The following is a 67,902-nucleotide window of genomic DNA, read 5'->3' as shown; positions in this document are numbered from 1 at the left end:
TGACTGACTGACTGACTGACTGACTGACTGACTGACTGACTGACTGACTGACTGACTGACTGACTGAAGCCCCTCAGCGGCCGCCACTTCCGGTAGGGAGGGCGCGAGGCCTCCTCGGCGGGCGGGGCCGGCGGGGTGTGACGCAACTTCCGGTGGGCGTCCCCCTTCCCTCTGACCCCGCCCTCCGCCCCTTGTGCACGTGGCGCCTGGGGGCCCGGTGACGTCACATCCGGGGCGGTGGCGGGTCCCCGAGGGCCGGGCAGGGTCTGTTCTCCTCTCCTCTCTTCTCCTCAGCGGACGCCATGCCGCCCCTCCGGGTCCGGGTCCGGGCCGTCCCGCCACACCCCGGGTAGGGCCCCCTCGCCGCCGGGGGCGGACGGACGGACGGACGGACGGACGGGGCGTGGGCGGCGAGGAAGGAAAGGAACGCGTTGCCCGGGGGGGGGGGGGGGTGTCGATCAGGTAGCAGTATATACTGAGCGCCCATACGGGGTGCCGGGCTGCGGACTGAGCGTCCACACGGCGTGCCGGGCGCTGGGTTGAGCGCCCATGGTGTGCAGGGCGCTGGACTGACCGCCTACGGTGTGCTGAGCGCTCGATTGACCGCCCACGGTGTGCAGGGCGGCGGACTGAGCGCCCACGGCGTGCTGGGCGCCTCCCCCATCGCTTAGAACAGTGCTTGGTCCATAGTAAGCGCTTAAATGCCATTATTACTATTGTTATTATTACTGTGCGCCCACACGGGATGCTGGGCGGCGGACTGAGCGCCCACGGTGTGCAGGGCGCTGGACTGAGCTGCCAGGGCGTGCAGGGCGCTGGACTGAGCTCCCAGGGCGTGCAGGGCGCTGTGCTGAGCGCCCACGGCTTGCCGGGCGGCGGGAAGAGCCCCGAAAAGGGCAGGCGCGCCCCGGAGCGGGGCTGGGAGGTGGACTCCCCCGGGCCCGGCTCCAGCCGCCCCCCTGCCCGGGCGGGGCTGTCCACAGTCCAGCGGCCTTTGGCTGCAACGCCTTGCCCTGCCCGAATTGGGGAGGGGGTGGTGGGCAGGTCGGGCCCCCCCGGGGGGTCCCCCCGGGGGCCGCCCCCGCCCCTTTTGCTTCCCTTTCCAGGGATCTCTGGGGTCGCCGGAGCTTTCCTGTTGGTGTCCATTTCCCTCGGAGGAGAGTGCTCGACCTGTGGCTAATGATAATAGTAATGATGGTATTTAAGTGCTTACTATCTGCTGAGCACTGTTATAAGCCCTGGGGGAGATTGCCCCACGTGGGGCTCACATCTCTTAATCCCCGTTTTACAGATGAGGTCACTGAGGCCCAGAGAAGTGACGTGTCCAAGATCCCTCAGCAGACAAGTGGCGGAGCAGGGATTAGAACCCACGACCTCTGACTCCCCAGCACGGACTCTTTCCACTAAGCCACGCTGCTTCAGGCTGGGGCCCTGGGGCAGAGGCAGGGGTGTGGATGGTCCCTGCTGGTTCACTGGGGGAGAGTCAGGGAGGCAGAAGATAATAATAAGGGTATTTGCTCATTCAATAGTATTTATTGAGCGTTTACTCTGTGCAGAGCACTGTACTAAGCGCTTGGAATGTACAGTTCGTGAACAGACAGAGGCAATCCCTGCCCAATGACGTGCTCACAGTCTAAACGCTTACCATGTGCCAGGCACTGTACTAAGTGCTGGGATGGTTACAAGCAAATCGGGTTGGAGTCGGGACTGTGGGATGGTCCTTGCTGGGCCACTGGGGAAGAGACGGAGATGGAGAGGGGAGAGTCAGGAGGGTGGGATGGTCCATGCTGGGTCACTGGGGAAGAGTCACATGGAGCGGGAAGAGTCTGAGGTGTTGAAGGGTAATCACTTCAATTCAGTCTTATTTATTGAGAACTTACTGCGTGCAGAGCACTGTACTAGGCATTTAGGAGAGTACAATACAAAAATTGACACGTTCCCTGCCCACAATGACCTTACAGTCTAGAGGGTGAGAGAAATTAATATAAATAAAACACAGCTATGGACATATTCAATAGTATTTGTTGAGCGCTTACTAGGTGCAGAGCACTGTACTAAGCGCTTGGAATGAACAGGTCGGCAACAGATGGAGACAGTCCCTGACCTCTGACGGGCTTACAGTCTAATCGGGGGAGACAGGCAGACAAGAACAATGGCAATAAATAGAGTCAAGGGGAAGAACATCTTGTAAAAACAATGGCAACTAAATAGAATAGAGGCGATGTACATTTCATTAACAAAATAAATAGGGTAATGGAAATATATACAGTTGAGCAGACGAGTACAGTGCTGAGGGGAGGGGAAGGGAGACGGGGAGGAGCAGAGGGAAATGGGGGGAAAAGAGGGTTTAGCTGCGGAGAGGTGAAGGGGGGGGTGGTAGAGGGAGAAGGGGAGCTCAGTCTGGGAAGGCCTCTTGGAGGAGATGAGTTTAAAGTAGGGTTTCGAAGAGGGGAAGAGAATCAGTTTGTCGGAGGTGAGGAGGGAGGCCGTTCCGGGACCGCGGGAGGACGTGGCCCGGGGGTCGACGGCGGGATAGGCGAGACCGAGGGGCGGTGAGGAGGTGGGTGGCGGAGGAGCGGAGCGTCCGGGGTGGGCGGTAGAAAGAGAGAAGGGAGGAGAGGTAGGGAGGGGCAAGGTGACGGAGAGCCTCGAAGCCTAGAGTGAGGAGTTTTTGTTTGGAGCCGAGGTCGATAGGCAACCACTGGAGGTGTTTAAGAAGGGGAGTGACACGCCCAGATCGTGTCTGCAGGAAGATGAGCCAGGCAGCGGAGTGAAGAATAGACTGGAGCAGGGCGACTGGGGGGCTGGGAGCGGGGGATGAATGAAGGGAGCAAGTCAGGGCAACTCAGAAGGGAAGAGGAAAGGAGATCTTAGTCAGGAGAAGATGTGCCTTCAATAAGACTTCGAAGGGGGAGAGAGTAATTGTCTGTCGGATTCAAGGAGGGAGGGCATTCCAGGCCACAGGTGGGCAAGAGATTGGCGGTGAGATAGGCGAGATCGAGTACAGCATTAGAGGAGGGAAGTGTGCAGGCTGGGATGTAGTAGGAGGGTGGCAAGGTGAGGTAAGAAGGAGCAAGGACTGCTTTAAAGCCAATGGTGAGGAATTTTTCTTTGATATATAGGTGGATGGGAGTTTCTCGAGGAGTGGGGAAACCCGGCCTGAACGTTTTTGGTCTGCGCCGGTTCCCTGCGGGAGAGCCTGAGGTGTTGGTTGTCTGTGGGGGGCCACGGGGGGAGAGTCGGGTGTGGGGTGGTCTGTGTTTGGTTACTAGGGAGAGTCAGGGATGGCGAGGGGAGAATCCAGAGTGTCAAATGGTCCATGTTGGGCTACTGGAGGAGAGTCAGGGCTGTGGATTGTGGTGTGAGAAGCACTGTGGCCCAGTGGAAAGAGCCCAGGCTTGGGAGTCAGAGGTCATAGGTTCTAATCCCGCTCCGCCACTTGTCAGCTGTGTGACTTTGGGCAAGTCACTTTAACTTCTCTGGGCCTCAGTTATCTGTAAAATGGGGATTAATACTGTGAGCTCCTCGAGGGACAACCTGATTACCTTGTATCTCCTCCCCCCCACCCCCCGGGCTTAGAACAGTGCTTGGCACATAGTAAGTGCTTAACAAATGCCATCATTATTATTATTATTATTATCTGTATTGGGTTGCTGGAGGAGAGTCAGGATTGTGGGCTGGTTCATCCCTCAGCATGAGGGTGGGTGTCCGGTAGGACCAGTACATGATTCCTCCCTGCACAAAAGGTAGTAAAACAGATCTTTTGATTACGTGTGGTGAAAGATGAGGGCCTAGGAGAGTGGAGCAACAGAGTGGACACCCCAGTAATGTTCTCAGATAAATCGACTGATAATCTCCAGCCAGCAGCAAACCCCCCAGGGTCATCTGGGGACCGCCCAGAAAGATGGAAGAGTGGGGGCCGAGGCCCCTCCCATCACGCCTTAGTTGATCTTGTAAATTGCTGCCCCCACACCTACCCTTGCGCCCCTGAGAGTGGGTGGGCTCTGCACCCAGCCCCGGTCTCTGCTGCCACCCTGGCAGCCCCTGGACCAGGGGAGGCAAGGCGTGGACTGAGAAGCAGCATGACTCAGTGGATAGAGCCTGGACTTGGGAATCAGGTCATGGGTTCTAATCCCAGCTCCGCCACTTGTCTGCTATGTGGCCATGGGCAAGTGTCTCCACCTCTCTGTGTGTCGGTTACCTCATCTGCAAAATGGGGATTAAGACTGTGAACCCCACCTTGGACAGGGACCATGTCCAACACAATTTGCTTGTATCCACCCCAGCGCTTAGTACAGTGCCTGGCATATACTAAGCGCTTAACAAACACCCTAATTATTATACTATTATTATTATTTGTGTCCTGGGATGCGTCTGCTTCTCTGGGAAACAGCCAAAGTGAGCGAGCTGCTGCCGTGGCGTCCTGCCCCCAGGCTCGCCGGGTTGGGGGTCGGGGATCGAGGAATGGCGGGGGGACAACAGCGGGGGAGGTGGCTGCCGGTCTTCCGGGACTGCGGCGCCCCCCCACCTGGCCAGAGAACGCCCACCGTGAACAGTCCCATCCCGCAGGTCCATCGTAGCTGGCCGGAGCTGACTGTGGCCGCGGCTGCCCCCGGGGCTGCCAGGATGTGGATGGCGGTGGTGCTCGTCTCCTTCGTGGCCTCGCCGCTGTCGGGAAGCCCGGCGCCCCCTGGAGCCATGAGCGGGGGGCCCCTGCTGGCCTGGATGCCCAGCGGGGGCGAGCGGCCCTGCCAACGAGCGTGTCGGGGCCGAGGCAGGGGTCCAGCCCAGACAGGTGAGCCCACTTCGAGGCACAGGGAGCCGGAGTCACTGGGGTGGTGGTGGCCGAGGGTGCGGGGTCTGGGTTAGCCGGGGACCACCGGGGCGCCGGTGGGGGTGGGTGATCCAGCGGAGGAGGGTGAGCTGGGGTCACCGGGGCACCCGTGAAGGGGGTCTGGCTGAAGGGTGTGAGCCGGGGTCATCAGGGCCCAGTGGAGAGGGATGGCTGGGATGGGGAGGGGGCGGCAGAGTGGCGGGCGGGCATCAGGATCGCCAGGGAGGGAGAGGTCAGCCCCCCCGACTCCTGCTGTTTCCCTGCCTGGACCACGCTGGGCCTTCTCATGTTTAATCATATTTATTGAGTGCTTACTGTGTACAGAGCACTATATTAATCGCTTGGGAAAGTACAATACAGCAATAAGCAGCGACATTCCCTGCCCACAATGAGCTCACAGTCTAGAGGTGGGGAGACAGACGTCAATACAAATAAAATGACAGCTATGTACATAGTGCTTTGGGGCTGGGAAGGGGGAAGAGCAAAGGGAGCAAGGCAGGGTGACGCAGAAAGGAGTGGGAGATGAGGAAAAGAGGGCCTTTCCTGGACCCTCTCCCGTTAGGATCCCAGGTGACTGGGGAAGGGAGTCCCTGATGATTAGGGAGGAGTCCTGAATAAAGGAGAGGGGATCCCTGGGCTTTTGGGAGGTCCCAAGCGATCGGGATGGGGTTCTGGGTGATGGTGCAGGGCAAGGAGCCCGGGCCTGACCACCCTCGATGTGCCAGACTGTCAAGCCCTGGTGGATTTTTGCATCTGCAGGGGAGCGCCTGTGTAGCTGGTCCCCGGGGAGCCCGGGACGCTGTACCCTGCTGCCGTGCCCGCAAGGGGCCAGATGTCGGACGGCCGGGACCCCGCCCGGCCCCGCCCTGCCGCAGCCGGGTAAGGATACTCACCGCCAGGAACCATGTCCCCAAACTCCCTGAGCCCTCGGCTGGAAGCGTGCTTGCTGTTCCCGACCGCAGTGTGTGCCCAATGCGTATCCGTCGTGTGCCCGATGAGTGCCCATAGCAGACCCAGCCCAGGCCCAGCAGTCCTGAACTCTACTCTCCAGGGTCCCGGGATGTGTCCAGCCTGGAGCAGTGGCCACCAGAAGCCACCCGTGTGCATGTGCGTGTGTGTCCTGGCAGGGTGGTCCTTCCCAGATCGCTCCCGTGTCCTTTATGCCCCTCCTCTGCAGCTTATGACTTGCCTAGCCCAGGTGGCTGAGAGGCGGAATGAGGTCGGGCCACCCTTGCACTCCTGCACCCCTGCCCATTAATGTGGAACCCAGACCAGGCCCCGGCCCAGTCAGGGCCCCCCCACCCCCCAAGGAGCTGGTCTCTCCCGCTGCCCGGAGCCTCCTCTCTGGGCCGGCCTTGGACTGGTCATCCAGTACAGTCCACGGCCCCCAGTGGGTGCTCAGTAGAGCCTGGGATTGTGGTAGTGGGGGGCAGAGGGAAGCTGAGCCTGGGGCAATCACCATCTAGCAGGCTGGAGGGTTGTACCCAGTGCAAGTTTGCCAAGTTCCTTCTTTGCCCCCATTTTCCCCCCGACACACACACACACCCCACCCCCAGCCCTCTTTCTTGCCCTCTCTCTTCTGTCTCATCCCAGCTCACCCCATCTCCCTGCATGACCCTGACCGTGGGGCCTCGGGGATTACTGAGCTGGATGCCAGGGCTGGACAGGGCCTCAGCCTCTGGGAAAGTCGAACCCTCCAGATGCAGCCGGCCTTAGGCCATGGGGGGATGGGTGGGAGGGATAGGTGGGGAGGGGAGGAGCAGCCCCTCCTAACTGCACCTTTCCCTGCAGCGCCCGAGTTCCGGGGAAGGAATGGCAGCGTGCTGCCCCCTTCTGTGGCCCGCAGCCGACGGGAGTCACAGACGGGGACACCGGGGCCCGGCCTGCAGCTGCCCACTAAGACTCCCAGTGCCATGAGTCCCTCCGCCGAACTCTCCCTAGGACTGGGGCAGGGGGCCGCCTCTCCCATTTCCTCACCCACAGTTGGGACCTCTGCCCAGCCCTCCCCCGGGACCTCTTTCTCGGCCCGGCCTCCTTCCCAGCCCCAACCCAGTGACAAGGTCTTCCTGGCGACCAATGGCACAGCATCCACCAGCATGGCACCAAACAGCACAGAACCCACCAGCACGGTGCCCAGCACAGCACCCAGCCACACAGTACCAAACAGTTCGACATCCAGCCCATTGTCACCAGACATCACGGCGTCCGATGGCACGACATCCAATCCCATGCCACCCAATAGCACTGCATCCAGTGGCACGACGTCCAGCCCCGTGGCACCAAACAGCACGGTGCTTGCCGGCGTGACGTCTAGCCACTTGGCATCGAATAGCCCGGCATCCAGTCCCTTAGCACCATACAGCACGGCACCCACTGGTACGACATCCTCTGCCAGCGTGACGTCCTCCGCCGGCCAGGCACCGAGCGGCCCGGCTTCCGGCAGCCCACCTGCTGCCCCCTGGCTTGGGACCACTGGCCCCGGGCCCTCCCCGGGGGCCCCCGTTGAGGCACGCGGCTCCTCTAGTCCGAGGGCTTCTGCCACTCCGGCCCAGGTGACCCCAGCGTTGACTCTGACCTCTCTTTCCTGGCTCCTGTCCCCCGGGCCCAGGACCCCCGCACTGGCCTCCCCCTCCGCGAGCTCAGCGCCCGGCCCGGGGACAGCCCCAGAAGCCTCCCCCGTCTCCACGGGGTCCCCGACCCGTGGCCCCCCACTCTCAGACGGCCCCTTCTTGGATGCCCTGGGGCCCCCCCGGCAGGAAGCAGTGGACAAGAGTCTGCTGGTGGGGGTGCTACTGCTGGGGCTGGTCTTCCTGCTGGCCGCCCTGATCCTGCTGGCCGTGCAGGCCTACGAGAGCTACGAGCGCAAGGACTACACGCAGGTGGACTACCTGATAAACGGCATGTACGCCGACTCTGAGCTGTGACCCGCGGGTCGCCGAGGCCTCGCCTCATCTGCAGTCCCTCCACGGAGCGCACCCCCGACCACCCCGGGCCGGGCGGGGGTTGCTTTCAGCTAGTCCCGGTGGGGACAGTTTCCTCTTGGTCGGCGTTTGCCTGCCTGACGCGGTCCGGCCCCGCAGCGGCTCCCGCCACTGCAGAGGCCAACGGCTCAGAGTCCAAGCCTGCCCCCTCCTCCCTGGTCGACTTGGAGCTCTGGGGAGAAGGGGGACTGTCCACCCTACCCACTCCCCTGCTGCCTCCACCCGCCTGGTTGGTGTGGTCAATTTTGAATAAGCACCAGGGTCTAGACACCTGCTGTGTGAGCCCACCTGCCCAGCCCTCTCAGTCCAGACCTGTGGGGTGCCCCGTGCTCGCCGGGATCCATCCAGTGATTCAGCCCCGACCTGGATCGGCCAAAGGCCGGGAATCCCTGCTACCCCCAGGGTGGTGGCAGTACCCGAATTTCGGGCAAAGTCCAGGGCCAATCCCAGGCGGGATGGTGGGTGTTCCCACTGGCTGTTGGCACACCTGGGTGCCTCCTTTCCCCGCCCTCCCCCACCCCGGGCTCAGTATGGCACCAGGAGGACGCCAGGCCGCAGGGCTGGCCGCGCCTGCCTTTCTGCCTTGGTGAGACCCACGTTCCTGCTGGCACCAAAGCTGAGATGTAGGGCCTGGGGCCCTGGCCATTCACAGGTCATGGCATTCTGGGTTGGGGAGGTGCAGGAGGAGGAGATGGTATGATGGACAGTTGTGGCATGGGGATGAGGGGTGGAGGGCTAGGGGAAGGCGAAGCCTTGCCTGCTGGCCTGGGTGCTGAGCTGGCTCTTCCCCTGCTGGGTCCCAGGGTAATAAAGTCTGAACCCAGTTGGCACGTTGTGCTCCCTCCCAACTTGCTGGGGATTCAAGGGTCCCCCAGTTGTGGCTTCTGGAATGGCCTTGGGGGCTGCCTGTGTCCCCCCCCCCCCACCATCCTCTTACCTGCAGCATCGAGGCCCCCGGACCCCATGGGCCAGGTGACAAGACGTCTCCGGGTGGCTTCGAGCCTGGGCTGCCATCTGGCCGGTGCTGCCATTCTGAGGGAGCAGAGGGAGCGGGACCGCCTGGACATCATCAGGTCCTGGGCCGGGTCCAGGACCGGGTCACGCCTGACCGGATCACACGGGGTCAGCTCCACTGCCCTTTCTCTTTCTGATGGTGACTAGGCCCGGCCCCGGGCAGACAGCAAAGTAAACTTTTTATGATATTTGTCAAGCGCTTACTATGTGCTAGGCACCACACTAAGCACTGGGGTCGGTACCAAATAATCAGGTTGGACATAGTCCATCCATGTCCCACTTGGGGCTCACGGTCTCAATCCCCATTCTACAGATGAGATAACTGAGGCACAGAGAAGTGAAGTGAGTTGTCCAAGGACACACACAAGAAAAGTAGTGGAGCCGGGATTAGAACCAAGTCCTTCCACTAGGCCATGCTGCTTCTTGTGAGTTCTTTGAGAGCAGGGATCGCATCTAGACTGTAAACTCGTTGGCAGAGAACGGGTCTGTTTATTGTTACATTGTACTCTCCCTAGAGCTTAGTACAGTGCTCTGCACACAGTAAGTGCTCAATAAATACATTTGAAAGAAATGAGTGAATCTACTCTATTGTATATCCCTCCTCAACACACAGTGCTCGGAAAAAAATAACCCTTGATTGATCGATTTGCCTCAGGGCACTGGGGGCTGCTGCGTTTTAAAGGTAGCTGCTGGGAGGCAGCTCTCAAAGAAGGAAGTAGGGCTCTCTTGGGGGCCAGGGAATTCTGGTCTGGAGCCTCCAGCCCCAGAACAGCTGGTCAGTCTGGGTCAGTCTGGGCGACTTTGGGGGTTGTAGTATATAGTACTTATTGGCGCTGTACCAAACCCTGGGGAAAAAGAAGACAGAAGATGAGAGTTTGGGCAGGTCCCTGGTCCTCCGAAGGGCAAACAACAGGAAAGGTGAAGTAATATAAGTTCATCTCCTCCCCTCTGGGGAGATCCATGCAGGCCACGCCAGGGAGAGCCTGGCCCCGGGACCATCCAGTCCACCACGCTCCAGGGAGACTCCGGTCCAGGTCGACCCAGTCCACCCGCTCCAGGGAGATGCCAGTCTGGGTCGATCCAGTCCACCCGCTCCAGGGAGATGCCAGTCTGGGTAGATCCAGTCCACCCGCTCCAGGGAGACTTTGATCTTGGACGATCCGGTTCACCCGCTCCAGGGACACTCCGGTCCAGGACGATCCGGTCGATCTGATCCAGAGACTGGTCCCGGATACCTGTGTTAGAGATCTCCTATAGGTGGGCACGTTTTGATGAGCAAAGCAACACTCCTCAATCCTGGTTGGGCACTCTTTCCCAGAGTGCCGGACTGAGCGCCTACAATTCTGTGTTCTTGGAAACATTCATTCATTCAGTCTTATTTCTTGAGCCCTTACTGTGTGCAGAGCACTGTACTAAGCACTTGGAAAGTACAATTCGGCAACAGAGACAATCCCTACCTGACAATGGGCTCACAGTCTAGAAAAAAGATGGTATTTGTTAAGTGCTTAACTATGTGCCAAGCACTGGTCTAAACTCTGGGGTAGACACAAGGTGATCAGGTTGTCCCACGTGGAGCTCACAGTCTTAGTCCCCATTTTACAGATGAGGGAACTGAGGCACAGAGAGGTGAAGTGAGTTGCCCAAAGTCACACAGCTGACAAGGGGCAGAGTGGGGATTCAAACCCACACCCTCTGACTCCCAAGCCCGTGCTCTTTCCACTAAGCCAAGCTTGCTTCAGAAGGTAGGCATCAGCATCCTCGCTCGCCTCCCTGCCTCCAGACTGTCCCTTCTCCAGTCCTTAAATCGCTCTTTTGCCCAGACTGTTTATCTAAATCATTTCATACCTGGCTCCCTCCTCCTCAGAAACCTCCAGTGAATGACCATTCCTCTCCACAGCCATCAGAGGCTTCAGCGTGTTGGCTTTTAAGACCCTTAAATCAGCTCTCACCCTTGTAGCAGCGTGGCACAGTGGAAAGAGCATGGATTTGGGAGTCAGAGGTTATAGGTTTGAATCCTGGCTCTGCCACTTGTCAGCTGTGTGACTGGGCAAGTCACAACTTCTCTGTGCCTCAGTTACCTCATCTGGAAAGTGGGGATTAAGACTGTGAACCTCATGTGGGACAACCTGACTACCCTGTATCTACCCCAGCACTTAGAACAGTGCTCTGCACATAGTAAGCGCTTAAATACCAACATTATCATTATTACTCAAACCTCCGCCTCTCCCCCTACAACCCAGCCTTCACACTTCAGTCAATGATCGCCTCGCTCCTCTGACACCAATTTACTCACTTGCAGCCCCTTCCTCACATCCTCCTTCCTGCTGGGACTCCCTCCCGCTTCACACTTGACAGACCACCACCTTCCCCTCCTTTGAAACCCTGCAAGGGTCACGCCTCCAGGAAGCCTTCCTCAACTCACCTCTCCTCTTCCGACAACGAGCAGCTGATGGGAGCCGGAGGTAAAGAATCAATCGATCGCATTTATTGTGCACTTACTGTGTGCAGAGCACTGTACTAAGCGCCTGGGGGAGTAAAATATATGTAAGGATGTGGAGAATCAATAAGAGAACACAGTGCATTTGCACATTCAGTTGTATTTATTGAGCGCTTACTGTGTGCAGAGCACTGAACTAAGCATTTGGGGGAGTACAATATAACAATTAACAGAGATTCCCTGCCCACAGCGGGCTTACACTCTAGAGGGGGAGACAGACATTAATATAAATCAATTATATTTATAGAAGCAGTGTGGCTTAGTGGATAGAGCCCAGGTCTGGGAGTCAGAAGGTCATGGGTTCTAATCCCGGGTCTGCCACTTTTCAGCTGTGTGACTTCGGGCAAGTCACTTCTGTGTGCCTGAGTTACCTCATCTATAAAATGGGGATTGTGACTGTGAGCCCCACATGGGACTCCGATTACATTGTATCTACCCCAGCCCCTAGAACAGTGCTCAGCATATACTAAGTACTTAAAAAATGCCATAATTATTATTATTATTGACAAGTACCATAATTGTGGGAGCAGCTGGCTTAGTGGAAAGAGCACAGGCTTGGGGGTCACAGGTCGTGGGTTCTTATCCCAGCTCCGCCATTTATCAACTGTGTGACTTTGGTCAAGTCACTTAACTTCTCTGTGCCTCAGTTACCTCATCTGTAAAATGGGGATTAAGACTGTGAGCCCCATGTGGGACAACTTGATTACCTTCTATCTACCCTAGCGTTTAGAACAGTGGCTTCCTCCCCTCTGCCTTCAAACATGCCCACGTCTCCCCCATCCTAAAAAACCCACTCTTGACCCCACTGTTCCTCCTTCCTCCTACCTTTCCTTTCCAAACTCCTAGAGCCAGTCATCTACACTCGCTGCCTCCAATTCCTCAATTCCAACTCTCTCCTGGACCCCCTCCAATCTGGCTTTCGTCCCCTCCACTCCACCGAAACTGCCCTCTCAAAGGTCACCCATGACCTCCTTCTTGCCAAATCCAATGGCTCCTACTCTATCCTAATCCTCCTCGATCTCTCAGCTGCCTTGGACACTGTTGACCATCCCTTTCACCCCAACACCTTATCCGACCTTGGCTTCACGGACTCCGTCCTCTCCTGGTTCTCCTCATCTCTCTGGCCTTTCATTCATTCTAGAGAAGCAGCGTAGCTCACTGGAAAGAGCTGGGGCTTTGGAGTCAGAGGTCATGGGTTCGAACCCTGGCTCTGCCACTTGTCAGCTGTGTGACTTTGGGCAAGTTACTTAATAATGTTGGTTTTTGTTAAGCGCTTACTATGTGCCGAGCACTGTTCTAAGCGCTGGGGTAGACACAGGGGAATCAGGTTGTCCCACGTGGGGCTCACAGTCTTAATCCCCATTTTACAGATGAGGGAACTGAGGCACCAAGAAGTTAAGTGACTTGCCCAAAGTCACACAGCTGACAAGTGGCCGAGCCGGGATTCGAACTTAACTTCTCGGTGCCTCAGTTCCCTCATCTGTAAAATGGGGATTAAGACTGTGAGCCCCACGTGGGACAACCTGATTCCCCTGTGTCTACCCCAGCGCTTAGAACAGTGCTCGGCACATAGTAAGCGCTTAACAAATACCAACATTATTATTATTATTATTCTCAGTCTTCTTCGTGGGCTCCTCCTCCCCCTCCCATCCCCTAACTGTAGGGGTTCCTCAAGGGTCAGTTCATGGCCCTCTTCTGTTCTCCATCTCTACTCGCTCCCTTGGTGAACTCATTCGCTCCCACAGCTTCAACTATCATCTCTACGCAGGTGACAATCCAAATCTACATCTCCTCCCTTGTTCTCTCTCCCGCCCTCCAGGCTCGTATCTCCTCCTGCCTTCAGGACATCTCCACCTGGATTTCCTTCCGCCACCTCAAACTCACCATGTCCAAGACTGAGCTCCTTATCTTCCCTCCCAAACCCTGTCCTCTCCCTGACTTTCCCGTCACTGTGGACGGCACGACCATCCTTCCCGTCTCACGAGCCTGCAATCTTGGTGTCCTCCTTGACTGCGCTCTCTCCGTCCGTCACCAAAACCTGCCAGTCTCCCCTCCACAACATCGCCAAGATCCGCCCTTACCTCTCCATCCAAACCGCTACCTTGTTGGTACAATCTCGCATCATAGCCCGACTGGATGACTGCATCAGCCTCCTTTCTGATCTCCCATCCTCCTGTCTCTCCCCGTTTCAGTCTATACTTCACTCTGCTGCCCAGATCATCTTTCTACAGAAACACTCTGGGAATGTTACTCCCCTCCTCAAAAATCTCCAGTGGTGGCCTATCCACCTTCACATGAAGCAAAACTCTTCACTCTTGGCTTCCAAACTGTCCATCCCCTGGCCCCCTCCTGCCTCACCTCCCTTCTCTCCTTCTCCAGCTCAGCCCGCACACTCCATTCCTCTGCCTCCTCTAACCTCTTCACCGTCCCCCGTTCACAGCCTGTCCTGCCGTCGACCCGGCCCACGTCCTACTGCTGTCCTGGAATGCCCTCCCTCCTCAAATCCACCAAACAATCACATTTCCCCCTTCAAAGCCCTGCTGAAAGCTCACCTTCTCCAGGAGGCCTTCCCAGACTGAGCCCCCCTTTTCCTCAGCTCATCCCCTCCCCATTGCCCCGACTCCCTCCCTCTGCTCTACCCCCTTTCCCGCCCCACAGCCCTTGTGTATATTTGTACATATTTATCATTCTATTCATTTTACTAATTTTGTATATATAAACTATTTCTCTATTTTGATAGTATCGATGCCTGTCTGCTTATTTTGTTTTGCTGTCTCCCGCCTTCTAGACTTGAGCCCGTTGTTGGGTAGGGATTGCCTCTATCTGTTGCCCAATTTCACTTTCCAAGCACTTAGTACAGTACTCTGCACACAGTAAGCGCTCAATAAATACAATTGAATTAATGAATGAATATAGTAATTATGGTACTTGTTAAGTGCTAACTGTGTGTCAAGAACTGTTCTAAGCACTGGGGTAGATACAAGGTGGATCAGGTTGGATACAGTCCAATACCTGTGCTCCCCCTCCCTACCCGTGCTCACCTGCATGTACAGGGCCCATCCTTCCATGCACACAGAAGCTCACCAGCATATACAATTCCTATGTTCTTGTGTATCTGCCCAATTGTACTTTCCAAGGGCTTAGTACAGTGCTCTGCGTACAGTAAGCGCTCGATAAATACGAGTGAATGAGTGAAGAGTGCTTGGCACCTAGAGTAAGCAGCGTGCCTCAGTGGAAAGAGCACAAGCTTGGGAGTCAGAGGTCATGGGTTCTAATCCCCGCTCCGCCACTTGTGAGCTACGTGACTTTGGGCAAGTTACTTCACTTCTCTGAGCCTCAGGGACCTCATCTGTAAAATGGGGATGAAGACTGTGAGCCCCATGGGGGGACAACTTGATCACCTTGTATCCCCCCGGTGCTTGGAACACTGTTATGCACATAGTAAGCGTTTACCAAATGCCATCATTAGGAGTCAGAGGTCATGGCTTAGGAGTCAGAAGTGATGGGTTCTAATCCTGGCTCCACCACCTGTCAGCTGTGTGACTTTGGGCACCTTGCTTAGCTTCTCAGTGCCTCAGTGACCTCATCTGTAAAATGGGGATGAAGACTGAGAGCCTCATGTGGGACAACCTGATGATCCCGTATCTCCCCCAGTGCTTAGAAAAGTGCTCTGCACATAGTAAGCGCTTAACAAATACCAACATTATTATTATTACCTCAGTTTAGAACAGTGCTCAGCACATAGTAAGTGTTTAACAAATACCAACATTATTATTATTCTTATCATTAGTAAGCACTTAAATTCCAACATTATTATTATTATCATCATTAGTAAGCGCTTCACAAATGCCATCACCATCTTCGGTAAGTAGATAAATCAATTTATACGCACATATTCATTCATTCAATAGTATTTATTGAGCGCTAGGTGCAGAGCACTGTACTAAGCACTTGGAATGGACAAATCGGTAACAGATAGAGACAGTCCCTGCCCTTTGACGGGCTTACAGTCTAATCGGGGGAGACGGACAGACAAGAACAATGGCAATAAATAGAATCAAGGGGATGAACATCTCAATAACAAAATAAATAGGGTAATGAAGATATATACAGTCGAGGGGACGAGTATAGTGCTGAGGGGATGGGATGGGAGAGGGGGAGGAGCAGAGGGAAAGGGGGGAGAAGAGGGTTTAGCTGCGGAGAGGTGAAGGGGGAGGGTAGAGGGAGCAGAGGGAGAAGGGGAGCTCAGTCTGGGAAGGCCTCTTGGAGGAGGTGAGCTTTAAGTAGGGTTTTGAAGAGGTGAAGAGAATGAGTTTGGCGGAGGTGAGGAGGGAGGGCGTTCCAGGACCTGCGGGAGGACGTGGGCCAGGGGTCGACGGTGGGATAGGCAAGAACGGGGGACGGTGAGGAGGTGGGCGGCAGAGGAGAGGAGCGTGCGGGGTGGGCAGTGGAAAGAGAGAAGGGAGGAGAGGTTTATCCCAGCTCTGCCACTTGTCAGCTGTGTGACTGTGGGCAAGTCACTTAACTTCTCTGTGCCTCAGTTCCCTCATCTGCAAAATGGGGATGAAGACTGTGAGCCTCACGTGGGACAACCTGATTCCCCTGGGTCTTCCCCAGCGCTTAGGACAGTGCTCTGCACATAGTGAGCGCTTAACAAATACCAACATTATTATTAGGAGGGGGCAAGGTGATGGGGAGCCTCGAAGCCTAGAGTGAGAAGTTTTTGGAGGGAGACGTAGGGAGAGAGACAGAGAGATACACAAGTTAGGTCTGTGGAAGCCAAGTGGGTGGGTCCATTTTCCCATCCCTTTCCCCGACGATTCTGCGGCCCCCGTCGGGGCCGGGTCACCGGGCCGGGTCTCGAACCCGCGACCCCCCGGGGGTCACGTGAGGCAGCCAACCCCTCCCCCGCCCCCCGCCCGGCCTCGCCGCCTCGCCACCGTCACGTGCCCGGGCTGGCGGCTCCCGCTCCCTCCCCATTGGCCGGGCCGGGTTTATTTTTAAAACGCCGTGTCCCCCGCCATTGGCGGAGAGGGCCGCCCGTCAGGGAGAGGCCCCCGCTGTTGCTAAGGTGGAAGGGGAAGCCGGCCAAGCGGCCGCCCGCCTCCGATTCGTCCCGTTCCGGGGCCCCCTCCCCTCCCGGGCGGGCGGCCGGCGGCGGGTGAGCGACGGGCGGCCGAGCCAATGGAAACAGAGAGGCGAGCGCGCCCCTCCAATAGGCGCGCGAGGGCGGAAGGTCCCCGCCAATGAGGGCGCGACGGGGGCGGAAGCGGCCTCCCGATTGGAGGCCGGGCGGCCGGGGGAGGGAGGGGAAACTTAGGCCGACTTGCCGCGGCCGCCATCTTGGGCGCTAGCTGAGGGGGTCGGGCGGCGCGTTTCCCGCCTCGGCGCGACCTGCGGCGGCGGCTGGCGGACTCCAGCAGGTATCTAGCTCCCCCCCCGCCCCGGACCCCGGGACCCCGACGGACCGACCGACCGACCGACCGACGGGCGGGGGGCGTCCACCTTCCAGCCCTGCCCCGGCCCGCTCCGCTCCCCTCCCCCCGCCTGTGCCGGCCCTCCCCTCCCTCCCCCCCGCCCCTCCCGGGATTTACTAGCCAAAGCGTCCCGCCCGCCCGGCTTTGGGCAGGTCCACTCTCCCCCCCATCCCCTCCCCCGCCATTGGCCGGCGGTGACCCCGGGGCCTTCGGGACCCTTCACCCCCGTCTCTACTCTCCACAACTTCTACTTCTCCTCCTACCCTTTAGTTCCCCCAGTTCTCCCCCCTGGCCCAGCCCCCCCCAGTTAGCTCCCCTAGTCTCCCCTTGACCCTGCCCCCAGTTTTCCCACTGACCCTGCCTCTAGCCCCCCCAGCTAGCCCCCCCCAGTCTCCCCAGTTAGCTCCCCTAGTCTCCCCTTGACCCTGCCCCCAGTTCTCCCACTGGCCCTGCCCCTAGCCCCGCCAGTTCTCCCCCTGATCCTAGCCCCCCTAGTTCTCCACCGGCCCTGCCCCTGGTCCTCCCAGTTCTCCCCCCGACCCTAGCCCCCCTAGTTCCCTCACTGACCCTGCTTCTAGTTCCCCCAGTGAACCCCCCAGTTTCCCCCTTGACTCTGCCCCCAGTTCTCCCACTGATCCTGCTCCTAGCCCCCCAGTTCTCCCACTGACTCCGCCCTTAGTCCCCCCAGTTAGCCCCCCTAGTTCTCCCCTTGACCCTGGTCCCCGTTCTCCCACTGGCCCTGCTCTTAGTCCTCCCAGTTCTCCCCCCGACCCTAGCCCCCCTAGTTCTCCCACTGACCCTGACCCTAGTCCCCCCCAGTTAGTCCCCCCAGTTCTCCTCCTGAGCCTAACCCCCCTAGTTCTCCCACTGGCCCTGCCCCTAGTCCTCCCAGTCCCCCCCCAACCCTAGCCCCCCTAGTTCTCCCACTGACCCTGCCCCTGGTCCCTCCAGTTAGCCCCCGTAGCCCCCCCAGTTAGCCCCCCAGTTCTCCCACTGACCCTTCCCCTAGTTCTCCTCTTGACCTTGCCCCTAGTCCCCCCAGTTAACCCCCCAGGTTCTCCCCTTGACCCTGCTCCCCGTTCTCCCACTGGCCCTGCCCCTAGTCCTCCAGGTCTTCCCCCGATCCTAGCCCCCTAGTTCTCCCACTGACCTGCCCTAGTCCCCCAGTTAGTCCCCCCAGTTCTCCTCCTGATCCTAGCCCCCTAGCCCTGCCCCTAGTCTCCCCAGTTAGCCCGCCTAGTTCTCCCCTTAACCCTGCCCACAGTTCTCCTACTGGCCCTGCTCCTAGTCCTCTCAGTTTTCCCCTGTGACCCTAGCCCCCCCCAGTTCTCCCACTGACCCTTCCCCTTGTCCCCCTAGTTAGCCCCCTTAGTTCTCCCCTTGACCCTGCCCCCAGTTCTCCCACTGGCCCTGCCCTCTTCCCCCGACACTAGCCCCCCCTAGTTCTCCCATTGACCCTGCCCCTAGTTCCTCCACTTCTCCCATTGACCCTGCTCCTAGTCCCCTCCAGCCTCTCCCCCCTTCTCTCCCCGCCCCTGCCCCAGCCCCAGCCCTCCCAGCCTCTCCCTATTTGCACCATTGACTCTATTCCTAGCCCCCAGCCACTGTCCACTTCTCCCATTGGCCCTGTCTTTAGCCTCTCATTCTCTCCCCAGTCCTCTCATTGACCCTGCCCCAGTCCCAGTCCCCTCCAGCCTCTCCCCACTTCTCCTGTTGACCTTGCCCCAAACCTCCCCGGTCTTTCCCCATTTCTCCTGTGGACCCTGTCCCTAGCCCCCACCTCTCCCCAATTCTCCTATTGATCCTGTCTCTAACTGTCCCACTCTTCTCATTTCTTCCCTTGGCCCTGGCCCTGCTTCTCTCCACTTCTCTCCCAGGCTCTTCAGCCTCCATCCACTCCTCTCACTGATCCTGTCCGTAGCCCCCCCAATCTCTCCCCCCCATTGACCCTCCCTCTAACCCCCTTCAGCCTCTCCCCACATATCTCGTTGAGCCTGCCTTCACTTCCCAGCCCCTACCTTTCCCACTGATCCTGTTCCTAGTCCCCCTTCCTAGTCCCCCCCAACCTCTCCCCTGTTGTCCCATTGACCGAGTCCTTAGGCCCCCCGCCGGGTGTCTCACCCTCTGCTCAGATGCCCCTTCCCCACCCTGGGCTCCCAGGTAGAAGGTTTGCAGAGCACCCCCATGACGCGGCCTAAATACACCCCCCCGTGCACCTCTGTGCCCCCTGCCTGTGTGCCCCGGTGGCTGGGGGTCCCGGGCTGATGTCCCTGGGGAAGGATGGGAGGCCGGAGGGGAGAGGGAAGCCGGCCGCCGGGGGCTCGGGGAGTGGGTGTGGGGAACCGTGGGTTCCCAGGAGCGGCCTGGGGCTCGGCCGGGTCCTGAGCCGCCACAGGGAACCCGTGTCTGGTGGGACGCAGCCCGGGAGACTGAGGCAGGGGGGTGGGATGGGAGGCGGGGTTGGTCTTTTCACCCACCAGATTCCTACAGCTGGGATTTTGCCTGCCGTTTTGGGGTTTCCCACTTTTCCGGGCCCGAGGGAGCTCTCTGCCGGGCCCCCGAGCCTGGCTGATGCGGCTGCCGGGGGAGAGGCTCCTCAGTCGGGGTCATCCGGCCGGGCAGTTGGCTGACGGCTGCAGAGGGGATGCTCTCCCACCTCCCGCGGCATCCCTTCCGCCCCACCGTGTCCGATCCGGGTGCCCGGCCGGGCCGAGTCTGCCCCCACAGACTCCCCACCTACCTGTTTTGGTCCTCGGAGCTGGGGGACAGCACCCGGGTGGGTTGCATTTGGCTGGCTTCGGGGGCGGTCATCTCTGACCCTGGCTTCTGTGCCAGTCCTCCCGGCGCTCACCGCCCCCATTGTATGAAGGTGCCCGCTGGTCAGCGGGGCTGCCCACCATCACCTCACCTGTGTGGTGTGGCCGGAGTTGGGGATGGGGAGGAGGCTTCTGGTCAGCCCAGACTCCATGGGCACCCGGGACCCTATGTGCTCTGCACATAGTAAGTGCTCAATAAATACTATTGAATGAATCCGTTCCAAGGGCACGCTGGGACTTGGAATTGGCACCCTCTCCCAAAAGAAACCTTGGGCGTGGAGCTGCCGGGGTGGTTTGACACATCCCAGGCCCCAAAGGGTCAGGGGTCAGCCTGGCTGGGCACGTGCCTCGCCCAGGACCCGGCCCTTGTTGGCTCGGCCGGCCGAGGTCAGTCCCCGCCGGCTCCACCAAGGCTGTCGGCCTCCCCTTGGGAACGGTGCGTGGACCTGAGTCACGGGGAACAGCTTGCTGGCGGTCTGGCCCCCAGGGCCCCGCTGTGGGCAGGCCTGGCCAGGCAGTGACATTGGGCGCCGTGGAGCACCCAGGCACAGGACCCGACCGGACCGAGGCGCTCCGAGCCACGGGCCCCCGGAGCGCCGGCCCGGCCGAGCCTGTTTGGGTTCTGGCAGAGAGGCGGGCACCACGTTTCTGGTTGCCGGCTGCCAGGTGGGGACCTGCCCTGTGCCACCCAGGGGCGGCTCTGGGCCGTGGGCCGGCGTGATCCCCTGTGGCCCGGTGGGCCGAGCCGGGAATCCCGTGGGCCCCGGGCCAATCTTACTCCTCTGCCTGGCTCTGGCCCAGCCAGGTGCCCGTGCGCCTCCGCCCGGCCTGCAGCGACCTCGGCTTCCGTTGCCCCCGCTGAGGGGGGTGGGGAGACCTGGGCACCTTGTTATTCAGTGGGCCGGAGGGGGCAGGGGCTGGGGGCGAGGGGGCAGGGAGCTCGGGCAGGGGGCCCCGGCAGACCTGGCTGCTTCCTGCTAAGCCGGTTGAAAGGGCTGCAGCTTCCTGGGTGGAGATGGGCGGAGCCCCAATGACTGGGCCACACTGCCCTCTCCCCCCCCCCCATCACCGCCGCTGTTGCTGGGAGGTTGCTGGGGGCGGGGGCTGAAGGGAGGTGTGGGGCGTGGCAGTTTAGCAGGAGGAGCGCTGACAGCCTGACCCTTGACCTCTGGAGGTATTTTCCCCCGGCAGGCTGCCCTGCATCGGGGCCCTGGACCTGAAGAGGGCGGTTGGGCCGGGCGCCCGAGGGCGGTTATGGGAGTGGAGGTGCCCCGCTCCGTCAGGGCACATGAGGCGGCATTGGCGGGAGGCGGGCCGGTCTCTGGGCCGAGCAGGGGCTGGTCGGGACCACCGTCCCGAGTGCTTGGAGCCGCGGTGGCCTGGGAGAGCCGGACCCTGCGGCAGGTTCAGCAGCCGCAGAAGGTGGTCTGTGGCACTGCCCTTCCCTCCCGCCTGCCCTCGCCTCTCCTCCCAACCCCCCCACCTCGTAGCCCGCGCCCTGCCCGGGGGCGAGGGCCCATCGCACACCAAAGCGCACTTGTCCGGCGCGGTCAGCGTTGGGCAGGGCCGGCTGGGCCGGGGCCAGGTCCCGACCGGGTTCGCTCGGGCAGCTGGATCGGAGCCGGCATTCCGACCACGTGTTTCTCTGCTCGCAGGAGGCGTTGTCCGTCCCGGGGTGCCGCCCGCCTCTGCCCATGCGGTGAACCGAGAGCTGCCGCCCCTACCCCCGCCGCCGCCGGCGGACCCTGGAATGGGCACGGAGCCCCGCGGCCGGCCGGCTGTTTGCTCATAGTTTGCAGCTTCGGGAGGAGGGTAAGAGTCCAGGGCTGGGGTAGTTGGCATGTGTGCCGGGACAGATCTGCCTCCCGTGGCCGTCCCTCCCCTCCTTGTGCCACTGGTGACGGTCAGCTCGTCACCTCTGCCGCCCCCCAGTCCCTGGCAGGAGTGCTCGGACCGCCGGATCTACCCTCTGTGGCTGTGCTAGGCTTCTCTAGGTTCTGCCGGGCGGCCGTTGGGTCGGGGTGAGCTGCCGCCCCGCTGGGTCCCATCTCTCCTTGGGACCGGATTTGGGGCCAGAGGGGCTGAGCAACTCGGAAGCTGCCCGGTGAGGGTGGGGCCCGGTTGGCTTATGGGAGGGGCACTAGGTGGACTAGGAAGGACAGGTGCCCAGTGGATTTGGGAGGGTCACCGGCAAACGCCCAGAGGAACCGCTCCCCATTCTCTGCTGCTCTCGGCCCCGGTCAGACTCCTCCCCCCATGACTTTCCAAGGTGTGTGGATATGGTCTGTGGCCCAGGGTTGGCGTGCACGCAGATGCACATACTTCCATGCCTCCCCTCTCACCCCCCCACCCTACACACATGCAACATATATAAGCACACTTAGGCATGGATCTCCCTTGGTCTCCCCAAGAGCCAGGCCAGGCCTTCAGTCGGCTCGGTGATTCAGTTGGCCGCCCTCCCCTAGCAAGCTGGATCTGACAGCGGTTTCTCGGACTTCGGAGGGCGGTGTCCCCGTCCCTCCCGTCCTGCCCCTTGGGGACTCCACAGTCCCCGTACACGGTGGCGGGGGTGGTCACTTGTCAGGGGCAGGCACCCCTGTCTCTCCCCGCCCCGGTAACCCACGGCGACGGGGGGTGGGGAGGGGTCCTCCCCGGGATTCGGGCCGAGGTCCAGAGCGTCGGAAGCGGCGGGGGTGACGTTGTGTGTCCTGTGCAGACCGGCCCAGCATGTTTTGGAAATTTGATCTCCACTCGTCATCGCACATCGACACGCTCCTGGAGCGGGACGATGTGACCCTGAAGGCCCTCTTGGACGAGGAAGACGTCCTGCAGGAGTGCAAGGCCCAGAACCGCAAGCTCCTAGACTTCCTGTTGAAGGCCGAATGTCTCCAGGACCTGGTCTCCTTCATCGTCGAGGAGCCCCCGCTCAGCCTGGACGAGAAGATCCGATACAAGTGAGGGGCGGGGCCGACCCGCGGGCGGTTGGACGGACAGACAGAGGGTCCGGGCCGCTCCTCACTGGGCTGGTGGGACGTCCCCCATGCTGGCCCGGTCCATTCCGGCCCTGGGATTCTTGCCCTACTCTGGCCGGCTCAGCCAGAGAGAACTCGGTATAGGGACGCTCACTTGCCCCGTCACGACCGGCGGCTGTCTGGCCTGGGGCCCCGGAGTAGCCGTCAGAGGGACGAGACCCTGGGACTGGCGTAGACCCCGGTGGGTGGCTGGGGGAGGCGGAGCAGGGGGCAGTCACCGTCCCGGCAGCCCAGAGTTACCTTGGCACCCTCCTAGTCTGTGGAGTTTTTTGAGCACTTGGGTGAGTCGGACGAGAGCGAGCTGCAGCCTCCCAGACATCAGGGCCCATTGTGGAGACCCACCCAAGTTGTTCACGGGCTGCGAGAGGCCCGGGGCAGGGCCCGGACGGACGGATGCCCAGCCCAGGGAGTGGAGCCTGTGGATGGTTTCACAGAGGCAGGGGCTGGGGTTACAGGGTGTCTAGGGATCCCAGTAGGCAAGACTGAGGAGTTGGGCATTCACCCATGCCCATCCAAGGTGGGACGAACGGGCCCCGCCTTCTGACTTGCGGAGTCCCTGGCCGAGCCTGGTGGAACGGGATCTCGGGGATCCCCGGTGCTGCGCTCCGGACGAGTGCCTTGGCCGGGGGCGTCAGGCCCGGACACTCCGCTCCCCGCCCTGCAGGTACCCCAACATCTCCTGTGAGCTGCTGACGTCGGACGTGTCTCAGGTGAACGACCGTCTCGGGGAGGACGAGGCCCTGCTGGTGAAGCTGTACAGCTTCCTCCTGAACGAGCCCCCCCTGAACCCTTTGCTCGCCAGCTTCTTCAGCAAGGTCCTGAGCGTCCTCATCAGCCGCAAGCCCGAGCAGGTCAGCCCTCTGGCCCCCGCCTGGCTGAGCTCCTGGGTCTGGGCCCGGGCACCGGGGGGTGCTGGGGGGCTCTGTTCCGTGAAAGGTCGGGGACCTGGAGGCTGCTCAGTGCCACTCACCGATGAGACGGGGTCCAGCCGTGGGCCGGTTTAGCGCGAGAGCCATGAGGGGGCCGAGACGGGTCCCAGCAGGCTCACGTGAGGCCTCTGTCGGTGCCCCCGTCCCGCTACCCCAGATCGTGGAGTTCCTGAAGAAGAAGCAGGATTTCGTCGACCTGCTCATAAAGCACATCGGGACCTCAGCCATCATGGACCTACTGCTCCCGCCTGCTCACTTGCATTGAACCACCCCAGCCCCGCAGGACGTTCTCAACGTGAGCCCAACCGCCCCCGCCGGGGCCCCGTCGCTCCCCTTGGGCCACCTGTCCTGCCCTAGCGGGCTGATGGAGTGCGGGTGGTGGGGTCCCGATGCCATCCAGGCTGGGGTGGGGTGGAGGCCGACCTGGCATTCAGGTGGGGCTGAGGGTTGCGGTGTCTTGCAGTGGCTCAATGAGGAGAGGATCATCCAGAGGCTGGTGGAAATAGTTCACCCGTCGCAGGAGGAGACGTAAGTGCCTGGGGCGGCAGGGGTGGGGGCTGCGGGCCGCCCTCTGGCCGTAGATCCGCCGGTGTCCCCGGCCCGGCTGAGCACCAGAGAGGAACGGGATCCCGGTGGCGCGGGACCAGGAGACCCCCTAACTCGGTGGCCCGCCTCCGAGTGCTAGCTGCCAGTGGCCCCGAACGCCTCCTTCCTGTGGGGAATGGGGTAGGAGCACTGGAGAGGAGGGCAGGGGCCAGTCTCTTGATTGGCATTTAGAGGATGCCTGTGTAGGGGGCTGAACAATCAAAGGATCAGTGGGATTTAATTGGACGACTGACCGTGGGGCGGAGCACTGTAGCGAGCACTGGGGAGAGAACAGTGAGCCTAGCGTTAGGTTAGACACAGTCCCTGCCCTGGGGTGGGGCCTATCGCTCTCTAACCTTGGCCTTACCCTCGACTCTTCTCTCTCATTCAAACCCACAGACTCAATCTGTCACTAAATCCCCTCAGTTCCGTCTCCACAACATCTCTAGAACCTGTCTTTTCCCCTTCATCCAAACCGGTTCAAGCACTTAATCTCTTCCGCCATGACTATTGCATCAGCCTCCTCGCTGACCTCCCTGCCTCTTTTCTCTTCCTCACTCCAGTCTGTACTTAACTACGGTGCCCAGGTCGTTTTTCCTAAAATGCCGTTGGATTTTTCATCTCCCCAGTCTTCATTCATTGAGAAGCAGCATGGCTTAGCGGAAAGAGCACAGGTTTGGGAGTCAGAGGATGTGGGTTCTCTTCCCGGCTCCACCACTCGTCTGCTCTGTGACCGTGGGCAAGCCACTTAACTTCTCTGTGCCTCGGTTACCTCATCTGTAAAATGGGGGTGAAGACTGGGATCCCCACGTGGGACGAGCTGATTACCTTGTATCTACCCCGGTGCTTAGAGCGGTGCTGGGCCGTAGCGCTTAACAAATGCAATGATAATTATTATTATTCATTTGTTGTTGTTGGGCATTTACTGTGTGCAAAGCACTATACTAAGTGCTTGGGAGAGTACAATACAACAGTAAACAGACACATTCCCTGCCCACAGTGAGCTTAGAGTCTGGTGGGGGAAACAGGCATTAATGTAAATAAATAAATTGCAGCTCTCCTGTGGTTGCCCATCCATCTCCACATCCAACAGAAACTTCTTATTGTTAGCTGTAAAGAACTCAAACACCTCTCACCCCCTCCGACTTTACGTTCCTGATTTTCCTACTACTCAGCTCACACACTTCGCTCCTCTTAACGTCGCTGTACTCGTACTTTGATCTCATCTCACTGCCGGCCACTTGCCCACGTCTTTGCCCCTGACCTGGATGGAACTCCCTCCCGGCTCCATATTACAACAGACCACTTTCCCCACCCTCAAAATCTTATAAAAACCCCATCTCCTCCAGGAAGCCTTCCCAACTAAGCCCCCTTTTACCCTGCCCTCTCTCCCTTCTGGATCACTCATGCATTGGATCTGTCCCCTTTAAGCCCTTTGCTATTCACCCCACCGTCAGCCCCACGGTACTTACGTCCACATCCGTAATTTATTTTAATGTCTGTCTCCCCATCTAAACTGTAAGTTCCTGGTGGGCAGGGAACGTGTCTACCAACTCGTTTGTATTGTACTCTCTCCAGCGCTTAGTCCATGCTCCACACACAGTAAGCGCTCAATAAGTACCACTGATTTACTAACTGATTGCCGAGCATTGTGCTAAGCACTGGGAGAGAACAGTTCAGTAACATGACTAGGCACAGTCCCTGCCCCGGTGGAAGGGGACTCGGGGGTTGCTGTCAGTCCAGCAGGGGAGACAGACCCAGGAATGACGTAGAGACCGGAGAAGGAGGTGGTCATAAGTTGGGGCTTAAGTGATAGTTGGGTGGGTCAGTCGGGGGACTGCTGGGTGCTCAGAGACTCCGCTTAACTGGCAGAGCCCCGTGTTAGCCCTGGGGGCGCGGGGGCGTCCTGGGTCTGATCTCGGTTGCTGTTGGGGATTGGAAGGGTAGGGGGGCTGAGCCCGGTCTCTCTCTCTCTCTCTCCCCCCCTCGCCCCCTGCTCACTCCCTTGCAGCGACACTCAAACGCCTCTCAGTCCCTCTGCGAGATTATCCGCCTGAGCCGGGATCAGATGCTACAGGTGCAGAACAGCACGGACCCAGACCCCTTGCTGGCCACGTTGGAGAGGTGCGTCGACACCGGGGATGCCCCCTCATGGGACACCCCCCGAGCTGGCGGGGCAAGATGAGGGCGTTCCGCTTCAAATCCGTGGTGTCGGTCAGTGGCCCCCACAGTGGTGGTCCCCTGAGAGCAGATGCGCTCCCAGGGCGGGTGGGGTGGGTGTAGGAGCGATGGAGACCCAGAGCCGAGGAGCTCGCCAGATGTAGCGGCCGGGTAAGAACCGGGCCAGGACGGTGTCCTTGCAGGCCAGGCTGGCTAGGGTTTCCGGGAGAATGACTGTGGACTGGACTGTGTTTTCTGGAAGCGCTGCGGTATTCACCCCGGCCTCACATACTAAAGTCAACGGTCTTAAACTCAACCGTTTCCCGTGTTCCGAATCCACTGTAGTGTCTATCTTCCCCTATAGGCTGTCAGCTTGTTTGGGGCATTCATTCATTCATTCAATAGTATTTATTGAGCGCTTACTATGTGCAGAGCACTTTACTAAGCGCTTGGAATAAACAAGTCGGCAACAGATAGAGACAGTCCCTGCCGTTTGACGGGCTTACAGTCTAATCGGGGGAGACAGACAGACAAGAACAATGGCAATAAATAGAGTCAAGATCTTGTCTACCGATCCTGTTGAACTGTATGCTCTCGAGCGCTTAGTACATTGTGGGCGCCCCATAAATATCACCAATGGAGAGATGGAGGGAGATTAGGGTAGAGTGGAGTGGGGAAGGGAGTAGAGTGGAGTGGGGAAGGGATCCTGGAGCTCACCTGAGCCAGAGTGGTTTCAGTGGAGGAAAGCAGGGGGAGCTGGGTTGAAGGAAGGGGAGGAGGTGGAGGCCTGTTGGAGAACCGGAGCCAGGAAGAACGGGCAAGACTGGGGGGAAGGTGGGAGTGGGGGTTGGGGGACACGAAGCAGTGGGGAAGCCAGAGGGGAGGGGTGGAGTTGGTGATCAGGAGGCTGTGGGGAACGGGGTCCCAGGCACCCGAGAAGGTTCGGCTTTCGAGGGGAGGCCGGAGCCCCTCCTAAGGCGACGGCATCATCTGCCCTGCCCTGGGTACCCTCCCCTACTGCCCCTTGAGGCTGTCCCCTCCCCCGTCACTTCCAGGAGGCCCTCAACCTGCCCCTTTCATGCCCCTCGTGTCCCAGGCAGGAGATCATCGAGCAACTCCTATCCAACGTGTTCCACCCGGAGAAGAACGAGTCCGCCATCGTCAGTGCCATCCAGATCCTGCTGACTCTGCTAGAGACCAGGCGTCCCGCGTAAGTGATCCCCTCCTTCCACCCGCTACCAGGGCCCGGTTGGGGGGCGAAGCCCCGGCAGCCTCGAGCACCATCCCTACGGCTCCTAGCCCGGCAGGCCAGAGCAGGCTCTCTGGCAGCCCCAGCCCCAGGCCACGTGTTTGCTTGGGATGGCTCAGTGCCGCGGGGGGGCTGGGTGTCTCCTCCCAGGAAGGCAGGGTTCCACAGTGAGCCGATCTCACTGGTGGAGACCCCCGGGCCCTGTAGGGCATCCCTGCCCTCAGCCAGCCCTAGCAGGGCACCTCGGAGCCGGCTGGACTGCCTTGCCATGGTCACGTGTGACACCTGGGAGCCGGCTGGCACGCTCTTCACGGCCCCCAGCCGCATGTGACCGGGGCCCTCGAGACTCAGTCCCAGGGCGGGGCAAGAGGCGCCCTTCTGGCAAGAAGCTGGCGCCTGGAGGGGGCCGGGCCAGTGGTCCTGGGACTTTGCCTTGACCACGGAGCGATCGGAAGGAGGACAGCCGGGACTGGGGACAGGTGACGGTTTCTTCCCGCTCCAGGGCACGTTGAGGTGCGAGAGGAGACCGCTGGGGACGGTCCGGGTCTGGGTCAGGATCTCCAGCCCCGTAGCCGAACAGCCTCCCGGCCTCTTTTCGGGAGTGGGGCCCGGTGGGCCGCCCCGGCATGTTGCCCCGGTGATTCCCCGCTCTGTCCTCGGCAGGTTTGAAGGGCACATAGAGGCCTGCCCGCCTGGCGTGGGCCACTCCGCCAGCTCCGTCAGCAAGAGCGTGCTGGAAGCCATCACCGCCCGGCTGAACTCTTTCCACGAGCTCCTGCTCGAGCCCCCCAAGGTGGGCAGAGCGGGGTGGAGCGGTCCGCCCGGTGGCTGGTGGGGCGACGGGGGCAGGGTGGCACAGGGTGACCCTGCCTGGTCCCAGGCTCCAGGCCCCCCCCAGTGGACTTTGCGGGTCATTCCTCGGCGGGCCGTTCCGGGCCCTCTCCGCCTTCCACGCTGCCTCTCCATGGGGCTGTGTGGCGGCGGCCGTCCCCGGAGAGGCCCCGGTGACGTTGGGTTTCCCCGACTTTCAGAAAGGTGCCATGCGGACGACGTGGGGTGTGCTGGACCCCCCTGTGGGCAACACGCGGCTGAACGTGATCCGGCTCATCTCCAGCCTTCTGCAGACCAACTCCGGCGGCGTCAACCTGGAGCTCATCGAGCTCAACAGCATTGGCGTCATCCTGGTGAGCCCCCAGCCCCTCTCCCTCCCCCGGCCTCTGCCCGGAGACGGTGGGGCACTGCTGGGGCTGGGATTACACAGCCTGGAGGGTGGCGGCGAGGCTGGGGTGGGTTACCCCCAACTCCAGGAGCCCACTGGAGCTGGGGGTCGGCAGATTCAGAGCAGACAGCAAGGAGCGATGGCCGGGGACCAGGGACGGAGATGAGAGAGTCGGGTGTGGGCCCGGCCCAGCGATGGAGGGGAATGTCGAGTGTGTGGGCCGGACCCGGTGATGGGCGGAGAGTTGGGCGTGCGGGCCAGACTGGGTGACGTGGTGCGAGTCGGGCGGGGGCCCGGGGAGAGAGAGTCGGGGGTGTGGGCAACCGGTCCTTCTGTAGCCATGAGGATGGGGTTCCGGGAGGGCGGAAATGGGGCTTGGGAGAGCCGGCGGCCTCCCTGCCATCATCGGGTTGGTCGTGATGGCGCTGCTGATGGAAGAGTGGCTCGGCGGGGCAGTTGGCGGGCGGCCGGGGTCCGCTGGCCCAGGGTCGATGAGTGACGAGGCCCGGGTCTGCTGCCGTTGTGTCCTCAGGACCTGTTCTTCAGGTACACGTGGAACAACTTCCTGCACGCGCAGGTGGAGATCTGCATCGCTCTGATCCTCGCCAGCCCCGAAGACAGCAGCACCACCACCCCTTCCACTACCCCAGCCACCCAGGACGCCCCCGGGCACCACCACCTCCTGCTCAAACACGTGAGTGCCCCGCCAGCCATCGCAGCCCCGCCCCCGCCCTGCGAGGCCGGGGACTAGATGAATGGGGCCTCTGCTCCTTGCCCCTTCAGTCAGAGTGCTCACCGTGGAGCATTGTGCTCCACGTCTGGGAGAGGACATTCTCATAGAGTTGGTAAACACGATCCCTGCCCACCTGGAGCAGGCAGGGTACACAGGGAGAGACCTTCAGATCACAGATGGTAGAAGTGCTGGGGGAAAGGGGGTGATAATCCAAGTGCTTAAGATGGTACAGATCCAATGCAGGGTCGATGCAAGGGTTAAGAGTCTTAGTCAAGGAAGGCCTCTCGGGCCCCTTATCACGTTGGCACTACGGAGCCTCTCGCTTCTCTGGGGCCACAGCCCGACGACCCCCGGAGAGGAGTCGCTCACTACCCTTCCCTGGCTTGGCCTTCATTCGGTGCCCTGGTCCCCGCTCCCTGGACCTCTGCCCCCTCGCTCAGCCCTCCCTCTCCCATTAGAGAGCGGGTTCCCACCCACCCTTTCCATCCCATTTGTTCCCACTTTTAACTGTCATCTCTACATGGGTGATTCTCACATCTCCCTCTCCAGCCCTGACCTCTCTCCCTTTCTGTCGTCTCACACTTCCTCCTGCCTTCAGGACATCTTTACCTGATGTCCTGCAGACACCTCAAACTCAAAACATCCAAAACAGAACTCATCCTCCCACTCAAACCCTGTCCTCCCCCAGACTTTCCCATTACTGTAGATAACACCGCTATTCTCTGTCACGAGCCTGTAACCTTGGCATTGTCCTCTATTCATGTTTCTTATTCAACCCACGTAGTCTGTCACGAGATCCCGTCGGTTCTACCTTCACAGCGTCTCTAGAATTTCCCCCTTCCTCTCCATCCCAACTGCCGTGTTGTTGGCCCAAGTACTCATCGTATCCCATCTGGACTACTGCGTCGGTGTACTCACTGGCCTCCCTGCCTCTAACCTCTCTCCTCTCCAGTGAGTCAATCAGTGGTAATTACTGAGCTCTTATTGTGTGCAAAGCACTGTACTAAATGCTTGGGAGAGGACGATGCAACAGAGTTGGTAGTCAGGGTCCCTGCCCACAAGGAGCTTGCAGTTTAGAGGGGGAGATGGACATTAAAATCAGCTGCAGAGAGGAGAAATGGCAGGGTATATGGAGATGGACAGAGGTGCCACGGGGGTGGGGTGGGTACCAAAGTACTGAAGTAGCCCAAGGGCATAGGTGACACAGTGGAGAGGGCTGATAGGGTGAGAAACGCGTTAGGCAAGGAAAGCCTCTTTTCAGAGGTGTGATCGTAATAAGACTGGGAAGGTGGGGAGAGTCATGGTCTGTTGGATATGAAGAGGGTGCCAGTTCCAGGCCAGAGGGAGGACATGGGTAAAGGGTCTACAGTGAGGAAGATGAGATGGAGGTACAGCGAGCAGGAGAGCGGAATGTGCGGGTTGGGTTATAGTAGGAGATCAACGAGGGGAAGTAGGAGTTGGAGAGCCAATTGACCCCCTGAAAGCCGACGGTGAGGAGGTGCGGTGTGATAGAATAAAGATGGTGGATGGGCAACCACTGAAGTTCTGGAGGTGTGGGGCGATATGGTCCGAAAGTTCCTGTAGAGTAACGGTCCGGTCAGCAGAGGAAGTAAGGACTGGAGTGGGGAGAGACAGGAGACGAGGAGGTCAGTGAGGAGGCAGGATTTGTCCAGTGTTTCCTGGTAGCAGTTTGGATGAAGAGGAAGGGACGCAGGGGGGCTGGAGTTGAAACAGCAGGGAGGAGGAGGGAGACTGGACCACCTTGGTTTTTCTCCCCCACCCCGGGGTGGGGGGCGTGCCATAGCGCCATGACATCTGACTGACCTCTCCTTTCTTCTTTCCCTTCCCCGTGCTGTTCTACCGCCCATCTGTGCCACCCCTATTCTTGGGTCTGTCCCAACCAAGTGCTGTGATAGATAGTGCCTGCCCCACAGCACTCGAATATATACCCTTCCCCTGCCCGGCATTTCTTTTAAGGCAGCCTCCCCTCCCCTAGACTGTAAGCTGTTTGAGAGCAGAGATCGTGTCTCCCAACTGCACTGTATCATCCCCTCCCAAGCCCCGAATCCAACTCTGAGTCCAGCATGCACAGAGAGCTCTCAGTCAATAGCAGGATTGAAGCGCGCTCCCCCAGGGAGGGGGCCGGCCCAGATCTTGAGCCAGCATAGCCCCGTGGGGTGCCGGGGGCTCCCCAAGCAGTCTTCCCCCCAACTCTGCACTCAGCCCCCCTCTGGGGGGGCTTGCCCTCGCTGCCCGGTCCTGGAACCCCACAGAGTGCCCAGCGGGGGCTGGGGGGACTGAGCCCCGACCCTCCCCTTCTGACCGACAAGTGGGTGGGCGGGGAACTCACTTAAAATGTTGAGCTGGTGGCTTCGGGCGCTGACCAAGCCCCTGTTTGTCACAGCTTTTCCTGAAATGTCACTTGGTGGAGCGGATCCTGGAGGCCTGGGACCTGAATGAGAAGAAACAGTGAGAGACCAAGTTATTCTCTTCCAACCTGCCCTTTGCGTCCACTCCTCTCCCCACCCCCCACCCCGGACCCATCCCTATTCGAGCTGCCGCCGTCCATCTCCCTCAGTCCTCTGCTTTGTGGGCTCCGGACCCTCAGATGCTTGCGCTCCTTGGCCATCCCACCATTGGCCTGCGCCCCCGGCCTTCCCGCTGGGGCAGGAAGGGTCTGGTCTGGCTTCTCGGACCAAATGAAAGTGTAAGCCATGGATGGATCGACCGGCCTGAGACCCGTGAGGATCTTTGTGCCGGTCCGGCGGGAGCCGGGCCTGGGTTGGGGAGGGGAGGGTACCCCCCGGGCCAGATCCAGCTGGGTCGACTTGGAGAGCTGGTGGTCCCTGGCCCAGGCAGGGCAGACCTCTTGCCCCTAGCTGATGCCCGATCTAGGACCCCCCTGACCCCAGTGTCGTGGCCGTGTTTCAGGGCGGACGGGGGGCGGCGGCACGGCTACATGGGCCACCTGACCCGGATTGCAAACTGCATCGTGCACGGCAGCGAGAAGGGGCCCCACAGTGCTGCACTGCAGCGGCTCCTCAAGGGTGAGGGGCGTTGGGGGCCCCGTCCGGGGCGGGTGTGGGGGAGAGCGGTGGGCTGGGGGTGAGCCGGGGGCCAGGCTGGGAGGTGGGGGAGCCCCACTGGGCCGTGGGGTGATGACGGTTTTCCTCTTCTCTGTGGGCAGACCTTCCGGACCAGGTGAGGGAGCGGTGGGAAACCTTCTGCTCCAGCTCCCTGGGGGAGACCAACAAGAGGAACACGGTCGATCTGGTGGGTCACGATGCCGGGAAGGGTGGGGGGCCGATATCTCCCCCCGTCACCTCCTCTTTCCCCTCCCCTATCCTCTCCCAAGTCCAGCCTCCTGCCACTCCTCCTCTTCTTATCTCTCCTTCCCCCCAGCCCCACTCACCAGTATCATCCCCCTAGCCCTGCCCACAGAGGGGGAGACTGAGGAATGAGATCCAGGCTCGGTGGCGTCTACAGGGCTTTGTGACTTGTTCCCGGCGGCCCTCGAGCCAGGGCGGTGGTCCACGGGCTGGACCCCTGAGGGGGAGGGGCAGCATCGAACTTGCGCAGGCTCTGAGCCCCCTCCCCCCCATCTCCACATGTCCAGGTCACCACGTGTCACATTCACTCATCCAGCGATGATGAGATCGACTTCAAAGAGAGCGGCTTCTCCCAAGACTCGTCTCTGCAGCAGGTGAGGCCGGTGCCGGGCGGGGCTTCGCCAGGCATTCCTGGCTGCGGCATGCTCTGCCGACCGCTCGCTCGGGCCGAGTGCCCCGCCTGCTTGCCCATCCTGGCAGCCCCACTGGGGAAGACGAGCAGACAGAAGCTTGGCGAGTTTGGGAGGAGGAGAGAAGGGGAGAGGCTTGTGCAAGGAAATTAGCAGCACGAGGCCAGGTGCTCTCCATTCCTCCGGATTGTGCATCAGGCCAGGAGGGCTTCCTTGGCGGGGGTGGGGCTTTGGGCGCGAAGAGCCGTGCCTGGGCAAAGGGGATTGAAGTGGGGGGTGGCGCTTCAGGCTGGGGCCCAGTGTGAGTGAGCAGGCCGAGGCAGGAGAGTTGAGCAAGAGTCCGTGAGCAGGCGAGGTTGGAAGGGGTGGGCCTGTAGGGTAGGGGGAGAGCCGGGAGATCTCCCGGCTCGGGGAGCCGGGGTAGCTTATGGATCACTCTGGGGGCACTGGGGCGTCTTGAACTGCTCCCTTTGGCTAGGGCCACTAAGCAAGTCTGGTCAGCCCCTGTTGGTGAACTCCTGATTCACTTGCCCGGCCTCTGCCCCCAGTCCCCAGCTCCCAGCCCCCAGGAACCGCAAAGTTGGGGGGGGGGGGGGGGCTGGCCATTTCCCCGGGCCTCCCGGCCCCCGGCCGGTCTTTGGGGCCACAGGGTGGAATGGGAGTCGTGATACCCCTGTCGCGGCCCTGGGCTGCCAGGCCTTTTCTGATTATCAGATGCAACAAATGACGTCCAACTTTATTGACCAGTTTGGCTTCAATGACGAGAAGTTTGCGGATCAGGATGACATCGGCAAGTGAGTACGACGGCCCCGGGCCCAGCTCAGCGCTTGTTCTGCTCCCCCTCCCTTCCCCCACCCTGGCCGGCCTCACACCCCATGACCCCACCATCCCATGACCCCGTGATCCCACGCAGTGCAAAACCAGGCACCCTCTCTCCCTCTGTGGGGGTGGTGCGGAGCTGGGGCATGCTCGGGAGACCCCCGCCCCGCCTCTGAGGGCCAGAAGGAAGGTCGGTCGCGGCCCCGGCCGGCCGTCTCGAGTGATCGTCGCCTCTCATTGGCAGTGTTTCGTTCGATCGGGTGTCGGACATCAACTTCACCCTCAATGCAAATGAGACGGTGAGTAGTAGTGGCTGGGAGCAGGGACGGTGTTGGGGGCACCAGGGCAGGCCAGAGAGAGCCCTTCCCCGGTTGCATTGACCCCCGGGGAAGGCCAGGCCATCCCCCGATGGCCCCTCTGGGGCCCGGGCCCAGAGTCAGACCATGTCACATCCATTAGGGTGACCCCCCGGGGCTAGGGAAAAGTCTGTGGTTAACTAGCTGCCTGACCCTAACCTGGTCTTTCCCGCCCCCCACCGCATTGTTCGGTGTCTTGGGGTCCTCTTCCTGGTCCCCAGCTGGGTGTCGGGTATCAGGGTTGTTGGGGATTGTGCCCAGGGCTCTAGGTGGTGGGGCGTTCAGGCAGAGCAGATGGTTGGGGCAGATCGACTCGCGGCGGGGACCTGGGCTCTGGAACTCGAGGTGGGAAGCCCCTGCCTCTGTGGGGAGGAGGGTGGGCTCGCCCCAGGGTTTCTGTGGTTCTTGGCCCCGGGACCCTCCCGGACTGCTGTTATTGGCAGCCTCTGGGATGGCCTTGCCAGCGTGGAGGAGGGGAGAAGATCATGCCGCCTTTCACTCAGTGCGCATCCACGTGCCCAGGCCTGCATGGTGATGGCAGGCCAGGGTAGGCCCATCCTCACCTTGGGGACCCTGCGGGCCCCCCCCTCGGAGCGGCCAGGAGCGACTCCCTGGTGGCTGTGGGGTGCAGGCTCTGAGCAGGCCTGGTGCAGGCCTGGGGAGCGTGCAGCCGCAGGATCCCCGAATCGGCAGAGGATGCCAGTGGACCCCGGGAAACCCATGGGGCTCTGTCTGCGGCAGGGCAACATGGCGCTGTTCGAGGCCTGCTGCAAGGAGAGGATCCAGCAGTTCGATGACGGCGGCTCTGACGAGGACGACATCTGGGAGGAGAAGCACGTCGCCTTCGCTCCCGAAGCCCAGCGGCGCTCCAGGTGCGGCCCTCCCGCCCTCCGGCCAACATCACCCGTGGGTGTCTGCTCGGGCCCTGGTCGACCCCGGTCAGCCGGCTGGCTCCCTGGGAGAGTCACCAACCAGTTTCCCCCTGGTCCGAGTGCAGCCCACCCTCCCGTTTGTGCCCACTGCGACACCCCCTGTCCCGTCGCTGACTATCCCCGTCCCACCCTCCCTCCCCAGCTCCGGCAGCACGGACAGCGAGGAGAGCACCGATTCCGAGGAGGAGGAGGACGGAACTCAGCAGGACTGTTTGAGTAGGCAGTGCCGGGGCGGAGGACAAAATGGAGGTGGACCTGAGCGAGGGTAGGCTCCCCCCACCTCGCCCTGCTCAAGGCCCGGCAATGTTCGTAGCCCCCGCCCCCTGGCTCTGGGCTGGTGTGAGCCCCCGTGTTGTCCCAGACCGTGGGGGTGCTGACGTGGATCCCCTCCATTTCCCAGCACCGGCCTGGTCGGCCACCTTCGATGTGCCCATGGAGACGGGGCACGGGGCCGGACTGGATCCGTGGGGTTCCGGCGTTTGGAGCACCGAGGAGCCACTCCCCACCAAGGAGACGGGGTGGGCGTCTTTTCTCGGATTTCAGCCCGCTGGGAGGTGAGTCTCTGGCGTGGGCTGGGCCCAGACGATGCATCTGTCAGTCCATCTATCCACGTCTGTCCATCTGCGGGGCGAGGGGCCGTCTGTCTTAGTTCGAAGCCTGGGGGTCGAGGCGGAGAAGGGGTGGGACCCTGAGGGTGCTCATCCCCTTCCCCCTCCTCCTCCCCACTGTCCCTGCCGTGGCCTTTTCTTGTCCTCCTCTTCCCCCACCCCACTCCCTTATCCCAGTTCCCCAACCACCTGGCCTGGCCCAGAGCAGTGACCAGCCCCGAGCCCCTACCATGTGCTGAGAGGCGGAGGGTGGGGTAGAGGGGCTAGGCAGGCGTTTACTGTGGGCAGAGCTCCGTCGTTAGGGGACTCAGTCCGGCGACAGAGCTGCTCCATCCGAGGGCCGCTCTGCGGGGGTGGGGGGATCCTCCGCGGTCCCGACCCCACGTGTCCCTTGTCGTAGCCCCAAGGAGGCCCCCCGGAGCGCCTCGCCGGTGGACATGGAGACCAGCACGGAGCCCCCCAGCTCCAGCCCCGCCCCCCAGCCCGCCCTGCCGGACGGTGAGCCGCCGGGGAGGACGGGCGGGAGGTGGATGGGGTGGGCAGTTGCTGGGGGGTGGGGTGAAGATGCGCCTCCCCGCCCTGCCCCCCCCCCCCCCCCCGGGGCTGACGCAGTCTGGGCCCACAGGCCCGGGGAACAGCGTGGCCATGGATGCCAGTGAGGGCGGGGCCGAGAAGGTGACGGAGACGGTGATGAACGGCAGCATGAAGGAGACCCTCAGCCTCACTGTGGACGCCAAGACAGAGACTGCGGTCTTCAAGAGGTGGGCGGGGCTGGCGAGGGCGTCCTGTCAGGCCGGCCTCAGGTGGGCGGGCGGGCGGGCTGTCCGTCGGTCTGCTCCCCCTCTCCCGCCCAATACGCTCCGCCTAGTGAGCGCTCAGTCCGTCTGTCCTCCCAGTGGTCATTTTGTCTATCCCCCAGTGGAGGTTTGTCTCTCTCTTCCTCTCTCCCCCAATGGGTCACTCCATCCTCGGCATCTCACCCCCCACCCTTGACCTCGTTTCAGGCAGTCGGTGGGATTTATGGCATGCTTGCTGTGCACGGAGCACTGTACTGAGCACTCAGGAAAGTGTAATGCGATAGAGTCTGTAAACGTGATCCCTGCCCAGAAGGAACTTGTATCCAAAAAAATTACAGACGGGAAATAGTAGGGTATAAGCATACCAATTCATCAAGCAATCGTATTCAATGAATGCTTATTGTGTGCAGAGCACTGTACTAAGCACTTGGGAGAGTGCAGAGTGTACACAAATGAGTGCTGCAGGCCTGGGGTGAGGATCAAGGGGCTTAAAGGGCACACAGCCATGAGCAAAGTCAACATGGATTGAAGGCAGAGGGGAGAAATGACGCCCTAGTCACGGAAGACTTTTTGGAGATGTGATTGGAGGTGGGTTTTGAAGGTGGGAAGAGAGGTGGACTGTCAGATAAGGGGGTGGAGGGAGTTCCAGATCTGATAAAGGATGAAGTCGGTGAGGAGGGGTCGGTGAGGAGCTAGAGGAGATGGAGGAAGTAGGTTGGCGTGACAGGAGCAAAGTGGATTGTGGTCGATCTCTGAGGTCAAGTAGGAGGGGGAGACCTGATTGAGGGCTTCAAAGCCGACGAAGCGTTGGCGAGGAGTTTCTGTTTGGTGCGAAGGTGGGTGGAGACAGCGTGTCTTAGTGGCAAGAGCCCGGGCTTGGGAGTCAGAGGTCGTGGGTTCTAATCCCGGCTCTGCCACTTGCCAGCTGTGTGACTTTGGGCAAGTCAGTTCACTTCTCTGTGCCTCAGTGACCTCATCTGTAAAATGGGGATTAAGACTGTGAGCCCCATGTGGGACAATCTGATGACCTTATGTCTACCCAAGGGTTTAGAACACTGCTTGGCACATGGTAAGTGCTTAACAAATACCATCATTATTATTCATTCAGTAGTATTTATTGAGCGCTTACTATGTGCAGAGCACTGTACTAAGTGCTTGGAATGTACAAATCGGCAACAGATAGAGACAGTCCCTGCCTTTTGACGGGCTTACAGTCTAATTGGGGAAGACAGACAAGAACATTGGCAATAAATAGAGTCAAGGGGAAGAACATCTCATTAAAACAGTAGCAAATAAATAGAATCAGGGTGATGTACATCTCATTAAACAAAATAAACAGGGTGATGATATATACAGTTGAGTGGACGAGTACAGTGCTGAGGGGATGGGACGGGAGAGGGGGAGGAGCAGAGGGAAAAGGGGGGAGAAGAGGGTTTAACTGCGGAGTGGTGGGGGGGGGGTAGAGGGAGCAGAGGGAGAAGGGGAGCTCAGTCTGGGAAGGCCTCTTGGAGGAGCTGAGCTTTAAGTAGGGATTTGAAGAGGGGAAGAGAATGAGTTTGGCGGAGGTGGGGAGGGAGGGCATTCCAGGACCGCGGGAGGACGTGGCCCAGGGGTCGACGGCGGGATAGGTGAGACCGAGGGACGGCGAGGAGGTGGACAGCAGAGGAGTGGAGCGTGCGGGGTGGGCAGTAGAAAGAGAGATTATTAGGTGCTTAGTACAGTGCTCTGCACATAGTAAGTGCTCAATAAATACAATAGAGTGAATGAATGAATGAACAACCGTTGCAGGTTCTTGAGGAGTGGGCATACATGGACTGAACATTTCTTTAGAAAAATAATACAGGCAGCAGAGCCAAGTCTGGACTAGAGTGGGGAGAGGCAGGAGACAGAGAGGTCATTGAGGAGGCTGATGCAGTATTCATTCATTCATTCATTCATTAATCCAATTGTATTTATTGAGTGCTTACTATGTGCAAAGCACTGCACCAACCTCTTGGAGAGTACAATTAAGCAATAAAGAAAGACAATCCATGCCCCCATGGGGCTTACAATCTAGAAGGGGGACGATAGACATCAAAAACAAGTAAACGGGCATCAGTAGTCAAGGTGTGGTAACGGTTTGGATGGAGAGGACAGGGCGGATTCTCAAGATGTCGTGAAGGTCGAACTGCCAGGTCAGAACTGAGGAGCAGCATGTCCTAGTGGAAAGAGTCTGGGAGACAGAGGACCTGGGTTCTAATCCTGACTCTGCCACGTGCCTGCTGTGGGGCCTTGGGCAAGTCATTTAACTTCTCCGGCTCAGTTCCCTCTGTAAAATAGGAATTTAATACCTGCTCTCCCTCCTGCTTAGGCTGTGAGCCCCGAGTAGAACAGGGACAGTGTTTGACATGACTGTCTTTCCCAGCGCTTAGAACTGTGCTTGACACAGTTGAGAGCTTAACGAATACCACCATTATTATTATTAAGGCGTCGTGACATGCCGAACGTGCAGGTCGAGTGAGAGAGATGAGTGGAAGATAACACCGAGGTTACAGTCTTGTGAGACGGAGGGTTGTGGCGCTGTCTGCAGTGATGGAAAGGCAGACAGGGTTTGAGTGAGAAGATGAGTTCTGTTTTTGGACCTATTGGGATGGAGGTGTCGGCGGGACATCCAAGTAGAGATGTCCTGAAGCAGGAGGAAATGTGAGACCGCAGAGGAGAGGAGTTCAGGGCTGGAGAGGGAGATTTGGGAAACCTCCGCGTAGACCTGGGAGTTGAAGCTGGGAATGGATGAGTTCTCCCGGCCTGTAGGTGTAGATGGAGACTAGAAGGGAACCCAGAACGGAGTCCTGAAGCACCCCCAGAGTTAGGGGGTGGGAGGCAGAGGAAGAGCCCGTCAGACGGAGAAGGATCCACTTCCCGAGTCCCCAGGTGCCTGCTCCCAGAGTGGAGGAGGCGGGCAGGGAAGAGGGTTGTTCCCTTCCCCTCTAGGATGTAGAGCACTGGTGGGCCCCCACAGGCCCCCTGTGTTGGGCTAGAAAGACTAGCCTGGGTGAGGGCACAGAACACTGAGATCAGCGTGGCAACCTTCTGGCTCTGTCCAATTTCCCGCAGCTCTGGGGCTCCCTGGGGCCCTGCCCCTGCCCCCGCCCTTAGGGTCTGGGGCAACGCAAGCTTCATTCCCTCCCGCCGGGTATCCGGCCCCTCGAGAGACTGCCGGGTACTGACCGGGCGCCCGCCGCGGGAATGCCTAGTGCTCAGTACTCGGCAAGAGCCAAAGGAGCCAGCGTCACGGGCCCTACCAGCGTGGAGCTGCTGCTGCTGCCATCTTGATGGGGCGATGGACCCGAGACCCTTCCCAAACAGAGCGATCCACGCATGGGATGGAATGACCGTCCCAGTAGCTTTATGGGCGGGTCCGTCCAGCACAAGCCTCCCAGTCTGCCCTGGGCGGGCATGAAGCGGCCGCACCTGCTGGTCAGGAGGAGCCCAGGCCAGGGAACTTGTCGTGACTAGGCTTTTCGCGTCTGGCTCCCCTGGGTTCTTCATCGGGACTGACGGTGTGGGTTTTTGCCCTCTCCCCTTCTTCCTCCTCCTCCTTCCTCTCTCTCTCTCCCTCTCCTCCTTCCTCTCCCTCTTGTATCCCTCCTGCTACTGCTGCCGCCTTGCTTCCACACTGGGCAGGCCGCTCGGACTGTGAGATGGGAGGGTGGAAAGCGGGAGGGTAGAGCCGGCCTGCCGACTCGCCCTCTTCCCCACCCCACCCCCGATCCCAGACCCCGGGGGCCGACCCCAGACTGGGCTGTGGAGAAGCAGATCCGGGCCCACGGGGGCAGTCGGGCATCTGGGCTATACCCCGGGCGCGCTGAGCGGAACTGAGCTTTCATACATTTCCTTTTCTGTCCCTCTGCCGCGGGCGGCTTCAGAGTGCTGGAATCCTTCCGGTAGGTACGGCCAGGGGCTCGGCCGCAGGGGGGCCCGGCCGGGGGTGCCCTCCCTCCCCGCTGGGGGCTCAGGTCCATCTGTTTGTGCGCTCATCCATCTCACGCCCCAGCCCCTTGGGTGCATGTGGCTGTGCGTGCCTGCCCGCCTGTCTGCCTGCCTCCCACCTGTGCGTACGTGTACATGCGTGTGTGCTGACGCCGGTCTGTTCCCGGCCCGCAGTGAGGGACGGGAAGGTGTCCAGCCCTCAGGACGCTGCCTGCTGCAACTGCCCCGTGGAGGAGAGCCCGGGGGCCGCAGAGGGAGCCTTGGCCAGTCCCCCGCCCGCCTCCAGCGGCCCAGAGCAGAGGTAACGGCCCCGACCCCGTCAGCCTTTGGGCACAGAGGCAGCTCAGAAGGGGCCCTATCCAGATCCCCTGCCCCCTCCCCCCCACCACCTTAGTCTTGAACTGCCCTGGTCTCCAGGGCTCCAATGGAGATGGGGAATACTGGGAGTGCGTCCTTGGTTTTTGGCCCTCCCTCTGGCCCCTGCCTCACCCCTGGCTCCACAGGGGGAAGATCCCGAGGGGCTCAGATGAGGCAGAAATTCATGGGTCATCCCTGGCCCGTCACCGTGGTGCCCCTGTGCCCCGCCTCTCTCCCCCCCACCCCCCAACTCCACCCCACCCCACCAGTTTTCTCCCTGGGTGGTGGGGGCCGCCCCCTCCCCCCAACCGACCTCGCGTAGCCCCTGGGCCGAGCCGCACTCAAAGACATGCGCTGCGTCTGCGGCAGGGTCGACCAGCAGGCCCTCGTGGGAGCCGCGCCCGCCGACCGGCCCGTATGACGGGCGATCCTCGGCCCGGGGCTGAAGAGGAGGCGCCGGACCCACCCGCCGCCCGCGCGGCCCGGGGTCTCGGGGTTGGGGGCGAGCCGGTCCCGCTGGGTCCGGGGCCGGGCCCGGTGCCGGCGGAGGCGAGGCGGAGGCCGGTCTCTGCTGCACGGACTCTGTGAGCGACCGGGACCACCAGCTCCCCTTTCTAGTTTAGATTCCACACATTGTTGGTCAGAGTAAGCCAGATGTGGAAAAATTTGCCATTGACAAATACCAAGCATTTTGGCGTATGTTTATAGTGTATTGTTCTAAAATTATGGGGGGGTCGGGAAGGACGGGGGGAGAGGGGCCGCCGCGCGAGCCGGCGCCCGCTGCCACCGCTCCAGCCCAACCTGCTAGCGGCGGTGTAGAGCTGGTGGGCACCTGGAGGAGGAGCTGCCCAGTCAGTGTGCCCCTCGCCGGCCCCCCCGGGCATCGGGCACCGGGCCCCGCGTCCGCTGGCGACGTCTTCGTCTGCATCTCACCTCGTTCCAAGTTCAGAGCTTGCGTTTCTTCCAGGCTGCCCGGGCACCCGGGTGGAGCGTGAGGCCCGAGGAGCCCTCCAACGGCCCCGCGGCCATCGTAGGTGACGCGAGGGACTTTGAACAAGACATTCTGGTGTTCTTTTTATAGCCGGTTTTTAATTGGTCGCTGTTTCCTGTATTGTTTGAATGGGATCAGAAATGTAAGTCTATCGGTAGAGATTTTAAGTATTTATTGCGCCAGCGTGGTTGGTCGAGACGGGTGTCTTTCTCCTCTCCCACCCCCCGTCCCGCCCTGCCCCGCAGTCTGCTGAGTCCTGGCTGCTCGGCCCGCTATCGCCCCACCGAGATGGGGCCCAAGGGAGGCAGGGACGGGCAGATCCCCGGCGGACTGTGGTGTTGGAATGAGTCCCCGGCCCCCAGCCCACCCTGTGAGGGGTTTTCTTGCTTGGACGCCGAGTCGGATCCTCTTCCAGGCCGGTCCAGGCCCGCGGTGGTTCCGGAAGCCAAGTCAGCGAATGAGAAACCTCCCTCCCGCCCTCAACTCCCCGGGCCCTGCGGCAGCCCAGCCCTACCCCCTCGCCGCCAGCCAGCAGCGGCCCGGGCCCTACCCGTGGACAGCCGGGTGACCGTCTCCCTCCCCGAGCAGCCAGTATCGAGATGCCCAGTGACCGGTCCTCATCTCCTGGGGACGCCAAGGATGAGTGGCATCACAGTGGCGGTGGTAGGTTCTCCCTTGGTGCCCGCCCCCGCCCCTCCCCACCCAATCTCTCCTTACTTCCCTGGGCCCCACCCGGGCCCGCTCCTGCCACCCCCCAACCCCAGAGCAGCAGCAGCAGCAGCAACCACGGGAGAAACCGGGACCGGCCCAGCCCCTGCCCGGCGGAGCCGAGGTCAGGCCAGTCGGGGCCTCGCCCGCCCCAGCCGCCAGCCCCCATCCTCCAACAGAGCGTCTATTTTTACCTGTCGAAAGAGTATTTTTAATGTGCCCCTCGGGGGGCCCGGCCCCGACCGCCCCCCGGGTCGGAGCCTCGCCTCGGCCTCGCACACCCCCGTGGCCTGGGGTGGACCGAGCCGGCCGGGGCCGCGGACTCCGACCCCCAGGCTCCGTGTTTCACCGTCTCCCTGTACATCCTTGTATGTTTCCTGCACTGGGGATAATCGTGGAGCCCAAGACCTAGGCAAACTTGTATCCAACAGAAATAAAGCCACCTTGCTCTGAGCTTCTAGCAGCCTGTCTGCACCTCCCTGCTGGGGTCAGGGCAGGAAGAATGGGTGTACGCTGGGGGCGGGTGTGTATGCGTGAGTGCAGATGGTGGTGGCTGGCCAGCCATGACAGCTGCAGGTGGGTTTAGGAAGTGAGAGAGGTCAGGTCCTTGGGTGCAGAGGGTGGCTGTCATCGGCCATACAGTGGCATCAGCTAAAGCAACTGGAGAGCAGGGGCTGGGCAAGGTGTGGGAGTTGGGGGGTGGTAGGGAAGGGGTGTTACATGGGGAAGACCACCAGCGTAAGCCTCTTTCCCAGGAAGCTGGCAATGGCCAGACTAAGGCTGTCGAGTCCCTCTTTGGCTTAGGTGGGAGGAGATCATGGAAGGGCCAGGCCAGGACTCAACATGGATGACCCTGGGGCTCAGTGGAGGTGAACGGGTTGAGGGCAGAAGGGGAAGAAGGCCACTGGTGGGTCCTGGTCAGTCGGTCAGTTGTATTGAGCGTTTTTAGTCTGCGCCGAGCACCGTGCTAAGGGTTTGGGAAAGTATTATGTAACAAACATTCCCTTCCCACAGCGACCTTACTCGGGGGAGGGGGAGACAGACAATATAAATATTAGATACGTACATGAGTATTGTGGGGCTGGAGGGGGGCACAGGGATGAGTAAAGGGCGACTCGGGGTGACGAGAGTGGAAGAGAAGGGACATTGGCCTAGTCAGGAAGGCCATGGAGGAGATGTGGCTTCAATAAAGCTTGGAAGCAGGAGAATAATTGTCAGGAGGGAGGGTGTTGCGGGCAGGAGGCTGGATGTGGGCTATGCGTCAGTGGCGAGTTAGAGGAGATGGAGGTACGTTGAGAAGGTTGGCATTAGAGGAGCTGGGTTGTAGTAGGAGAGTTAACGGGGTAAGGTAGGAGCGGCCAGGGTGACTTTTAAAACTAGCGATGAGTTTCTGTCGGATGCCATAGTGGGTGGGCAACTTCGGGAGGTTCTTGAGGAGTGAGGAAACGACCTGAATGTTTCTGTAGAAAACTCACCCCGGCAGCAGAGTGAAGTATGGCCTGGAGTAAGGAGAGACAGGAGGCGGTGAGGCCAGCCAGGAGGCCGATCCAGTTATCGAGGCGGGAGAGGGTGAATGATCGGATGAACGTGGTAGCATTTTGGATGGAAAGGAAAGGGTGGATTTTTAACGATGTCGTGAGGGTGAAACCGACGGGCTTTAGCGATGGGTTGAATGAGAGAGAGGAGTCGAGGATAAGGCCGAAGCTACCGGCTTGTGAGACGGGAAGGATAGTGGTGCCATTTACAGTGATGGGGAGGACAGGGTTTGGAGGGGAAGCTAAAGAGCTCTGGAGTTCTGTTTCAGACCCGTTAGGTTTGAGGTGACGGGAGGACATCCAAGTCGAGGACGTCTTGTCCTGTCGTGTGCGACGCGGGGGCTGCAAATGTCCGGCCCGGGAGCAGCGGGAGGCCGTGAGCCCAATGGGAGGGGCGGGGGCGGCCGCTCGTGTGTCTTCCCCGAGAACGGGGGCCGGACAGGACGAGAGACCCCCACCCACCCACCCGCGGGAGAGACAGAGGCAGAGAGACAGGGAGAGAGGCCGGCGGGGGAAGGCGCGGCCTGGCACCCAAGGAGACAGGGAGGCTGGTGCCGCCGAGCCAGGGAGGGGTCCGGGAGGTGCCAGCGGGATGGAGCCGGGTGGGGGCGGGGAGGACGGGGGGAGGGCTGCGCAGGACCCGGGCGAGGAATGGGGGGGCCCGGGGGCCCGGGGGGCGCGGCCGGGAACGGGGAGGGCAACGGGGAAGCGACGGGCAGAGGCGGCAGGGTGCAGTGACACCCATACCCCACAGGGCGGCGCTGCGGGGGAGCCGGAGGTCGAAGCGAGGCGGATCGACCACCAGGTGGCGCTGTGGGAGGCCGCGGGACATCAGGGAAGGGAAGGACGGGGCGGGACGGGGGGGCGCCCTGGAAGGTGGCCCGGGGGCGTGAGGCCGAGCCACCACCAGGTGGCGCCGTGGGAGGCCGCTGGAGAACGGAGAGCGGCCTCTTAAAAGTGGCGAGGTGGAGTGAGGCGGATCCACCAGCAGGTGGCGCGGCCGCGGGACATCGGGGGACGGGCCCCTTAAAGGAGGCAAGGTGGAGCGAGGCCGAGCCACCAGCAGGTGGCGCTGTGGGAAGCCCCCGGAGAACTGAGGAGCCCTTGAAAGGCGGCAGGGTGGGGTGCGGCTGAGTCGCCACCAGGTGGCGCTGTGGGAGAGCCGCTGGAGACCAGGGATCGGGGGGAGGCGGGGGGCTGGTGGGGGGCGGGGGGGTCCCGCTCATTGAAGACGCACGGTCAATCTGCCACCACGTCCTGTCGGTTCGACCTTCACAACATCGCTGGAATCCTTCCTTTCCTCACCATCTAAATTGCTACCATGCCGCGCTCCAAGTATTTATCCCACCGCATCAGGCTCCTCACCGATCTCCCTGCCTCCTCCTTCTTCCCCATGCCAGTCCAACCTTCGCTCTGGTGTCCCGATCGGATTTCTACAAAAATGTTCAGCCCTCGTGTCTCCACTCTTCAAGCCCCTCCGTTGTTGTTCCTATCAGCTTTAAGGCACCCCCTCAGCCCTCCCCGTCCGACTTTACTTCACTGATCTATTACGACCAAATCTGCACACTTCGCTCCTCTGAAGCCAACCTACTCACTGTATCTCGAGCTCATCTATCTCGTTGCCGACCCTTCACACCTGCAGCACCCTTCCCCTTCATCATCAGCAATGATATTTATTGAACACCCACTGTGTGCAGAGCACTGTACTGAGCGCTTGGGAGAGAACAATATAACATTCAGTAGTATTTTCATTCAATAGTATTTATTGAGCGCTTACTATGTGCAGAGCACTGTATTAAGCGCTTGGAATGTACAATTTGGCAGCAATTCGGCAACACAGGTGGTAGACATATTACCTTCGTATCTGACAGACCATCACATTCTTCAACTTGAAAACCATTCTAGAAATCACATTTCCAAGAGGCCTTCCCTGATGGAGGCCTTGTTTTTGGTATCCTCCCTCCCCTCTGGGTCGACTATTCACTTGGCTGTGAACCCCTTAACACTTTGATCCTCACTCAGCCCCATAGGGCTTAGGTCTACGTCTTATTCTCTACTTTTTCCCTATCTGTCATTCATGTCTGTCTCCCTTAGACAAGCTCGCATTTACTGTTATATTGTACTTTCCCAAGCACTTGGACTACTTGTTTTGTTTTGTTCTGTTTCGCTTTGCTGTCTGTCTCCCCCGTTTAGACTGTGAGCTCGTCATTGGGCAGGGACTGTCTCTATCTGTTGCCGAATTGAACATTCCAAGTGCTTAGTACAGTGCTCTGCACATAATATGCACTCAATAAATACTATTGAATCAATATGGTAAGCATTCAATAAATATCATTAATTGACTGATTGGAGAGCAGGAAAGCAGCGTGGCCCAGGGGATAAAACACAGACTTGGGAGTTAGAAGGACCTGGGTCCTGATTGAGGCTCCACCACTTGTCTGCTGTTTGACTTTGGGCAAGTCACTTAATTTCTCTGTTTACCACCTCTGTACTATGGGGATTAAGACCATGAGCGCAGGTGAGACAGGGACTCTGTCCTATTTGATTAGCTTGCTTGGCACATAGTAAAGCTCTTAACAAAAACCATTTAAAAAATGGTAAGCACTGGGGACGCTTAGAAGGCAGCAGGATGCGCTGAGGCTGATCCACCACCAAGGAGTGCTATGCCGTAAGGGTGGAAGAAGTGGGAAGAGATGAACAGAGAAGCAGCGTGGCTCAGTGGAAAGAACCCGGGCTTGGAAATCAGAGGTCATGGGTCCGAATCCCGACTCTGCCCCTTGTCAGCTGTGTGACTATGGGCAAGTCATTTCACTTCTCCGTGCCTCAGTTACCTCATCTGTAAAATGGGGATGGAGACTGTGAGCCTCACGAAGGACAACTTGATTACTCTGTATCTACCCCAGTGCTGAGAACAGTGCTAGGCACATAGTAAGCGCTTAACAAATACAAACATTATTGTTACTATTATGAACAAGGAGACCGAGGCCGCAAGGCCGAAGGCTGCAGTGAAGTCCAGGTGGCGCTGATTTGTGCGGGTCAGATGCCCAAGACTGAGCTCCTTATCTTCCCTCCCCAACCCTGTCCTCTCCCTGACTTTCCCATCGCTGTGGACGGCACCACCATCCTTCCCGTCCCACGAGCCCGCAACCTTGGTGTCCTCCTTGACTCCGCTCTCGCATTCAGCTCACACATCCAATCCGTCACCAACACCTGCCGGTCTCCCCTCCACAACATTGCCAAGATGCACCCTTTCCTCTCCATCCAAACCGCTTCCTTGCTGGTACAATCTCTCATCCTCTTCCAACTGGATTATTGCATCAGCTTCCTTTCTCATCTCCCATCCTCCTGTCTCTCCCCGCTTCAGTCTATACTTCACTCTGCTGCCCGATCATCTTTCCACAGAAACCTTCTGGGCATGTCACTCCCCTCCTCTAAAACCTCCAGTGGTTGCCTATCAACCTCCACACGAAGCAAAAACTCCTCACTCTTGGCTTCAAAGCTCTCCATCACTATGCCCCCTCCTACCTCACCTCCCTTCTTTCTTTCTACTGCCCACCCCCTACACTCTGCTCCTCTGCCGCCCACCTCCTTGCGGCCCCCCTTCACATCTGTCCTGCCGTTGACCCCTGGCTGCTGTCCTACCTCTGTCCTGGAATGCCCTCCCTCGTCACGTCAGCCAAACTAACTCTCTTCCCCTCTTCAAAGCCCTACTGAGAGCTCACCTCCTCAAGAAGGCCCTCCCAGACTGAACCCTCCCTTTCCCTCTGCCCCTCCTCCTGTCCCCATTGCCCCTACTCCCTCCCCCTGCTCTACCTCCTTCCCTTCACCAAAGCACTTGTGTATATTCGTATATATTATTTATTACTCCATTTTATTAATGATGTGTATATATCTCCGATTCTATTTATCTATTTTGATGGTATTGAGGTCTGACTACTTGTTTAGTTTTATTGTCTGTCTCCCCCTTTTAGACTATGAGCCCGTTGTTGGGCAGGGATGATCTCTATCTGTTGCCGAATTGTCCATTCCAAGCGCTTAGTACAGTGCTCTGCACCCAGGAAGCGCTCAATAAATACGATTGAATGAACGAATGAATGTTGCGGTGGGAGGCGGCTGCTAGGCAATAGGATGGAGTGAGGCCGAGCCTCCCCCAGGTGGCGCTGTTCTGCACGGGTGGAAGAGAAGGGGGTGAAGGAGGGCGCAACGAGCGTGTTCCACCAGCAGGTGCCGCTAATAATCTTGGTATTCGTCAAGCGCTTACTATGTGCCGAGCACTGTTCTAAGCGCTGGGGTAGATAGAGGGTCATCAGGTTGTCCCACGTGAGGCTCACAGTCTTCATCCCCATTTTACAGATGAGGTAGCTGAGGCACCGAGAAGTCAAGTCACTTGCCCAAAGTCACACGGCTGACAGGTGGCGGAGTGGGAATTAGAACCCCTGACCTCTGACTCCTAAGCCCGTACTCTTTCCACTGAGCCACGCTGCTGCTAATAATTATAATAATAATGCTGGTATTTGTTAATAATAATGATGGCATTTATTAAGCACTTACTATGTGCAAAGCACTGTTCTAAGAGCTGGGGAGGATACAACGTGATGAGGTTGTCCCACGTGGGAATTACAGTCTTAATGCCCATTTTACAGACGAGGTAACTGAGACACAGAGAAGTTGAGTGACTTACCCAAAGTCATACAGCTGACAAGCAGTGGATCCAGGATTAGAACCCATGACCTCTGACTCCCAAACCCGGGCTCTTTACACTGAGCCACACTGCTTCTCCTGCTGCTGCGGGGCAGTGGGCTGGGGCAGGCCAGGGCGGGCCCGGGCACGCCTTTCCCCGATGGGCCTGGTGAGGCACCAGCTGCCAGGGCGTAGGGCACAAGGGGCATCAGCCGGTGTGACAACAGCAACCGGAAGGCCCTTTCCAGCATAGACAGTGTCAAGCAATCGGACTTATTGAGGCCGCACACCACTGTACTGAGCGTTTGAGAGAGTTCAATCGAACAGAGTGGTAGACCCGTTCCTTCCCCATGATGTTCCGGGAGGGCCGCAGCCCCCCAGTCTGGCAACCTAGCAGGCAGGGTTGGGGTGGGGGGAGGTCTCCCCAGCTCTGCCCTGTCACCAGCCCCTGGCTCTGCCCGAAAACGGGCGCATGAATGGCAGCTTCGGCTTCCAGCCCCAACAACAACTCACGCCTCCCCCTCGCCGGCCCCATCGGTGTGGGGGCTGGACCTTCTGCGCCTCCTGGGCCTTAAATGCCGCCCCTTCACCCCCCCCGTCTCACCCCTGACCTCAACTCCTCTGCCCGTTGACATCTGCCCTTGCCCATTGGCATCCGTCCTCTCGGGCCTGCGGCGGAGTCAGGCCCGGGAGCCTGGGGCTCATTCATTCATTCAATTGTATTTATTGAGCGCTTACTGTATGCAGAGCACTGGACTAAGCGCTTGGAATGTACAATTGGGCAACAGATAGAGACCATCCCTGCCCAACAACGGGCTCACAGTCTAAACGGGGGAGACAGACAACAAAACAGTCTTGTGTCTCGGGAAGTCGGGCGGGGGTGGGAGGGCAGAACTTGACCTCTGACCCCTCTGCCGCTCCCGGGTCGGGTCCAGCCCCGGCCGCCGGCCTCCTCCCGGGCTGGCGGGGGGTGGGGGAGGGATGGCCGGAGCTGCGGGATGTTTGGGGGGCGGCCGGGTTGAGGGATGTTTAGAGGGCGGGGGTCCCGCGAGGTGAGAGGGGGCGGCGGGGCCTGCGTGAGGTGGGACGGGCCTGGGGGCGGTGGCAGATTCTCGGCGTTTGGGGGGTGTTTGTGGGGCGGGGGGGGGGGCGTGTGGTGTGGTGTGTGTGTATGTGTGTGTGCGTGTTTGTGGGGCGGGGGGACGGGGCGTGCAGGAGCTCGGTCAGCGCGGACCGGCCGCCGCCGCCGATGCTGCTGATGCCAACGCCGCCGCCAACGCCGCCGCCGCCGCTAATGGCGACAATTTGTGTGTGTGTCCTTGGGCGCCGAGATAATGGGTTTGGCGGCTTTGACGGCTCCGGGTTTAGGGTGCGGTTTCTGCGGCAACGGGCCCGGGGAAGGGAGACACATGGGCCGGCGGGAGGGCCGGAGGGCCTGCGGCTGCGGCAGCCGGGGAACAACGGCAAACAAAGCCCCCCAGCCCCCGCAGCTCCCCGCAGCTCCCCGCAGCTCGGGACCATTTACCGCCTGGGCCGGGCGAGCGGCAATTACGGTCCTTTGGAGGGCCGCCTCCAGCCGCCCCCCGGAGGGGGGAACAACGAAGGGAGGGGAGAGGGGGCGTCTGCACCGGGCCGCCTCGGGGAAGGGGTCGGGGGTCGGGGGGCCTGCACCGGGCCGCCTCGGGGGTCGGGCTTCTGCACCGGGCCGCCTCTCCATCTGGAAAAAGAGGAAGGGGCGCCTCTGGGCTCTGCGGCTCTGGGCCAGCAGGAGCCGGCAAGCTGGGGGTGGTGCCCGGCCGGGCCCGGCCTTCACCCACATCCCCGGGGGCTGCGGAAGACTCTCTGACCACCGGGGCCCGGACACCCCTCGTCTGCTCCTATGTGCCCCTGGGTCCGGCTGGGCCCCGCGTTGAGGCTGGGGCTGGGCTGGGGCTGGGGCTGGGGCTGGGGCTGGTGGGAGCTGGGGATGAGCTGAGCTGGTGGAAGTCTGGGCAGAGGATGGGGCCGGGCTGAGGATGGAGTTGGGGCTGAGGATGGGGCTGGGCTGGGGCTGGGCTGAAGATGGGGCTGGACTGAGGCTGGCTGGGGTTGGGCTGAGATTGAGGATGAGGCTGGGGCTGAGCTGAGCTGGTGGGAGTCTGGGCTGGGGCTGGGCTTGCTGGGGGCTCAGAGCAGGGATGAAGTCAGGGCGGAGGCCCTGGAGGCGGATTTGCCTTCAGGGTTTCCTGAGCCCCCGGGGCCTGCGAGTCGCGCCTGATCCCGCTAATTGGGTTTTTCTGCTTTTTTTTTTAAATGACAGTGAGTCTGGCGGGAGGAGGCGGCGGCGGCGGCCACTGATGATGGTGATTATGATGATGATGATAATGGTGGTGGTGGCGGCGGCGGCATTAGCGTCCACCTTGGCGGGGGCGGGAGGCTGGAGGCTGGTCGCCCTTTCTGCCCCCCGGGAGACCCCCGGGGGTAGGACCGGAGGGCAGTGGACAGACAGGCAGGTCGGGCCGTCCCTCAGGGGCCCCGGGCTGGACCCGCTGGTTCTGCAGAGCCCCACTGGGCTCTGGGCCCTGCCAACTCAGGCCGCCTGAAGTCCCCGCCCCCTGCCTCTGGAGAGCCTGGTGGTCTGCCGCTCGGGAAGGAAACCTCTTTACCAACTGTTGTAGCGTCCTCCTCCAAGCGCTTAGAACAGAGCTTTGCACGCAGGAAGCTCTCAATAAATCCGATTGATTGATTGATTGATTGGTGAGCTGTCGCTCCAGGTCCAGGTCCAGGTCCAGAACGAGGACGCAGGATTTGTGCTGCCCCCTTTCCTGGCAAGTCCCCAGCGGCGGCCGCTGCCGGGCCGGAGCCCCCAAATGGAAAGGTCAGGACGGGTCTGGCTCTGCTAATTGGCCGCCTCCTTCCGTCCTTCCTTCTGGCCGTCGGGCTGGCGCCCCCCGGACCCCCGGACCCCTCCCCCCGACCCCCTCCGCCCGACCCCCAGTGGAAGCCCAGCCTTTCGGGGAGCGGATTTCTGGGAGCGGAGGCCGGCGGAGGAAGAAAAACGCCACCCCAATGAGCCGGTTGGCTCGGCTCTGGGGCCAGCGACCGCAGTGGCCCCGGTCCCCGTCCTCGTCCCTGTCCCTGCCCTGACGATCGCGAGGGGGTCCGAACGGGTGTCCATCCCCCTGGGCATCCGCTGCCCGCCCGGGAATCTACTGTCCGCACGTGGATCTGCCTCTGGGTTCCTGCCCGCCGGGTGTCAGCCTGTTTTGGCGGCTGTCCGGTCATGGGTCCACGGGTGGGTCCGTCTGTCAGTCCGTGTGCCGGGCGGGTGAGGGCCGAGAGCCCCACGGTGGCCGCCCCCCGCCCCATCGAGACCCCCACGGTGCCCAGCCCATCGACCCCCTCCCTCCCCGCACCCCTCCGCGGCCCTTCCTCCCCCGGGCGGTCAGTTTTGGCCGAGCCCAGAAATCAGTCCCCGGCCAGGTGGGCGGAGGCTTCCAAGATGCCTGGTTTCGCCCCTCCTCATCCCCGAGCCTAGGGGCCGGCCAGGGGCCAGTTCGGGGAAGCCGAGGGAGAGGAGGGGCCTGACCTGGGCGGAGCCCTGCCCTGAGGGAACACCGGTCCAGAGAAAACCTCCCTCCTCCTCCCTTCTTCCCCCCCCAGCCCCCCGCTCCCCCTTCGTCCCTCCTTTCACCACCGTCAATCACCCCGTGGCCCGGATTGGGAGCTGAGTTCTGGACTGAGGGCTTGCCGGCCCGGGACCGGAACAGTGGGAATCCCGGATCCTACCTCCAAAGCACTTTCAGTCTCCGGGGCAGCCAGACGGACATTCACGGGCAACACCGCTGTGGATGGTGGAAATGTAGAAGGTGAGATGGGGGAAGGCCTCCCGGGGGAGGTGAGATTCCCAGAGGGCTTTGAAGATGGAGAGAGAGGAGACCCACCAGATACGAAACAGGGCAGTGGAGGGGTGATTCCAGGAGGGGAGAAGGATGTGAACGAAAGGTGGACAGCAGGAGAGCCAACAACAAGGCACAGAGAGAAGGTGAATGTGGGAGGAATGCAGAGTGCAAGCTGGAGTGGGGTGGAGTGAAGGGAAGAGAGTGGACAAGTAGGAGGAAGAGAGCGGGCTGCAGTGGTTAATAATAATGTTGGTATTTGTTAAGCGCTTACTATGTGCCGAGCACTGTTCTAAGCGCTGGGGTAGACATAGGGGAATCAGGTCGTCCCACGTGGGGCTCACAGTCTTAATCCCCATTTTACAGATGAGGGAACTGAGGCACAGAGAAGTTAAGTGACTTGCCCACAGTCACACAGCCGACAAGTGGCAGAGCTTGGATTCAAACTCATGAGCCCTGACTCCAAAGCCCGTGCTCTTTCCACTGAGCCACGCTGCTTCTCTAACCACTGGTTAGAAGCCAGTGGTTGGGGGAAGGGGAGCTGGAGGAATGCAGAGCTGGGGGAGCAGGCCGGGGGGAACCAGCTTAGGGTGTGCAGGGCTGGGGGAGTAGGTCAAGGGGGAACAGTTGTGGGGGTGTGGGGCTGCAGAAGCAGGTTCTGGAGAGGGGGAATCAACTGGAGGGCTATAGGGTTGTGGGAGCAGGTTGGGTGCGGGACTGGAGGAGCAGGCCGGGTATTGGGGGGATCAACTGGGGAGTGGTGGGGCTGGGGGGCCGGGCGGGGGGCGGGGAACCAGCTGTGAGGGTGCAGGGCTGGAGGAGCAGGCTCAAGGGAGACCAACTAGAGGGATGTGGGGCTGGAGGACCAGCTGGAGGATGTGGGGCTAGGGAAGCAGGTGAGGGGGGCAGCTGGAGGGGTGCGGGGCTCGGGGAGCAAGTGAGAGGGGCAGCTGGAGGGGTGCAGGGTTGGGGGAGCAGGGCAGGGAGGGGGACCAGCTGGGGGGGATTTGGTCATTGCCACAAATCAACTGTCCAGAAGGCAGGGGTGACACCGCTCTCCCCCCAGGATGGGGCCTGAGCTCAAGAACCCCAGGTGGGCGGCAGCCTTCTGTCGGTCCAAGCACAGAGCTGGGCTGTGGCCCCGGCCCCAGAGTCCTGAGTGGCCGAACCGCCTCCGTCGCCTTTTCCTGGAAGCGGTGGAGGAGCGGGCCTCCTGCCACCTAATGGGCCATTAACCAGAGGAACTCACTGCAGGCCAGCGAAGGAGGGTCAGCTGAGAGGGACGCTGAGTCACCCCAGGGAGCGCAGGTCCAGCACCTGCCGGCTGAGCTGCTCCCACAGGGAAATTGAGGGAGTAAAGTACAGCCTCTCTGCAGGCCTGACTAAGAAATGGTCCTAATGGGCCTGGTGGGAGCAGGGACCGGCAGGAGATTGGGCGGGCAGGCGGGGAGCGGCCCAGGAGCGGCAGGTGATGCCCCAGCCTCCTTGTGGTCTCCTTGCCTCCAGCCTCTCCCCCTCAGTCCAGGTCTCCAGCCTTTCCCCCTCCATCCGGGGTACTCACTTGGGCACGGATTGCGCATCAATCCATCGATCATGGTATTTACTGAAAGTTTACTGTGGACTGAGTAGTATACTAAGTGCCTGGGGGAGTACGATACAAAAGAGTTGGTAAACACATTCCCTGCCCACAAGGAGCTTCCAATCTAGAGAGAGAAGCATACATTAAAATAAATTACAGAAAGGAGAAGTGGCAGAGTTGTAAGGAGATGGATTTAAGTGCTGTGGCCCTGAGGGTGGGGTGAATATCAAAGTGATGAAAGGACATAGAATGTTTATCCTTGCTGTACTGTACTTTCCCAAGCGCTTAGTGCACACAGTAAGCGCTTAATAAATACTATTGAATGAATGAATGAATGAATGAATGAATGAATATAGAAGGAAGGATGAATAGGCTGGGGAAAGGAGGGGTTAGTCAGGGAAGACTTCTTGGGGGAGATGTGATTTTAGGGGGACTTTGAAGATGGGCAGATTAGTGGTCTGTCAGATATGAAGGGGGAGGGAATTCCAGGCCAGAAGAGAGTCTCGCATTTCCTCTTACCTTCAGGACATCTCTATTTGGATGTCCCATTGGTACCTCAGCTTAATATTCCTGGAACAGAATTCATCTTCCCACCAAATCCCTGTCTTCTTTACTTTCCCATCATGGTAGAAAGCACCAGCATCCTCCCTGTCTCACAAGCCCATAACCTTGATGTTATCCTCCACTCATCTAACTCACATAGACTGTCACCAAATCCTCTCAGTTCTTTCTTCCATGAGAAGGCCTAGTGGAGAAAGCTTGGGCCTGTGAGTCAGAGAACCCAGGTTCTAATCCCCGCTCCTCCAACTGCTTATCGTGTGACTTTGGGTAAGTCACTTATCTTCTCTATGTCTCAGTTCCCTGTTCTCCCTACTTAGACCGTGATCCTCATGCAGAATAGGGACTGTCTAACCTAATTAACTTGTATGTACCTCAGCATTTTGAACAGTTTGACACAAAGTGAGCACTTAACAAATACCATTAAAAAAACACTAAAATCTGCCCTTTCCTCTCCAAACTGCTACTTCGCAGATAAAAGAAGCACTTATCCTATCTCATCTAAACTATTCCATCAGCCTCCTCACTGATCTTTCTGCCTCCTACCTCCCCCTACTCCAGTCCGTGCTTCACTTTGCTGCCCAGATCACTTTTCTGAAAAACTCTTCAGTCCACATCTACCCACTCCTCAGGAACCTTCACATCAAACAGAAACTTATGATCATCGACTTTTAGGCTCTCAATCAACTCGTCCCCTCACTCATCTCTCACTACCTCAGCACTTTGAATCTTGATCTACATATCGGCTTTTTCTATTTATTCATGTAACTGTCTTTTCCTTCTCTTATTATTCTTAAGATGTGTCTCTGTTTCCTTCGACTGTACTGGAAATATTTTTGTGTCAAAAATATTTGATCAATCAATTCTTGATCAATCAATCAATCACATCTACTGAGTACTTACTGGGTGTAGAGCACTGTATTAAGGGCTTGGGAAAGGACAGTATTACAGAGTTGGTAGACATATTCCCTGTCCACAGTAATTTACAGTCTAGAGGGGGAGACAGAAATTAAGATAAATAAATAAATTACAGATATGTGCCTAAGTGTTCTGGAGTTGAGGGAGGGGTGAATAAAGGGAAACATAGAAGGGAGTGGGAGAAGAGGAAATGAGGGCTTACTCAGGGAAGGCCTCTTAGAGGAGATGTGCCTTCAATAAGGCTTTGAAAATGGGAAGAGTGATAGTCTGTTGGACATTAAGAGGGAGAATGCTCTAGGCCAGAGGCAGGAGTGGGCGAGAGAGGTCGGTGGTGAGATAGACGAAATCGAGGTACAGTGATTAAGTTGGCATCAGAGGAGCGAAGTGCGTGGACTGGGTTGTAGTAGGAAATCAGCAAAGTGAGATAATAATTATGGTATTTGTTAAGTGCTTACTATGTGCCAAGCACTGCTCTAAGAGCAACTAACTCTTTTCCCCTCTTCAAAGCCCTACTGAGAGCTCACCTCCTCCAAGAGGCCTTCCCAGACTAGGCTACCCCCTTTTCCCTCTGCTTCCTCTGCTCCCCCTCTGCTCCCCCTCCGCCCTCTGCTCCTCCCCCCTCCCCCTTCACCTCTCCTCAGCTAAGCCCCCTTTCCTCTGCTCCTCCCCCTCCCTTTTCCCCTCTCCTCAGCACTGTGCTCATTTGTATATATTTTTAATTACCCTATTTATTTTGTTAATGAGGTGTACAGCACCTTGATTATATTTATCATGATAATGTTGTCTTGTTTTTGATCCATTCTGTTTTGCCCTGCTGTCTGTCTCCCCCAATTAGACTGTGAGCCCATCATTGGGCAGGGATTGTCTCTATTTGTTGCCGAATTGTCCATTCCAAGCGCTTAATACAGTGCTCTGCACATAGAAATTGCTCAATAAATACTAATGAATGAATGAATGAATGAATGGAGTAGATAAAAGGTAATCGGGTTGTCCCACTTAGGGCCCAGTCTTAATTCCCATTTTACAGATGAGGTAACTGAGGCACAGATAAGTTAAGTGACATGCCCAAGGTCATAAAGCAGACTAGTGGCAGAGCTGGGATCACATCCCACGACCTCTGACTACCAAGCCCAGACTCTTTCCATTAAGCCATGAGGGGGCCAAGGTGATTGAGTGCTTTAAAGCCAGGGGTATTGAGTTTCTGTTTGAAATGGAGGTAGATGGGAAACCACTGGAGGTTCTTGAGGAGTGGGGAAAAATGGACTGAACGTTTTTGTAGAAACCTTGAGAGCAAGGTTTGTGTCCCTTTATCTCTATTTTACTCTCCCCAGTGCTTAGTACCGTGCTCTGTACACAGTAGGTACCCAATGTAGTTGTTTACGGATATCTCTCTCTCTCTGTGTATTTTATCCTACATGTTTGAAGAAAGCAGTAGGGCTGGTGCAATTCACGTGTGTGAGTATATGTGTGTGTGTGTGAGAGAGGGAGAAAGAAAAGGACAGTGCAGGGCCCCACAGACCTGACTGCACTGTATACACAAAGATATTGTGTTTGTTGTGTGTTGTGCCTGGCAGGATTCTCGTTATTTCCTCCTTCATTTCTTAAGAAGCTTCTGGTCCTTCCTTCCAGATGGCAGTGCGCCTTGCTGGTCTGTCCTCGGTTGGCGACTCCCAGTTTTTCAGCTGGGATGTGACACTGTCTATTTACTGCCTTTCCTCAGCCCTCCAATTGATCACTCCATGAGTCACCTGTGGGCATCCATGCTCTACCCACCAGCTCGCCCCCAACTCCTCAGGGCTGAAATGAGTGGAGCTTCAGGACTGGGAAACTGACTTTGCTCTAGGACCTTACTGTTGGTGGTGTTCCTTTGTTGCCATGTGCTGCCCCCGATACAGGTCAATGCCCCATGATACGAATCGGTTGTGTTCTTTGAAAAAGCAGCGGGAACTAGTGGAAAGACCACAAGATGGGGAGCCAAAAGGCCAGGGTCCTCATCCTGGCTCTGCCACTTGCCTGTTGTGTGACCTTGGGGAAGTCACAATACTTCTTGGTGCCGCAGTTTCTGCATCTGTAAAATGGAGATTCCATACCTGTTTTCCCTCCTACTTAGACCTTGAGCCCTGTGCAGGACAGGGATTGTGCCCAACTTGATTTCTCTGCACCACTCCAGCTCTGAGTGTAATGATTAGCACAGAGAAAGAACTTAACAATTCCCACAATGATTTTTATTAATAACAATATTAATGATAATAATAGTGTTGCTATATTGTGGAATATGTTTCCCCCCGTTATAAATTAGAATCTGATCCAGAACCTCCAGAAAAGTAATATGAAATGCCTTTATGGGCTCTATACTGTAAGGATAAATGTCACTATACTACTGTTTGGCCTTTATTAAGTAATTCAAAGCGTAACCTCACAAAATTCAATCAATGAGGAGTGGTAATGTGATTAAGAGTCCCCGTAGCAGGCTGCAGAAATAGAAGCTTGTTCTGCTGACTGTGGCGAAGGGTTTTCTAATCCAGTGGAGAATGTGTCCAAGTTAGGGGGACCAGCAACTGCCACCTTTTTCTTCTTTCCTCCCTAAAATTCCTTGAAACAGGGTCATCCCTCCCTTCCCAGAGTCTTGGAACACCTTTGCTTCATTACAGTCTTCTTCCTCTTCAACCAGATTTCTTAAAAATTAACAATAATGATAAATGAATAATAATTATGGCATTTGCTAAGCCCTTACCACATGCCTAACTGTTCTAAGCACTGGGGTAGATACAGGGTAATCAGGTTGTCCCATGAGGGGCTCACACTTTTTATCCCCATTTTATGAGATGAGGTAATTGAGGCACAGAGAAGTTAAGTGACTTGCCCAAGGTTACGCAGCAGACAAGTGGCAGAGCTGGGATTAGAACCCACATCCTCTGATTCCCAAGCCTGTGTTCTTTCCACTAAGCCATGCTGCTTCTCTGGATCACTGTGGTATTTGTTGAGCACTTACTAACTGCCAAGCCCTGGGCTAAGTCCTGTGAGAAGCAGAGTGGCCTAGCATATGGAGCACGGTCCTGAGTTCTAATTCTGACTCCAATCCTAGAGGTGGGTGGTGGGGCCACGGATGGTGGGGCTGTGGACAGCGGAGCTGGGGGATGGCGGTGTCTCGGGGCGCTCGTAACCGGGTAAGTTTGTACGGCCCATGAGTCCGGGGAAACTGTGGAGGAGCCGGGCTGTTTTGTTCCACAGATCAGCGCAGCCTCAGCAGATGCTCACTGGTCCCTAATCATAATGGTGGTATTTGTTAAGCCTTTATTATGTGCCAAGCACTGTGCTAAGCTCTGGGGGGAGATATACAAGTTAATCAGGTTGAACATAGTCCCTGTCCCACGTGCGTCTCACAGTAGAAGAAGGAGTGAAAGCAGCTATTGATTTCCCATTTTACAGATGAAGGAACTGAGTCCCAGTGGCAAGAGCCTGGGCCAGGGAATCATTCATTCATTCAATAGTATTTATTGAGCGCTTACTATGTGCAGAGCACTGTACTAAGTGCTTGGGGAGGGGACGTGGGTTCTAATCCCAGCTCTGCCACATGTCTGCTTTGTCACTTCTCTGTGCTTCAGTGATCTCATCTGTGTAATGGGGCTTAAGACTTAGAGCATCATGTGGAACAGGGACTGTGTCCAACCTGATTACCTTGTATCTATCTCAGAACTTAGAACAGTATCTGGCACATAGTAATGGCTTAACAAATACCACAGTTGTGGTTATTATTATTATTATTGTTATAATAAAGTGAGTTGGTCAGGTTCACCCATCGGAGGAGCGGAGGAGTGGGGATAATATTGTTGGTATTTGTTAAGCGCTTACTATGTGCAGAGCACTGTTTTAAACACTGGGGTAGATACAGGGTAATCAGGTTGTCCCACGTGAGGCTCACAGTTAATCCCCATTTTACAGATGAGGCAACTGAGGCACAGAGAAGTGAAGTCACTTGCCCACAGTCACACAGCTGACAAGTGGCAGAGCCGTTAGTCAACCCATGACCTCTGACTCCGAAGCCCAGGCTCTTTCCACTGAGCCATGCTGCTTCCCAGCAGGGATGAGAGGGCTGGTGTTCTACCCCCCAGGCCCCGGGCGTTTTCCCTGAGACCCTGCCGCTCTCAGACTCCCTGCCCAACTGGGGGTGAACGGCGCCCCCCATTCCCCTTCACTCTCCAGATCAGGGCTGCTCAGGCCCACATGCCGTCTTCAGTGCCAACCATACTGGGCTACCTACAGCCATGGAGCTCCTCCTGGAAGCAGGCACGAGTTGTGCACCGGAGGGAGGACTGGCCCTTGGGCTGCCGGCCTGGCAGCTGTGGGTTGGGTGTGGATGCCGTCCGGGGCCAGGGAGCAGAGTGCCCCAAGTCTCCCTCTCCCCGTCGTCCGGGGTGTTCGCCATTGTGGAATGAGACCCTCGCACCTGCTGGCCACTGGACGGTGCCCCACCCATCCAGGTCCCTCCCTACAACTTCCGATCCACTGACTTCCTGCATAATTACATCCTAAGTCAAAACGAAGCAAATCGGAGCCATTTTTGTCAGGGTAATAATAAGAATGATGATGACGATGGCATATAAGTGCTTAATATGTGTCAGGCACTTAAGATGGGTAATTACAAGCTAATTAGGTTGGACACAGTCCCTGTCCCACATGGGGTTCACAGTCTTGGTCCCCCTTTTACAGATGAGGTAACTGAAGCCCAGAGAAGTGAAGTGACTAGCCCAAGTCACGGAGCAATCGAGTGGTGGAGCCAGCATTAGAACCCAGGTCTTTCTGACTGCTCTATCCACCAGTCCGTGCTGTTTCCCCAAGGTAGGTGCCCAGGAGGTGCCCTGATCAATGTTCTGCACATGGCAAGTTCCCAGTCTAGTGGTCTGGTCACAGTAGTAGCTTCATGCCGTGCTCTGCACTCAGTCGGCGCCCAGTACAGCGCCCTGCACCGCGTAAGCACCTAATTCTAGTAGAGCAGCACCCTGCATCATGTCCCTCATGCCCACCACGCCAGACATGGAGTCTGTGTCCGTCTGCTGCCGCAGAGGGGAAGGGAAAGGGAAGAAGAACCCCCGGCCTCCCTTCCCACCCCTCCCCGCCACCACCCTGTCCCTTTACTCATTCATTCATTCAGTCGTATTTATTGAGGGCTTACTGTGTGCAGAGCACTGGGGAGGGGGCAGCTCGGCTGAAGGGGCCGGGGGCTTCCACTTGTCTCTATTGGGTTGGGAAAACCCGAGAGGAACGGCGGGAGGAGGGGGAGGGAGGAAACAGCTTCCCTGAGCCCCGAGCCCCCCCCCCCCGCGGGGGGCTTGGAAGAGGGGGTCCCCTAGTTCCCGAGCCCCCCGACTCTCTTCCCTGCCACCTGGAACCCGCCCCTCCCCCAACACCCACGGCCCTCGCCCAGTCGCTAATGAAATCGGAAGTTTCGGCCCAGGGAGGAGGGGGCGGCGGGGGATGGAGGGGAGTGGACATGGGGGGGATGGAGGGGGATGGATGAGGGGAGATGGAGGAGGATAGACGAGGGGGGATGGACGGGGGCGGATGGACGGTGGGGGATGGACGAGGGGGATGGAGGAGAATGGACGGGGGGTTGAGGGGGATGGAGGGGAATGGGCGGGGGGGGATGGAGGGGATGGACGGGGGGAGGGGGAAGAGGCGGTGCCCGGGGAAATTAGGGCCCGTGACGTGGGCGGCTCCGGTCCCGCGGACCCTTTTTATAGGTGCGGGAGGGAGAGAGGGTCCGGCAGCAGGACAGCGCAGACCCACCGACCCAAAGACCGACCGATCGAGCGAGCCGAGACAGAAACATCGCCCGCCCCGACCGCTCCCTCCGCCCCGGAGCTCCGCATCCCGCCCCGCATCCCGCCCCGCATCTCGCCCCGCATCCCGCCCCGCATCCCGCCGGTCCCGGCTGTTCACCCCCAGCTCGCTCCCCGCCGCCGCACCATCCGCTTCGTCCCGCCCGCTCCGTCCAACCCGTCTATACCGGTCCTGTTCGGTCCTGTCCCGTCCCGTCCTGTCCGGTCCTCACTGCCCAGCCCCTCATCCCGCCCCCCACACCATGCTGTGAACCTGCCACTCGCCTGAGCCCGGGCCCCCTGCAAACAGCTCCTCGCCCGCTCGCCCACTCGCTCCGCCGCTCGCCCGTCCGCCCGCCAGCGCTGCGGATTCACACCCCGAGGCTCGAGGAGCGGGAACCGCCCAAGGTACCCAGCGCCGCCCCCCAACCCCCACCCCCGCAACAACCGGGCGTCCTGTCTGCCCTCGGTCGTCCGGGGCCGGGGCTGCGGGCCGGGACGATCCTTAGTTGCGGGACGGAGCCCAGGTCGCGACGGGCCCGGGCCGGTCGGAGACGCTCCCCGGCCCTCGGCTCCGGCCCCTCCGTAGACCCCCGGCCCGGCGGGGCCCCAGGGTCCGGCTGCGGGAGGGACTCCCGGGGAGGGGGCTCCGGGCCAGGGGCCCAAGGGATTAGCTCCGGGCCCAGCGGAGGTTGGGGCGGGGGGCGGACGGGAGACCTGGACCCGGGCAGAGCCAAAGGAGAGCCAGGGACGGCCGTCCCAGCTGGGTCGCTGGACGGGACGGTCAGGGAGGGACCCAGAGGGGAGGGTCAGGGCTGGGGGGTGGTCCGGGCTGGAGCACTGGGGGAGATTCAGGGGGGTTCATTCATTCAATAGTATTTATTGAGCGCTTACTATGTGCAGAGCACTGTACTAAGCGCTTGGAATGGACAATTCGGCAACACATAGAGTCAATCCCTGCTCAACGACGGGCTCACAGTCTAATCGGGGGAGGCAGAGGGCAGAGCAAAACAGAACGGAACAAAAACAAGACAACGTTATCACGATAAATAGAATCAAGGGGATGTACACCTCCTTAACAAAATAAATAGGGTAATAAATAATATATACAAATGAGCACAGTGCTTAGGGGAGGGGAGGAGGGAGGGGGAGGAGCAGATCTTCACTCAGCTGCCCGGCTCATCTTCCTGCAGAAACAATAATGTTGGTACTTGTTAAGCGCTTACTATGTGCAGAGCACTGTTCTAAGCGCTGGGGTAGATACAGGGAAATCAGGTTGTCCCACGTGGGGCTCATAGTTTTAATCCCCATTGTACAGATGAGGGAACTAAGGCACAGAGAAGTTAAGTGACCTGCCCACAGTCACAAAGCTGATAAGTGGCAGAGCTGGGATTCGAACCCATGACCTCTGACTCCCAAGCCCAGGCTCTTTCCACTGAGCCACTCTCTGGGCATGTCACTCCCCCTTTTTCAAAACCTCCAGGGGTTGCCTATCAACCTCCGCACAAAACAAAAACTTCTCACTCTAGGCTTCAAGGCTGTCCATCACCTTGCCCCTTCCTACCTCTCCTCCCTTCTCTCTTTCTACTGCCCACCCCGCACGCTCTGCTCCTCTGCCGCCCACCTCCTCACCGTCCCCCGTTCAAGCCTATCCCCCCGTCGACCCCCGGGCCACGTCCTCCCGCGGTCCTGGAATGCCCTCCCTCCTCACCTCCGCCAAACTCGTTCTCTTCCCCTCTTCAAAACCCTACTTAAAGCTCACCTCCTCCAAGAGGCCTTCCCAGACTGAGCTCCCCTTCTCCCTCTGCTCCCTCTACCCTTCCCCTTCACCTCTCTGCAGCTAAACCCTCTTCTCCCCCCTTTCCCTCTGCTCCTCCCCCTCTCCCGTCCCCTCCCCTCAGCACTGTACTCGTCCGCTCAACTGTATATATCTTCATCATCCTATTTATTTTGTTAATGAGATGTACAACACCTTGATTCTATCTTTTTGCTATTGTTTTAATGAGATGTTCTTCCCCTCGACTCTATTTATTGCCATTGTTCTTGTCTGTCTCCCCCAGTTAGACTGTAAGCCCATCAAAGGGCAGGGACTGTCTCTATCCGTTACCTATTTGTCCATTCCAAGCGCTTAGTACAGTGCTCTGCACATAGTAAGCGCTCAATAAATACTATTGAATGAATGAATGGGGTGGGGAGGGGAGGGGGAGCAGAGGGAAAGGGGGCTCAGCTGAGGGGAGGTGAAGGGGGAAGGGGGAGGAGCAGAGGGTGGAGGGGGAGCAGAGGGAAAATGAGGGAGGTCATTCTGGGAAGACCTCTTGGAGGAGTTGAGGAGGAGTTGGATGGTCCATGCTGGGCCCCTGGGAGAGAGAGTCAGGGATGGAAAAGGGAGCTTCAGTGGGTTGGATGGTCCCGGCCCGGTCACTGAGAGTCAGGGATGGAGGGGGGAGAGTCAGGGATGTCAGATGCTATGTGCTGGGTCACTGAAGGAGAGTCAGGGATGGAAAGGAGGGAGTCGGGGGTGTTGGGTGATCACTGTTGGGTTACTAGGGGAGAGTCAGTGTTGGAGGGGGCAGAGTCAAGGGTGTTGGATGGTCACTGCTGGGTTACTGGGGAAGAGTCAGCATTTGAGAGGGAAGAGTCAGCGTGGCTCAGTGGAAAGAGCATGGGCTTAGGAATCAGAGGTCATGGGTTCTAATCCCGGCTCTGCCACTTGTCAGCTGTGTGACTTTGGGCAAGTCACTTAACTTCTCGGTGCCTCAATTACCTCATCTGTAAAATGAGGATGAAGACTGTGAGCCTCATGTGGGACAACCTAATTACCTTGTATCTACCCCAGCGCTTAGAACAGTACTCGACACATAGTAAGTGCTTAACAAATACCAACATTATTATTATTATTATTATTATTATTAAGAGTTGGGGGTGTTGGGTTACCTGAGCTTCATCACTGGGAAAGTCACAGGAGTTAGTTGGTCCATGTTGAATCATTAGAGGGAGAGACACGGATGGAGTGAGGAGATTTATGCTTGGTCATTGGGGGAGAGTCTGGGACGTTAGATGTCGGGAGGGCTAACCTCAGGAGAGCCAATCATGGACCCATGGGATCCTCGTGAGCAGCCAATCACTTCCAAGCGGTTCTTGCCTTCCAGATGCCACGAGGAACCAGCATGCTCTTCCTGTCCCTTCTCCTCTGCTTTGCAGTGACGAAGGCCCTGGGGCTGGTGTCGGCAGTGAGTGTCATTTCCGCCCCCTACCCAGCAACTTCGTGTCCCTCCCCTGTCACCTGGGCGGGAGGCCAGAGTGCAGACTCCAGCAAACAACCAAACAAACAGATCAGGCTCAGGCAGCACACCCAGGCTGGAGCCCTGTGCTCGGTGAACAACATCGAGCCTGCCCATGTGAATGGAGGTCCCTGGGGGGAACATGGTGGGTGGTGTCTCTGCGCCCCTCAGCACCCTCTCTCCTACCCCTCAAGAACACCTCTTCATCCTTCCCTTTCCTCTTCCCACTTCAGCCTCACTTGTGTGTTGGCACAGTTGCCAGGGATGCATTTTTGAACTTTGACACCGGATGTTGAGCTTGGTGTTCAGATGCAGCCTCCTGGCAGGGAGGGAGTGGGTGGGGGAAGGGGTGGGCATGAGGAATGGTCATGGCCCGTGGGCTGGTGGCTGGTGGGGGGGAGAACAGGGGTAAACTTTGGGTTAGGGAGTGGAGGGATGCGGGTGGGGTAACAGAGTATCACGTAGTTCATGGATGGGAGAGTCACAGGGTAGTCATTGGAGACCCGGATGCAGGGGTCGTGAGGAGTCATGAAGGGCATGGGAGGGTAATAGAGGACACAGGGAATTGGTTCATGCAGGACACAGACTGGACAGACACATGGGAGTTATGAAGGATGTGGTTGTGAGGGTCATGGGGAAGCATGGAGCACGTGGATGTGAGGGTCATGGGGAAGCATGGAGGAAAGGAGTCATGGAGGACACAGAGAGGTATGTGGTGGAAATGGGGGACAAAGGGAGCCACGGGGTGGGGGCTCGGGTGGTCAGAGCTGGGCACTGAGCGGGGCTCCTTGGGGCAGGGCAAGGAGAAGCGGGGATGGACCTTGAACAGCGCCGGCTACCTGCTCGGGCCATGTAAGTGACCAGCGCGGGGGCGGGCGGGCCAGCAGGCGGGCCGGTGGGCCACTCTGGGGTCTGAGTCCATGAGACCCTGGGGCTCGGGGTTGATGAGGCTGAGAGAGACATAGAAAGGGAGGGACAGGTGGAATGGTGGGTGGTCCCTGTGGGCCCAGGAATGTCTCTTCTTTATTCTGCTCTTCCCAAGAGTATTTTACAGTGTGCTGCACAAGAGGGACTCAATCAATCCTGCTCCTGTTCTTGCTACTATAACCGTTATAGGAGCAAAGCGAGGGACAGAGAGAGGCGGAAGTGACAGAGTTATACAGGGACATTAAGAAATGGAAAAAGGGACAGTCAGAGCAGGAAAAAGCCCCACCCACATAATCCCAGAACTCCCCACCCCAGGCCTCAGAGCAACACTGGACATACAGGAAGTGCTAATACGATCATCATTATCACTCCCCATTGTCTACACCACCCACAGCGTCTACACCTTCCCTGCCTGGGGAAGGGAATGGTGATGGGATGGGATGGGTCGGGGTGTAGGGGGAGGAGTGGGTCCCCCTCCCCTTCCATGCTCTGGTCCCATTTCTCGCCCTGTGGGAGCCAGTGTAGATCTGTTTCCAGCTTGGGGCTCCGGGAAAGGGAATAGCTTGGACAGCTCTTCCCCCCCCCCCACCCCGCTCACCCCCCCCCAACTCCAGCCCCCAGGTCCCTCGACACCCCCTTCAGCCTCCCAACTCCCCTGGCCTGGCCACCTACTTCCCAAGCCCCCCAGCCCCTGGTCCCCTCAACACGTTCCCCTGCCTCTCCCAGTCCCCTGCCCTGAGTTCCCCAGCTCCCCCAGCCCCACACCACTGCTCTGGCCCCCAGATGCCGTCGATAGCCACAGGTCCTTCAGCGACAAGCTCGGATTGGCCGGCAAGCGGCAGTTGCAGACGGATGAGGAGACAAGGCTGGGTAAGGACCGTGGGCCCTGGAGGGGGAACGGCTCCATCTGCATAGGAAGCCCAAGGCCTGAGGCTTTACGGACTTGCTGCAGGACTGTCTCTGCTGCCTGCATCCCTGCATGCCCTCCCCTACACACACTGAATTCCATCCCCACCGGCTAGTGGAGTCCTATGACAATATCTCCCTGTCTCACCAGCTCTGTTTCTCCATCTTTGCCCTTTCCCTGACTAGGATCATCACAGCTGCCTGGGGCCCTGAATCTGGTCTCCCCTGACCCTCACAGGCCACCCCGGACTCCACACCCAGTCTCCCCTGACCCTCGTCCCTGAGCCCCAGGTCCAGTCTCCTCCGATCCTACCAGGCCACCCCAGGCCCCGGGTCAGGTCTTCCACCCGCCCAGGCCATCCCGGGAGGATGTGGGGATTGCACAGGCCGGATATCTTGGATTGCCCATGTGTTCCAGGAACCTGGGGGAGACCCGTGGCCGATGACAACATTGTTCGCACTGTGGTCGAGTTTCTGACTTTCCTGCGCCTGAAAGGTTTGTGGGGGCTGCAACTATACCTGGAAATCTGCCACCCTTCCCCTCTTCCCAGACTGCAAGTCCTGGGCGAGGGTCCTGAGCTGGGGCCCAAGCAGGGCCAGAGGGGAAGAAGAGAAAGAGCTCCAGCCTTCTAGAGGTGGCCAGACCGCTGGGGAAGGCAGGGGATGGGGGCGGAGGGGCGACAGACACACCACACTCCATCCCTATCCCCCCCACCGCCCCCACCCCCTCAGGATTAGCCGTGAAGTGTGCAGTGTGATTTTTTTCCATCAATCCATTGTCTTTATTGAGCGCTTACCATACTGTACTAAGCACTGTATGAAGCCCTTGGGAGAGGATGATCAGGTAGAGTTGGTCGTTTCCCAGAGCTTCCATCTGGGCACCGGAAGGCCGCTCCCTCTGAGGTGAAAAATCCAGTGTCCATCCCGTTGCCCCAGCGGGGTAACGGCGTGGCCGCCCTCTCCCTTACAGATGCCGGTGTCCTGGACCTTCCCTTGACGGCGTCATCAGAGGCTGGGGG

At 59.1% G+C, this 67,902-nt stretch overlaps 3 protein-coding genes across 3 annotated transcripts in view; all 3 read left to right on the top strand.

The window, feature by feature from the left end:
* Window positions 1-245: 245 nt before the first annotated feature.
* Window positions 246-8,645, top strand: C3H11orf24 (chromosome 3 C11orf24 homolog). The gene is made up of 4 exons (XM_029061535.2): window positions 246-349; window positions 4,570-4,795; window positions 5,594-5,713; window positions 6,626-8,645. The coding sequence occupies exons 2-4, from the start codon at window positions 4,627-4,629 to the stop codon at window positions 7,756-7,758; spliced, it is 1,422 nt and encodes a 473-aa protein (XP_028917368.1). The 5' UTR covers window positions 246-349; window positions 4,570-4,626; the 3' UTR covers window positions 7,759-8,645.
* Window positions 8,646-16,654: 8,009 nt separating this feature from the next.
* PPP6R3 (protein phosphatase 6 regulatory subunit 3) lies at window positions 16,655-41,734 on the top strand. Its single transcript, XM_029060354.2, is given in 28 exon segments — window positions 16,655-16,749; window positions 21,275-21,431; window positions 22,336-22,573; window positions 23,316-23,502; window positions 23,738-23,824; window positions 23,826-23,853; window positions 23,856-23,875; window positions 24,044-24,112; window positions 26,177-26,289; window positions 27,422-27,535; window positions 28,238-28,367; window positions 28,606-28,758; window positions 29,326-29,487; window positions 31,931-31,995; window positions 32,458-32,573; window positions 32,714-32,799; window positions 33,143-33,229; window positions 34,013-34,059; window positions 34,329-34,383; window positions 35,182-35,312; window positions 35,515-35,589; window positions 35,591-35,637; window positions 35,773-35,926; window positions 36,381-36,478; window positions 36,606-36,741; window positions 40,683-40,700; window positions 40,921-41,047; window positions 41,473-41,734. Coding segments are annotated over 26 exon segments (2,751 nt in total). The 5' UTR covers window positions 16,655-16,749; window positions 21,275-21,431; window positions 22,336-22,346; the 3' UTR covers window positions 41,692-41,734.
* A 17,353-nt stretch (window positions 41,735-59,087) lies between these two features.
* Window positions 59,088-67,902, top strand: part of GAL (galanin and GMAP prepropeptide) — a 9,040-nt gene continuing 225 nt past the window's right edge. The window contains exons 1-8 of the mRNA XM_029061419.2: window positions 59,088-59,117; window positions 60,694-60,789; window positions 61,692-62,177; window positions 64,919-64,999; window positions 65,848-65,902; window positions 66,761-66,847; window positions 67,302-67,379; window positions 67,854-67,902. The exon at window positions 67,854-67,902 is cut by the window's right edge and continues 225 nt beyond it. Coding sequence (XP_028917252.1) covers window positions 59,088-59,117; window positions 60,694-60,789; window positions 61,692-62,177; window positions 64,919-64,999; window positions 65,848-65,902; window positions 66,761-66,847; window positions 67,302-67,379; window positions 67,854-67,902 — 962 coding nt within the window. The remainder of the gene's footprint in view (window positions 59,118-60,693; window positions 60,790-61,691; window positions 62,178-64,918; window positions 65,000-65,847; window positions 65,903-66,760; window positions 66,848-67,301; window positions 67,380-67,853) is intronic.

The sequence above is a fragment of the Ornithorhynchus anatinus genome, chromosome 3 (assembly GCF_004115215.2).
Source record: "Ornithorhynchus anatinus isolate Pmale09 chromosome 3, mOrnAna1.pri.v4, whole genome shotgun sequence".
Lineage (NCBI taxonomy): Eukaryota > Metazoa > Chordata > Mammalia > Monotremata > Ornithorhynchidae > Ornithorhynchus > Ornithorhynchus anatinus.
Note: the sequence above shows the minus strand (reverse complement) of the source record. Positions and strands in the feature narration are given on the sequence as shown.

What these genes read in the sequence shown, in the direction of transcription:
- C3H11orf24 (XM_029061535.2), top strand. Translation starts at nt 4,627, where the DNA reads ATGTGGATGGCGGTGGTGCTCGTCTCCTTCGTGGCCTCGCCGCTGTCG. An exon ending in CAGGGGTCCAGCCCAGACAG is followed by an intron (nt 4,796 to 5,593) that starts GTGAGCCCACTT and finishes TTGCATCTGCAG; the next exon opens with GGGAGCGCCTGTGTAGCTGG. An exon ending in CCCCGCCCTGCCGCAGCCGG is followed by an intron (nt 5,714 to 6,625) that starts GTAAGGATACTC and finishes CTTTCCCTGCAG; the next exon opens with CGCCCGAGTTCCGGGGAAGG.